Here is a 72,089-nt window from a genome sequence, read left to right as displayed (position 1 = left end):
TGATATTTTGAATGTAAAATTTATTTTTAGTATAATATAAAAAATAAAAAATAAATATTTGATTTTATGTTTTTAGAAAAAATATTTGATAAATAGTTAAAATCCTTCGATATCTTCTAAAGACACACACCCGAGTTGACATGCTTTAATGCCATACAATTTATAATTATGATTGGTATATGTAGTGGGAAATATTGTCAAACTTTTGCCACGATCCTCGTTTGTTATTTCTACTCACTCAATTAGTGCGATTTTGCAATTTCGTCCTTCAAATATTTTTTCCTACTTGCGAGTCGCTACCATAATTTTCTTTATTCATTTAAGAAAATTATCTCGAAATCAATTCTGAGACTATAGAAATATATATAATAAATATAAAATCAATTAACTTTTTTGGTATCGGAAATTTCGAGACTATTTAAAATAGTTTCGAATTTTTCGAAGCTATATTAAATATATATTTTATTATATTGAATAGTTTTGAAATTTTTGAACTTACTTTAAATAGTCTCAGAAATTTTGAACTTTTATTAGTTTTTAAAAATTCCGAACTTATTTTAATTTGTATCGAAAATTTCAAACTTTTACAATCTAAAAAATTCCAAACCTAGTCTCGAAAAATTTCGAACCTTTAATAGTCTTGAAACTTCTGGATTTATTTTAATTCATTTTGGAAATTCCGAACCTATTTTAAATATTCTCGAAAATTCCAAACGTTTACAGTCTCGGAAATTTTCAACCTATTTTAATTAGTCTCAAAACTTCCAATCCTATTTTAATTAGTCGCGAAAATTATGAACCTTTCTTAGTATCGGAAATTATGAACCCTTACTAATCTCGGAACAGTCTCAGGAAGTCCGAAGCTATTGTAATTTTTTATGCCACTTCCGAACTAATTAAAATTAGTTTCGGAAATTTCAAACACTAACTAATATTAGAATTACGAATCTTTATTAGTCTCGAAACTTTCAAATATATTTTAATAAGTTTTGAAATTTTATGAACCTATCAAATAATTCAAATTCCCGCAAGATATAGTTTATAATTTATTTATTGTGTAAAAAATGTATATATAATAATTGATTTGGGCAATATAAAAATAATTAAAATAATAAATTTAATAATTAATTAAATTAAATTTTAAATTAAAATAAATTAAATAGATTATAAAAATATTAATGTATTAAATAATAAAAAAATAAGTAAAATAATATTTTGGTTCATTTTTATCCATCTATTTTTAAAACGATAATTTTAGTCCCTTATTCGTTAAATTATTTTAATATAGAGATGGTGTAAAAAATGTATATATAATATTTGATTTGGGCAATATAAAAATAATTAAATAATAAATTTAATATGTATTTAAATTAAATTTTAAATTAAAATATATTAAATAGATTATAAAAAGATTGATGTATTGAATAATAAAAATATGAGTAAAATATATTTTTGGTCCATTTGTATTAATTAATGTGTCTATTTTAGTCCATCTATTTTTAAAATGATATTTTAGTCTCTTATTCTTTAAATTAGTTTAATTTTAGTTCTTAATAATTATTTTAATAATATAGAGATTAAAATTGACACCGATATAAATAAATTTGGACCAAAAATATAGTTTACCCTAAAATAATTTAAATTATTTACTATAATTATATAAAAAAATTATAAAATTTGAAATACAAATATACAAAATAATACTCCCATGTCCATTTTTATTATTCTAAAGTATATTTGCACGGTTTTTTTTAGATAATTATCTTTATGAATTGACAAATTTATCTTTTACGATAAGGTAGAGATTAAAAGTGATAAATGAATAAAGGGTAAAAAGTAAAATTTATTTTTTTTAAAAAAAGAAATAAGACAATAATTATTAGACATCCCAAATAGAAAAATAGAACATTAATTTGTAGACGGAGTGAGTATTATATTATTATTTTATATTATTAATCATTATTTTTTTTAATTAATTTGAATGTTAGTTTTAGATTTAAAACAATTTAAATAAATATAATAATTTTAATTTTAATTATAAATATATTATTATTATAACAAAACTCTAACATCCAATCTACTGGCCGGGTTCTTCCCCATCTTCTTCCCCAATTTCTTTTGTTTCTTCTTTTTTCCCTTAAAATTCAAACTAACTTCTTCCCGCAAACCCCGTATCTCTTCCTTCATTTCTTCTTCTACTCTTAAATTCTTCTTTTCCTCCTCCCCTCCTCCTCCATCATCTTCTCCGGTGACGAAGGCGGTGGCGGCTGAGCTAGCGGCGCCTTACGACGTCTTCCCTTTCTTTCTTTTTCTCTAGCGGTGATAGCGGAGCCGGCGGCGGCAATAGCAGCGATGGCGGCGGGGTCGACGGCGGCAACGGCGTCTTCTCCACCTCCTCCCTCTTCGGCGGCGACGGCAATGGTGGAGCCGGTAGCAGCAACCGCGTCGTCTCCTCCTTCCTCTTCGGTAGCGGCGATGGTGGCGACAACGACGGCGGAGGGGCTTCTTCTTCTTCTACTTCTCCGGCTGAGGCCGCGGTGGCTTCTCTAACGGCAGTGGCGGCAGAAAAAAAAAAAAGTAAAGATTATTATTAGTCCCATTTAAATCCAATTTTTTCATTTTTGATCCCATACAAAAATAATTATCAAAACTAGTCCCACCCAAAAAATTACTTATCATTTCTAGTCCCACCGTTCAAATTTTAACGGTTTCGGCTGACGTGACTGTTACGGATGCTGACTTGGAATCTGACTCAGACACAACACGCCCGTGTTTATAATTCACCTCAGCGGACCAATTTGAGACTACAACACGGGCGTGTTATATGGAACACGGCCTTGTTTCTACATGATACACGGGCGTGTTCGTTAAAACACGGCCGTGTTATACCATTAAAAGTATTGGCGAGTAGAATTAGCCGTACACGGCCGTGTTTGTAAGTAAACACGGCCGTGTTCGACCTCGTTGTTGACAAAAACCCTAGCCCCACATGTTTCCCATTTCCAATCTATTTCACTCAAATTCTCTCTCGTTTCTTCCCCATTCCAGCCTCACTTCTCCAATCTATTAACCTTCCTTTTCATACATTATATTTTATCTATTTGAAGTGAAGAATATTCTCATGGAATCTATTGTGGAGGTAATTTTTAATTTGTTTTTTTTCATATCTTTATTGTCTCTTATGGTATAAAAAATAATAATATGTATAAGTTGTATATTCTAGTGATTAATGGATTATATTGTATGAAAAGTTGAATATTATAGAAATAAGTTTTATATAATGTATTGTTTTATAATTTATGCATAATTTTTTGTATTTTATAATTAGTGTATTCAATATGTGTTATATCCTCACTTGTATTGTAGGAGAAAATTATTTATCATAAAAATGAGTTATGATAAATGAAAATGTGTCGAAGAAATATACGATGAAGATGTAAATTTGGATTGCATTGAAATTCGAGAAGAAGATAAGTGGAATGAAATGCTTAATGAATCAGATTTTGAGGATTCCGATTATATGATGGAAGAACAAGATTCGGAGGATGATAGGATTGATTGGTCATTGTTCGAGAGTAATGTTGATATAAATGAGTTTAATGAAAATCAAAGTGTCGTGGTGCACCAAAATTCCGAAGATGACATGTCATTTGGTGATTCTCAAGAAAAAGATTTAACCATGTTTGTTGAATCCGATGTTGATGAAATGGAATTGTATGCCATTTATGATCCAGCGTCAAAGTATGATCCAACTTTTAGTCTTGGAATGATTTTTAGCTCTAAAAAAGAATTTAAGGAGGCGGTCCAGAATCACGGTATCAAGACAATGAGAAGTTTGAAATTTGTCAAGAATGATAAAAGAAGAGTTTATGTCCGATATGCTGTTGAGAACTGCAATTGGAAAATGAATGTGTTAAAGGTGAATGATCAAGCATCTTTTCAACTAAGGACATATAATTGCAATCATGATTGTATGTGCGACTTAAATGTGAAGAATGTGAAGTCGACATGGCTTGCAAGGAAGTATGAGTCGTTGTTTCGATCAGATCCTAAACAACGTATAAAAGGGTTTAGGACAAACGTCACAGAAGACATTAGATGTAATATATCCCAACAGCAAGCATACAGAGCACGAAAATGGGCACTGAAGGCAATTGAAGGTGATGCTGAAGAGCAATATGGAAAGTTGTGGGACTATGCTGAAGCTTTACAACAGTCTAATCCTGTGTCAACTGTTTTAATGCAATTGGAAGGCGAATTTTTGAATGGACGATGCAGATTTAGCAAGTATTACATATGTTTGAAATCGCTTGTACGTGGGTTTCAGTCTGGATGTCGACCTATCATTGGGGTGGATGATTGTCACCTAAAAGGTCCTTGCCAAGGCATTCTTTTGACTGCTATTGGAATTGATCTCAATAATGAGTTATTTCCTTTGGCATATGCTGTTGTCGGGAGTGAGACGCGCGAAGCGTGAGAAAGGTTTTTCACTCTTCTAAGGGAGGATTTGAACATAGAGTATGAGGGTTATACATTTATATCTGACAAACAAAAAGGTCTTGTTCCGGCCATGGAAAAGATTTTCCCTCAATGCGAAAAAAGATTTTGTGTTCGACATTTGTATGGAAATATGAAAACAGTTGGATTTAAGGGTCTTTCATATAAAAGATTGATTTGGATGGCCGCCGACGCAAGTACTGTCCCCGACTTTGAGGAGGTGATGAAGGAGATTCAAGAGTTGGATCCGAAATGCATTGATTGGCTTGCCGACAAGCCACCGTCTCAGTGGTCAAGATCACATTTTGCGACATTTTTTAAATGTGATATGATCTTGAACAATTTATGTGAATCATTCAATAGTATAATATTAGATGCAAGAGAAATGTCGATACTGCCGATGTTGGAGTGGATTAGAAGATATTTATTAACACGTCTTCAAAAACGAAGGGAGATAGCGCATAGAAAATGGGGGGATATGCGCTTTTGCCCTAAGATAGTAAAAATTATGGAAAAAACATTCAAGCGGCTTCTTCTTGTTCACCCGTTAAAGTCAATGATTGGTGTACGAGATTTATTGTTCGGATGGGAATCAATTTGCTGTTGACATTTTTAAAAAATCCTGCAGTTGTAGAAAATGGGAGTTATGTTGTATCCCATGTCGCCATGCGATGAGTGCTATATGTGGACACCAGTTAAATCCAGATGATTTTGTTGACGAAGTATACAGTGTTGAGACATTCAGTAAAGTGTATTCGTATTCTATTGGCGCAATGGATGGTCAAAAAATGTGGCCAAAAACTGAATTGCCTCCACCACTTCCCTCAAATGTTAAACGAGCTGCTGGAAGGCCTAAAAAGGCAAGGAGATGTGACCCCAATGAAGTAATGGAGAAACGTCAATCATGGGGAAAAAAGGTTAGTGAGAGTATTTTACCAAGACAAAAAGTCAAAAGAACTTGCAAATTTTGTGGGCTTGTTGGACATACTTTGAAGGGTTGCCAAAAGAGAAGAGCAAGTTTGATCGAATCAAATTCCACGGTGGACGGAATGCAACTTGCTGAGGAGTTGTTGCAGAGATGCGATATTCCGGCGCAAAGTGAAAGTATCTCAACTCCACAAATTCAACAAGCCGAGACTCCTACAATACAACCTTCAATTGCAAAGTTAACGGTACGCAACTTACGTGGTGTGTTGATATATTGATTTTTTTATTACAATAAACTCTTACCGTTTGTATGAAATAAGTGAGAAAAAAAACTTTTGGAAGGAGAGCAACAACTGAAGGCGGAGCATCGAGTGGGACACATTGAGAGAAAATATGAAACTTATGTTGTTTGTCATTTATTATTGTGTATGAATATGACTTATGTTTGTTGTGTGTTTGACATATGGATGAATTTGAGTTATTTAGTTGGTATTGTTTTTGTGTGTAGGTGTTGTGTTTAGATGCATTAATTTTAACAATGGTTTTAGCCAAAATTTAGGGTTAAACACAGGCGTGTAACACAAAACACGGCCGTGTACGCATGCATTTCGATTCCAAAAATTGCAAACACGGTTGTGTCTTACCAATACACGGGCGTGTTGAATCATAGAGCTTGACTCAGTGTACATAGAACACGGCCGTGTTAGACAACCACACGGCCGCTTTCCGAAAATAGAGTAGAACAGAGGGCTCAGACATGGCCATGTCTGTGGCCGTTTACTTCAACACGGCCGTGTCGATTTACACACGGCCGTGTTCCAAAAACAGAATAAAACCCATGGGTTAGACACGGCCGTGTAGCATAAAACACGGCCGTGTTCGAAATAGACCTTAGGGGTCAGACACGGCTATGTCTAGTACAACACGACCGTGTTACATAAAACACGGCCGTGTGAAAAAAAGAACCCAGGGGTTGACACGTCCATGTATTTGAACGTGCAACTCAACACGGCCGTGGTTGATAAATACACGCCCGTGTTAGCCCTGTTTTACATATTTACCTTGTGTACAAAAAACACGCCCGTGTACATACGCACACGGGCGTGTTGTGGAAACAAAATAGTCCGGGGGGTTGTACACGACCATGTTCCTAGCCGTGTTTGATTACACGGCCGTGTGCGTCTGATACACGGCCGTGTTTGAGTTCGTATAGGAGAATTCATTGTAAATCACACACGGGCGTGTGATATTGGAACACGGCCGTGTTCGAGTCGGGTCAGGTTTTTTAAAAACCCGGATCGGTCGAACACGGGAGACAATATATACAAATCTCCCGTGTTCGACCTAGGCATCCTCCTGGACGACGGCGACTGCGGCGGCGAAAGACGACGAGGGTGGCAGCGGCGGCGGCGGCGGCGGCGACAGACGACGAGTTCGGGGGCGGCTGATTTGGGTTGTTTCCTTGTTTTGATTTTAAAGATTCGGGAAAAAAGGTTTTTTCTTTAATTTTTTCAAGTAGTTTGTTGTTGATACAATGTTTTTACTTGTTATATCTCTCACATTATGGTATACATTTGGATTTGAAAATTATATTCATTTTTTTCAAATTTGAACTACTTATTGTTGGATTTTTTTTAACAATGTAGTATAATGGTTTGTTCTTTGTATGGTTTTTTGGATTTTTCGAACAATGTTATATAATGTATTTTTGGTGTTGTGTTTATTGAGATTTTGTTGGATTTTTTGAACAATGTTATGTTATAATGCTTTGTGCTTGTTAACTTTAAGGAATGGCACCTAAACGAGGAAAACAACGGAGCGGCAAGGGAGTATCGACCGATGCTGGTTCATCGAGGGAGAATACAGATTTAAGTGGTCGATTTTTGAATTTTCAAGAACAAGAGCTTGTAGAACGATATGAGCGGTTGAAAGATAAAGTTTTTTTGACGAGTAAACATATTGACAGCAAAGTATTGGAGACATTAGCCATAGAAGGGGAAGTAGAGGAGCTTGTTTCGGTTGGGGCATGGCGTAATTTCTTCCAAATTATTGAGCCAACATATAAGAGTTTGACATTGGAGTTTATGACGACGTTGACACACGACTCTATTAACTACCATTACGAAAAACCGAAGAGTTTGACTTTTCGACTAAGAGGCAAGATGTTTTCGGTTTTCCTATCTGATTTTGGCGTAATTATGGGTTTGTATGATAGGGCGTTCGTGGATACGCCGGAGTTTAAGAACTTGCCCATTTTGATTCCGGAAAATGCTCATCACTTTTGGGCGCGTATTAGCACGGAACAATTTCACAATCCTACATGGTCGAAGGCATCGACCCTCCGGTATGCATCTCTGTGATATATTCATTATATTTTAGCCCATACGTTGTCTGGTCGTAGAGAGAGTACGGGGGTTGTATCGTCGCACGATTTATGTTATCTTTGGAGTATGCATGCATGTATACCGGTAAATATAGGATTTATGCTTGCACGGTTTCTCATTCATCAAGTTGAGGATAAACGTCTTGGAGGCATTGCTATTGGGCCTTATGTGACTCGATTGGCGAAAGGTCTTCAAGTATTTAATGAAGGGATGGAGAAGCCTTGTTGTCTTATGATGCCGTGTGGTTTCCGTACCCTGCAGTTTATGGGTATGATTACAAAAATTAGGACACAGAGTGGGCGGGAGCGGTTTGTGTTGGTTGATAGGGTTGGTCAGGAGATGGATCGGGATGATGATGCTCAGGGCGATGAGGTTCAGCGAGAGATTGATCGGGAGGCCGTGCATCCTCAGGCTCGTTGCCGGGTGCAACATAGGTTCAATGAGGAGTCTTCCGTCGATCAGTTGCGTGGTGAGATGTATCGAAAATTCCAAAATATGCATGAGGAGATGAGAGCATCTTTTGCGGATCTTTACGAGCATTTTTCGCTTCCGTACCCGCCACCCCGGCCTTCACATGCACCTGCCCCAGCAGAGGACAATACGGCGGGAAGGGAGTGTGATGATTTGATGGATGAGGAACACTAAGATTGAATATGTATTATGTAGTTTCCGATTATGTTCTTAGGTTTGTATTATGTAAATAGACTTTTTAACTAAATATAATATATTATTAGTTTATTATTTTTGTTTAATATGTTGTGGTAATTAAAAATATATATTGATAAAGATAATAAATATGTCACTTAAAACATAACAATACGATCAACGAAACACGGTCAATATACATAAGCACGGCCACTGCCACTGTCTGTAGCTACAAACACGGGCGTGTGTTATTTCAACACGCCCGTGTTTTGAACACTGTCTGACCCACTGCAACCTTAAACACGGCCGTGTTTTAACGAACACGCCCGTGTATCATGTAGAAACACGGCCGTGTTCCATATAACACGCCCGTGTTGTAGTCTCAAATTGGTCCGTTGAGGTGTATTATAAACACGGGTGTGTTTTGTGAAACACGGGCGTGTTGTTTCCGAATCAGATCCAAGTCAGCATCCGTAACAGCCACGTTAGCCGAAACCGTTAAAATTTGAACGGTGGGACTAGAAATGATAAGTAATTTTTTGGGTGGGACTAGTTTTGATAATTGTTTTTGTATAGGACCAAAAATAAAAAAATTGGATTTGAATGGGACTAATAATGATTTTTACTCAAAAAAAAAAAATGATCAAAATTTTGAGGCAATTATCAAAATTAATTTTTTTTTTTTAAATAAATATTTAATAATAATCTTATAAATTTTGAGACAATTATCAAAATTAAGCCATACGCTTATGGGTATTTTCGCTTCGAACTTGATTTAAAAAATTCCGAGACTACTTAAAATAGCTTCAAAAATTCCGAAAATATTCAATGTAGCCTCAAAATTTTTGAGACTTTCAAAACAGTGACGAGTTTTTATCCTCGGGTATCAATCTAAAACAAACTCTGAAGCTAATTAAAAATAGCCTAGCACTTAGTTTAAAATTCTGAAACTATTTTCATTAAAAAAACACAAAAATTCTAGTAGTGAGTATAATTAATTTTGTTGATATATATTGTATATATTTAGATATATATATCCCTACCTAATATATCTTTTGTATATATATAAAACATTGTACCCTAATTATAATATGAGAAATTCAGTTTATTCATTAATCCTAACATGGTATCAGAGCCATGACTTTTTCCGAACAAATCGACACAATCCGCGCATCTCAGATCGCACCTTTCCAACTGTCACCGATTGTCACCGCCATTACCACCGTGTTCGCCGCCATTAGACCAGCCGGAATCCAGAACAGTTCGGCCAACGGTGGCGCGTGAGCCTTACACGCGCCCAACGAAGATTTTGGCCGAACGCCTCGCCGGCGCGTGGAGGCACGTGCGGTGGCCGTTGCCGGTGATTTTTGCACCGGCATATTCGGAATTTAATTTCCTCCGCGATGGTATACTCACTTTTTCTGTTTGAGCAGTTTTCTGTATCCGTCTGATTTTTCGTTTCCCGGGTTCGATTTGATTTTGTATGTGTTTTTGTCGTTTCGGCTTTCGGCTTGAGATATTGTCTACACTTGAAAATTTCTTTATGGAAAATATGGATGTTCATATTCCGATAAGTATTATCCTGTCCGGAGATAATTACAGTTTGTGGGCACAATCAATGAAAAGCTTCCTGATAGGAAGGAAACTAGGGCGGATTGTTACAGGGGATATAGTTGCTCCCATTGCTCCGGTTTCTATAGGAGAAGCTGCGCCTACCTCCAAAGTTGTTGAATCTTATATTGAAAAATTGGAAGATTGGGACAGTAAGAACCATCAGATTTCTTACTTGGTTGCACAATACTTCCACTCTGCTGATACATGTGCAGCTTGCCCAATTTAAAACTGCTAAGCCAGCGTGGGATTTCTTGGCAGTCCGTTTCCGTGCTATTGGTTTAGCGCCCTATTATCAGCTATGGAGTACTCTCCATGATCTAAAACAAGAACCATGACAATTTGTCAACGACTTCCTTGCGCAAGTGCAACCCCTTTGGCATCGGTTGGATCAGGCTAAGATCAGTCCGGATCATCTTCGCCTCATTCAGGTCTTGATTGCTTTGCGTCCAGAGTATGAGGCAGTTCGTGCCTCTTTGTTACATCGACACGCACTTTCTACCTTGGATGCAACTATTCAGGAGATTCTTTTTGAGGAAACTCGTCTCCACCTAGCCAAGGCTCCTTTGCTTGATTCTGCTCTTGCGGTCACCGCCCGAACTCCTACTCAGAGTCGTCCCTTCCGTTGCAAACGATGTCAATCTTCTGATCATGATTTCGGTCACTGCCCCAAGGTGGAGTGCCACTACTGTCATGTTTTAGGCATACTATGCAGTATTGCCCTAGTAGGCCGTCTCGTTGATATATATGTTGATATATATTATATATATTTAGATATATATATATTCATGCCTAATATATCTTTTGTATATATATAACATTGTATCCTAATTATAATATGAGAAATTCAGTTTATTCCATTAATCCTAACAAATTTGATCTACAATTTGTTAAAATGGGATTCTAACCTTCATTTCAAAATTAATAGAAAATAAGACGAGTTGTTATTCACCTTCATAAACAAAGAATATTCCAATATTTTTTTTCTATGTGGGACACTCAATACTTGATATCATGTAACAAATCAAAAAACAACGGACCGAACACAATTTCATAGAGATTGAGAAAAGCCTATACTCAAATCAAACTTTATTCAAACAATCTAGAGTACAAAGAGAGTGTTTTAAATAACATCACATGGGATTGGATCGATTAAATTTACACTTCTCAATATATCTAATAAAAAGATGGTTGATGTGAAAGTATATATTTGTTCATTTTGTATTTTGAAATGGACGTGCTTTTTTATTTTAGGCATAAGAAATTGTATTAATAGTATATAAAATAATATTTTGTATTAAATTATTAATTTTTTATAAATAAATAAAATATATATTATATATATGTTTTTTTTAAAAAAATTTATGAAAAATAATTCCATTTAAAAACACTTGAGCGAACAAATCCACATTCATTTGTGATCTTTCTATTGAAAATTTTTTAATTTGGTTTCTCTTCGTAAAAATTACTCCAGTTATATATATATAGATATATATAAAAGCAAAATAAAAAATAAAATCTCATCATATTACTATACACAACATGAGTTGGTGAGAATAATAATACTACCTCCGTTCCACAACGGGTGTCTTGGTCACTGTAGACACAAGAATTTAGGATAAGTATGTAGATAATTAAGAATGCATTAGTGAAAATGATTAATTTATAATATAAATTATTATAAATTAAGATTAAGATAACTAATTAGTTTAATTTAAATTAAAAAAATTTTAAATTAGAAAATTTAAAAGAAGATTAAAATGGATAATCATTTTCCAAAAAAAAAAAAGTGACAGTGGGACGGATAGAAACGGCAATATGAATATGGTAAGTGAAACGGAGAGAGTAATAATTTTCTTGGAAGTTAATGGTACATAATAATAAAGACAAGAAAATCTTAGTCTTGTACAAAATAATCTGATAGTATCAGAGTAAGCTCGTGATCGTAAAATTATTATATTTGAAAAATAATGACTACTACCTATTCTTATATCATAAAGAAAACAAAAAAGATAGAAGAATGGCAGAATTTTTATTATATTTGAAAAATTACCACTACCACCTATTCTTATATCATAAAGAAAAAAAAAATTGTTGGGTTGGGAATAAGTGCTGCACTGATAAATCCTCGTACACTTATCCAAATGGCCCAACTCTCAAAGCGTAGTTATATCACAATTACAACACCGACTTGTCAATGAAATAAATGAAATGATTTCAAAGCAATAAATGACAAGTTAGTTGTTTACCCGGTTCGGGTATAAACCATCTTACATCCGGGGGATACTAGAAGATGTCCATTAATCAGTGCTGATTAAGAACAAAAACACCCAAACCTCATTCAACCCAAACTACAAGCTAAACACCTAGAAAATTACCTCCACATGCATAAGTTGTTACAATTGCATACTAACAACTAGCACATAGTTGGGCTGCTTAGAGTTCGAATGCTCCCCTGATTAGAACTCCGATTTTCCTTCAATCACCAAACTTCTCCGGCGGGATAAAGTGTAAAATCACTCTCTTAATGCATGGAGGTGGGAAGGGAAGTTGTTGAGAGGATTAACACAATAATTCTCTTACTACACACTCTTTCAAAACCACACTCACACAAGCACCTTCCCGCTAATCTCAAGCCATGTAAAACACAACCACAGCAGCCATGATATGACATGCAATAAATTTTTTTTTATCCAACTGAGGTATGGTGTGGTATCAAATCAATTCAGAACACAAATGGACAAATTTAAGTTGTCCAATTTGTCTTGAGCAAGCCACTAATCTTGAAGAGACAAAAAAGCTGTATGATTGGACTTCACCAGCAAGTTCCAGAGTTGCTGTTTTTGAAAGCCAACGACCACAGAGCAGAAAGTAATTTTGTCACTGTGCCAAAAATAGACGTTGGGGTATGATCAGCTTAACAAAAAATAAAAAATAGAAGAATGGCATAATTTTTATTGGACAGTACCAATTTCTTAATAATGAAAAAAAAAAAAAATCGCAGAATTTAATGGCAGAATTTTTATTGGACAGTACGTAATGAATGCACTTCCGACTTTTATCTGACACACCAAAATTAGAATCACAATCCACAGTTACACCCAAAATTAGACATCATCATTCTTGCATTAATTATTTATGGCCACACACATATATATTCAAGTCTCTTGTGCTGTGTATGTCTTATAACATCAATAATTGACCTCACGAAGGTAGTAAACAATTATATTAATCATTTAATATAAAATCATTAATAACCACATGAATTTCATATATATATTTATATTTTATTTGATAAAACAGAATTCAACTAAAAAAAAATATAATAAAAAATTAATTATTATTTATTTATGTGTATATATTGTTAGAAATAAATTTTAAATTTATTTATAATCAAACTAGAGATTTATATATAGGTACTATATATATGCAAATCATAACAACCTAGTCTATACATAAAATTAAATCTAAAAGAAAAATTAAATCTAATTTAAAATTTAATAACTAAAATATCTCAACATTTTCTTCAAAACTTAAGTTGTATTGCAGAAATAACTTAAATTTGCAAAGAGAGATCTAAAATAACGTAGCTACAATCGTCCATTATATCAGAATAAAAAGCAATGCTATAAGCTAAATTAGAGTCGAAAACAACGGGACTCTTAACATAGTCGAAAATAACAGTACTCTTATCGGAATCAGAAACAATAGGACTCTCAATGTAGTCGAAAATATGGCTCTGGACAAACATGGACTTTGTAAAAAGAGATAAAAAATGATGCAACCACAACCGCCCACCTTGTTAGAATAAAATGTTCTCAACTGAATTAGAGTCGAAAACAATGAGACTCTGTTGAGGGTAAACGACAGAACTTTCAGAAGAGTTGAAAACAACGGGACTCTCACTGGAGTCAGAAATAATAAGACTCTCAACAGAGTCGGAAACGTGGCTCTAAAAAAACGTGACAAACATACACGTAGACATGACTTCAAAAGTAGACATAAATCAAAATTAGAAGCAAAAAAATTAGTTACTATCGAAAAATCTTAAAATTTGAAGACTTCCAAGTATATTCCAAAATGAATGCACCCAAAGAAAAGTGGATTTTTAGATTTTGTTTAATCCATATAAAAATTTGAAAAAAAAAAATTAATTAATTACATTAATAATAAAATCAATGCCTATTTACAAAGTCCAAAACAAATAAAGACAAGAGTTAAAATAAAAAAAATAAATAATAAATATTCCAACTTATATATACCAAATATGCGTAAATAAATAATATAAAAAATACCCTAATAAATAATAATAATAAATTGTTATAAAACTAATATATATACAGAGAGAGAGAGAGAAACTCTTTATTGCTGTGAATGATGTGATGACGACGACAAAAATCAGCGAAGGAAAAATTTAAAAGAAATAATAAAAAGAATCGGAATGTGAAATGAACGTAGTTTAAGATAAATTATTTGTTCGCCTGTCAAATTGATTTACATTTTCTTTGTAATTACAAAAGAAATGTAACTAGGTTTGACAGTATAATTTCTTCTCTTATGACAAGAATCAAGTGAGGAAACACAGTTATACATATACAATAAATATTCAACATTTATCTGTGGATGGTAAATCAAATCATAAACGAGTTAGCTAAAATATTCTTCATTATTGCCTACATGAGTGATACTACAAAATTAATAAATAGGTGATGCAACATGATCGCTTTTACGAAGTAACACAACGCCAATATAGTACTTACTTGAGGACTTCGAGTGTTTTCCACGTAATAGGACAAATAATTTCTCTTCTAAAATATTTTGATCTATAGCATAGTTACCCAAACTGTCGCACACTCACAAACTCAAGTAACAATTTGTTAGGAGTATTTTAAAAAATAGTAACTCGATTAAGCATGCAAGAACTCCAACATGGCTCTGATGTACCCTTATTTATTTTAATGTACAAATTCTTACTGAATTATGTATTCGGACTTCCCTTTTATGTAAATAGAATATAACCTTATGGCATAGGTGAGTAATTGTGTACCTACATACTTCAAATGAATGCTCGCATTGATTTATTCAAAGACCTAGAGTGAGCTCGATAGATTATGACAAGAACAAAAATTTATAATCCCTTTCATATGGGTCTAACAGATGCAACACAATGTAATACTTGCTTTTTGCCATTTACCATATTATTTAACACAACTTTACTGCAATTTTTAGGTAGGTAATACGCTACAAGTCCATGTGCTTCGTGACATCAACTAATAAACAAAATATCTTGACCCACAATTTGTGTACCTCTATTACTTTTCCAGATAGTCTGTCGTTAAAAAATCATATATAAGAGAGCATCATCACATACCTGTAATTTCCATTCATCTAATACAGTATATCAAATTTACAAAAGAGCTTCAATGCAACAACACTCTTATTGTTGTATATTTACTTACAATATTACATTATATCAAACATCGCAAAAATAGTGTGTTTGTTTGGGGGTTTGGATTTTGAGTTGGAATTTGAATAGTAAAACTTTTGAATTTGAATAGTTGTATGATGTGATATAAATAAGTGTTGATGTGATGTTTTGAATGTAAAATTAATTTTTAGTATAATATAAAAAATGAAAAATAGGTATTTGATTTGATATTTTTTTAGGAGGGGGGGGGGGGGAAATGGAAATAATAGTGCATTTAAAATCCAATCTCTCAAACGAACACAACCTAAAAGGATTGACGGACATCCTAACATAACCAAAAATTACACCTTTAAAAAGTCTATGATACTTGCTCTTTGTAACTTCTTATTTTGTGTCCTAGACGGCCACAATGACCGTGTTTTTGCAATTGTTTTACTTGTTGGGACTCATAAAATCGTTTATTTAGTCCAATTGCCTGTAGACCTGACAATGAGATGATTCGTTCGAGTTTGTGTTGGGTTGAATACTTTAAATGGGTTAAATCACTCAATCTTAACCCGCCCCGTTCATTATTATGTTGGGTTTGGGATGACTCGTTTATTATCATATCGAAATTGTGTGGATCTGTATGTTAAATATATCCCACATTGAAAAAATATGGAATCTCCCATTAATTTACAAGGGTAAAGGGCCACTCCACATATTATGTTAGTTTTTGTTGATCCTAGTGTAATCTGTATAGTGAATTGAATTATTTAAGATTGAATTTATTTTCAATTAATATGTGAACTAATTATCACATTAGAATTATTTTACATTTATAATAAATATATTAATTAGTATTAACATATTATAATTGGATTGTCGTGTCGGATTTATGTAGAATGTCTTTACCCGTTTATTATCGTGTCGGGTTCATGTCAACACATATACATAATCGGATTAAAATCTTTAACCCAAACCCAACTATTTTGTATCGGATTCGTATCGAATTATTATATCGTGTCAGTTTTTGCGACCAAAAAAATTAAAAGATAGAAGGACTTTAGTGTGTATGTATATATTATGATGGAGATGGTCATGTATGATGTACGAATGGTATGGAATGGAATGACACAAATAAATTGAAGAAGAAGACAGAAGAGAGTGAGAGTGGTTGATGGAGTTGAATTAATTAATTAATTGGGTGTGTTTGTTTGGGGGTTTGGATTTTGAGTTGGGATTTGAATAGTAAAAATTTTGAATTTGAATAGTTGTATGATGTGATATAAATAGGATTTGATGTGATGTTTTGAATGTAAAATTGATTTTTAGTATAATATAAAAAATAAAAAATAAGTGTTTGATTTGATGTTTTTGGGGGAAAAAAATTGGATGAATAGTGGAAATCCACCAAAATCCTTCAAACAAAATGAAATTAATGTTGCATGGAAGATAGGGCACTGGGCCATACATACATATATATATATATAAATTATATACACACACCAAATTAATTTCAAATTCAAATTTAAATTGAGCATTCTCTCCATCCATCCATTTCCCGCACCAACAAAATTAATTAAATGAAAATGAATGATCCAAATCAAATCTAATATATATATATATATATGTATTTCATCTATTGGTGCAAATTACAATGGACAACAATTTTTGGTTATTACCCTGTTGGAGAAACATGCCCCTCCACTCCAACATCTTCTTCTTTTTTTTTTTTTTTTTTTTTTTTTTTTTTTTTTTTTCTATGCAATAAATAGGTGGTCTCTCTCTCACACACATATTCTCTTGTATTGTTGATAGAAAATTTTATTGTAAACACAATAAACAAATAAATATGAATTTAGGAATAGCAACGGTAAATATTACCAGAAATTTTCCTTTTTCCTTTGGAATTGGCTTCGAAATCAATTCCGGAACTATAAGAATAGATATATACTAATAAATATTAAATCAATTTTATTTTTTTATTGCCTCGGAATTTCTGAGACTATCCAAAATAGTTTCGGATTTTTTGAAGCTATATTAAATATATAATTTATTATATTGAATGATTTTGAAAATTCTAAACTTATTTTGATTAGTTTGAAAATTTAGAGATTTTTAGGGGGCGTTTGGTACAGAGAATGGAATTGCAGAGAAATGATAGCAGAGAGAATAGAATTGGAGAGAAATGAAATTTAGTAGAGAATGAAAATTAATTCTCTTGTTTGATAAAACAGAGAATTGATTTGAGAAATCTAAAAAAAAAATGCAGATATATGAATGATGTTACGAAAATTTTCAGGAAATCAAGATGAGATAATAAAGACAAAAGATCACAAGAATTTAGTAACCCAGTTCGATCACAATGATCTACGTCTGGGGGCGCTGCCAAGCCAGAAATTTTAATATAAAGTACGCAGACACATATTAAAGTGAGAATACATGGATATTTATAGCCTAAGTTTTTTATAATAATATCCAAATCATATCTTTAAAATCTAAAATATAATATCCGAATCATATCCCTAGATTTTAGGATATAATCAGGCTTCATATCCCAACAACTTGTTACAAAAATTTTCAGGAAATCAAGATGAGATAATAAAGACAAAAGAACACAAGAATTTGGTAACCCAGTTCGATCACAATGATCTACGTCTGGGGAAGCTGCCAAGCCAGGAATTTTACTATAAAATACATAGACACATGTTAAAGTGAGAATACATGGATATTTATAGTCTAAGTTTTTTATAATAATATCCAAATCATATCTCTAAAATCTAAAATATAATATCCGAATCATATCCCTAGATTTTAGGATATAATCAGGCTTCATATCCCAACAATCTCCCACTTGAAGACTGATTTCATCTTCCACTTCAACATGCCTCATCCAATCTCCATTCCCCACCATTGGGTGTTCTGATTCGAATAATTCCTTTACCTACAATTTTCAGTGTCTCATCATCTACAAGATAGACAACACCAAAATTACCTATGGTATAGGATTCCATGATTCCCGAATCACTGCATGAGTGGAATGACGCTCCTGAGACCAAAATCCATGACTTTATTGGACTGCTGACGCTCAGAATCAGCCATCGGATATCTCCTCCGTTGCGTTTGCTGAACCCTGATCCTTCTCCGGCGCCCTGCACTGTTGTTTCAAGTGCTCTTTGCAGTTCCAACATACCACCTGACTTGCATCTTCTTTGTCTTTATTTTTCGCCTTCAACTTTGACTTGATCTTCACCCTTTCCTTTTGCCTCAAATCTAAATTCAGTCGAGAGATTCTCCAAAACGGTTAGTCGAACCGCACTCATCGTCTTCCTGTCGATCTTCTTGTATTCGGCTTCATCCATGTCTTCGGATTCCTCCTTCAATACCGCATCTAGATCTTTAACATTCATGTAATCTTCTATCTGCATATTTCAGAAACCGAAGTTCATACCATCAAATACCTTGACAACATGACGATCACCCATCTTGACTCCCACAAACAAACATAAGGCTCACTTGATATGAGAGCACGTCGGATATTCCGCTGCGTTTGCCGAAACCCTTATCCTTCCCTGCCAACCTTGCACCGCCTATCACAAAGGGACCCGCTGCCTGACTTACCAGTCGGGACCAATCCAACACCGCCAGGAGACTTTCGACACAAGGCACCTCCGCAGGTCACAAGGGATTCCCACGGCCACAATCAATATCCGATGCCTCCCAGTCCACCTTACCAACGAACAAGGCTCTGATACCACTTGTTACGAAAATTTTTAGGAAATCAAGATGAGATAATAAAGACAAAAGAACACAAGAATTTGGTAACCCAATTTGATCACAATGATCTACGTCTGGGGGCGCTGCCAAGCCAGTAATTTACTATAAAGTACACAGGCACATGTTAAAGTGAGAATACATGGATATTTATAGCCTAAGGTTTTTATAATAATATCCAAATCATATCTCTAAAATCTAAAATATAATATCCGAATCATATCTCTAGATTTTAGGATATAATCAGGCTTCATATCCCAACAAATGAGCAAACAAAAATAAATTATTAACACGATAAAAAGAGAGTTTCAACGAATGAGAATTCATGAAAAATATTTTTGGTAATTTTTTTTAAAAAAAATTATAAATTATATACAATGTTTTTTAAAATTATATTTTAGTACAATTTCTTAAAATGTCGTAAAAATTAAATACTTTAAAAATAAATTAAGTTTATTTTTTGTAAAATTAAAATAATATAATTTTTTAAAAATTATAAAAATTAAATAGTATAAAAAATTTTAAAAATTAAAAAATATATATACTGCAACATCATTTCTCTTTATTTCTCTGCATATGGGAGAGAAATGAAAACAGATAAATGGAAATGATTTATTTCTCAAGTTTCATTTCTCTTGACTCAAACAAACAAGAGAAATAATACCATTTCCATTTCTCTGGCCTCATTTCTCTGTACCAAACACAACCTTAGTCTCGTTACTTCAGAACCTATTTTAATTAGTTTTGGAAATTCCGAGACTTTATTAGTCTTGAAAACTCCGAACCTATTTTAGTTAGTCTCGAAAATTTTGAAACTTTTAGTCTCAGAACTTCCGAACCTATTTTAATTAGTTTAGGAAATTCGGATATTTTTATTAGTTTCAGAAATTCCAAACCTATTGTAATTAGTTTCGGAATTTTTGAGAATTTTATAGTCTCATAAATTCCGAACTTTTATTAGTTTCAGAAATTTTGAACCTATTGTAATTAGTTTCGGAATTTTTGAGACTTTTGTAGTCTCGAAAATTCCGAACCTTTATTAGTTTCAGAAAATTCGAAAGTATTGTAATTAGTTTCGGAATTTTCGACTTTTATAGTCTCGTAAATTCTGAACCTGTATTAGTCTTGGAACTTCCGAACTTATTGTAATTAGTCTCGGAACTTCCAAACCTTTATTAGTCTTGGAAATTTCAAACTTTTTTATTAGTCTCGGAACTTCCGAACCTTTATTAGTCTTGGAAATTTCGAACATTTTTATTAGTCTCGGAACTTCCAAACCTATTGTAATTAGTCTCGCACTACAAAAAATTAATATATTTGTAACGGAATTCTGTCCCTAAAGTTCACGTAGCTAATGTAATTTCATTCCTAATTCTGTCTCTAATGTCATTAGTAACGGAAAAAATAGATTAAGAGACAAAAAAATTTTGTTACAAAAATGATTTTTTCTTGTAGTGTCGGAACTTCCGAACCTATTTTATTTAGTTTCGAAATTTTCCGAATTTATTAAACAATTTAAATTCATCCGCCACTACAAATTAATTAATTTTGATTTTGATTTTAATTATAATTTTTATTTTGCTTTTATGTAGAGATATTTATAATTTATTTATTGTGTAAAAAATATGAATAATAATAATTGATTAAATTGTTACAATATAAAAATCATTTAAATAATAAATTTAATAAGTAACTAAATTATAGGTAAAATACATTTTTGATCTCTTTATTTCATAACGTGTCAATTTTATTTTAAATAGTTTCAGAATATTAAAAAAATTTCTTTAGAAATAATTCAAAAATTAAAAAACTCAAAAAATTTCAAATATAAAAATTTCCGTCTGAACTACCTTACCCTAATTTTAAAAAATTTCAATATAAAATTTTCTTTATAAAAAAATTCAAAATATAAATTTTCCGCCTAAACTACTCTTTTCTTATTTTTTAAAAATTCAAATAGTATTAATTTTTTTAAAATAAACAAATCCAAAACATAATAAAATCCTACATAAAAACCATTCAAACACCGACCACCTACCGCCCCACGTTAATTTTCCTCATTTATTTGTTCTTTTATTAATTTCTCCTCCTACTATATTAACTCATTCTCTTTCTTCTCTATCTACTGCTCCGTGGTGGCGGCAGCAACGGCCGAGTCCGTCCTCCTCTTTCTCTTTCTTCTTCTCCGGCAGGCGGCGGCGGGGGCAGGCAGCTTCTTCTCCAACGCGGCAGCGTCAGCGGCGCCAGGCGGGGCAGGCAGGACCCTCTTTTTTCTTTTTCTTCTTCTTCGACAAGGCGACAGCACCAGAGATAGGCGGCGACAAAGGTGGAGGCCCGACCTTCTCTTCCATTTCATTTTCTTCGGCACGGCAGCGGTAGGCGGCGCCACCGGCGGAGGCCCGTGCTCCTTTTTCTTTGATCTTCTTCTCCGGTGCAGTGGCAGCTGCAGGCAGCGGCGGAAGATGCAACGGCTGGGATGGTTTCAGAATCTTCTCCGATAGCAGGGCAGGCGGCGGCAGTGGAATAATATATATATATTTTTAAAAAAATTAATTTTACTTTCGAATTTTCGAGGCTATCCAAATTAGCCTAGAAAACTCCAAGACTCCACAAAATAGCCGCAAAAAAGCAGTCATGGGACCGTTTCCGAGATTATATCCGAGACTAATTGACATGGATCGGATCAATTCTATGACTTTTAATCTCAATTCAAGCGTAGAATCAATGATACAAAATCGAATGAACGAACCATTGGATAAATTGGAATCAATCGATGAATACTTCTCTCGAGCACAAACCTTCATGCATCCACATGAATTGTTTGAGGCTTGCGAATGCTTCTTCTATTTCCCACGTAAGTTGCATTACCAGGCTCAAATATTAACCTTCTCGGTTGATTGAAATCACTCTAATGATGTTGGAATCACTCTAATAATTGTTGGAATCTCTCTGAAAAAAAAAAAGGAAAATTTCTTTAAAGTGGTAGTTAATTTTCTAAAATGTACGAGGAATGCATGTTTAAAAAATAGAATATAAGGAATATAGTATAAGAAGGTTTAATCTAATTTAGGCCGTACTTCTAATTTAAACATCAACGGCTCACAATCTCTAAACAAACTAATGTCTTTGATCGGGTAGGAATCGCGATTGGTCCGTCGATATTTGAGTTCGGATCACCGATACCATGCCATCTTCTTCCCATTGGCTGCCTTGTCCTCAAGGCTAGACTCCGTGTCGGTAGTAATATCATCAATATGATCAAATAGACTCAAATCGGCAACATTGAAGGTCGCGTTCATACGACACTCTTACGGAAGTGCAATGCTGTAGGCATTGTCATTAATGCACTCCAACACACGATATGGACCAGCTCCATGAGAGGAAAGTTTCCCACGCCGCATCCCCGGGAAACGTTCTCTACACAAGTGCACGTACACCCAATCGCCGGGTTGAAATACCACACGATATTGTGCATACGTCGCGGCTGCCTTATCAATACTTTCCCGTACCTTGGCATGCAACTCCTGAATGAAAGTAGCACGAATACATGCCACTAAAATTCAAATGATCACTACTAGGTAGTGACAACAAATTTGTAGGAGCTAAGGGGTTAAAACCATAAACAAATGAGTAGTAGAGCTAACATGTCTATTATAAGAAAATTCAAATTGGGGAATGCATTCATCCAATGTCCGCCCAATATCATTTACTATAGTACGCAACATATTGCCTAACGTGCGATTCACATTTTCCATTTAACCATCCGTTAAGCGGTGACATGTGGTAGAGAAAAGCGGCGTGTCTTAATTTCATGCTAAAGACTCTTCCAAAAATATGACAAAAACTTTACATCCATATCCGAAACAATGATTTTTGGTGCCATACAATACAGAGCCTTAGACACTAGTTCCGCTCCTGGGGAAGGTCAATTTTCTAAGGAGGTTCATCACCAATGCTGCCGGGAAATGAAGGTCTTCTCGGTGCTCCTATGTGGGAATAAAGACATGTTCGAGTGAGAAACAACACAACAAGAAGACCTGGACCAGATTAAACAAGCATTACCATCACCTCCGATGTTCATTACGCCAATCAGTGGAAGGGAGCTCAAACTGTATATAGCAGCGACCGATGACACAACGGGCTGCCTTCTTTCCCAAGACGACAATGAAGGTCAAAAGCGAGCTATTTACTATCTTACAGACTTTAAATGATGCTGAAACTCAATTTTTGTGTATCGGAAAACTTTGTTTATCATTATATAATGCATGCACAAAATTAAAATATTATTTGATGCCGGTTGAAAAAAAATTCATATGCAAAGTTGATCTTCTATGCTCCTTATTAAACATGCCGATCCTCTGAGGTTGTTTAGTTAATTGGGCGTTAAAGTTGGCGTCATTCGCATTGACACACCAGCCCCTTAAGGCCGTGAAAGGACAAGCCATCGCATATTTCTTGGCCGACCATCCTGGGATGGTTCAGGCCGTTCCTTTGGACTATGTGGGATTGAAACCTTGGTTGATGACTTTCGATAGATTTAGCACCTCAGGAGCAGCCAAAGAAGGCGTGGTGATCTCCAGTCCAGAAGGAGAAGTATGGCTCTTTGCCTACCATTTTCCACAAGGTGTCACCAATAACTAAGCCGAATACGAGGCATTGTTATTGGCATTGCGATTCTTGGTCGCAAAAAAGGTCAAGAAAGTCTTCATTCGAGGGGATTCTCAGCTGATTATTTGGCAGACCCTCAAAGAATTCAAGTGCAAAGAACTATGGCTTCAGGACCTTCTTCGAGAAGCCCACGACCTTCTTCAGCAGCTCACGGAGGTGACGTTGGAGGACATGCAAACGACTTGGTACACTGGGCTTCCGAATTTAAAAGAAAAATAATACGGCCAGGATACGAAAGTCTACAGGCTGCCTAGGATCCAAACTGGCAAACCCCGCTGATGGAAGGTCTAGTAGACCCTGGGAAGGTCGCTTCAAAGGCGATGCACCATCAGCTTTTAAAATATACCTCAATCGACGGGGAGCTGTACCAGCGGAGATCCGATGGGACTTTAACACATTGTTTGGGTCACGAGGATGCTATGAAGGTCATAGTAGAGGTCCACGAAAGTGTTGGAGGTGCCCATAGGGCTGGACCTGCTATGAGTGGACAATATTCTATTATGGCTATTTTTGGCCACGAATCTCATAGGCTTGCATAGATTATGCTCGGAGATGTCCAGCATGCTAGCTCCACGGACCACTTCGATGAGTCTCTGTGGAAAAACTCCATATGATTATCAAACATTGGCCTTTTTGTGCATGGGCGATGGACATCATCGACAAGATTCACCCTCAATCTTCCAATGGACATCCATTTATTCTCGTAGCTACCGACTACTTCACGAAGTGGGCGGAAGCTATTCCATTGGCAAAGATATAACATAATGATTTCTTACGCTTTATTAAGAATAATATTATTCATAGGTTTTACATTCCTAAGACTATAACCACCGACCAAGGAACCGCATATATAAACGCGAAGGTCAAGACGTTTATAGCCCAATACTGGATCCAGCTGCTCAACTCCTCTTCGTACTCCCCTCAAGCCAATAGGAAAGCCGAGGCGATGAACAAAATTTTAATTTCCATTATCAAGAAGGCATTGGAAGACAATCCGAGGGGTTGGCATGACACTTTGTAGAAGGCCTTATGGGCGTATCGAAACGCCAAATCCTTCGTAATCAGAAGCACCCCTTACAGGCTGACTTATGGCCATGATGTTGTACTTATGTTGGAAATTACAGTGCCTTCTCTCTGAATTTTGAAGATGAAACAACTTTTGATGGAAGGGCAAGATAAGACCTTGCTCCAGGAGCTCGAAGCTCTGCCTGAAAAGAGGCTGCAGACTCTTAAATGCATTTGACATCAAAAAAGAAGGCCGAATCGATCTTTCGAAAGCACGTAAGGCCCCAAATATGCAAAGATCGTCTTCCCGGAAGGCCCCAAATATGCAAAGCTCGGAAAATGGTCCCCCACGTGAGAAGGGCCGTTTATCGTATCGGCTAAATCATCTAGTGGCGTATATAGGTTGATGGAGCCCGATGGGGAGAAACTGAAGACGTTTATCAATGTAAGGCATGATTCGGCTGTGGTTGACTACGACCTTACGGAAGACGAAAACACTGTAAGACAGGCCAAATAAGCAGAAACCGACTTTCCTGAACGCAAATCTTAGATGTTGGCTACTAGTGGGTAACCAAAAGGTGGGCATAGCATCAAAAAGGAAATTCTTGAGGTGAAATTGACTTTGGTGCGGGGCATGATCCGACACGGATGAGTTGGCTATGGTAGGAAATTTAAAACTCGCGCGCACAAGTTGATATAAACACGGGGGATTTTACAAAATTATCCGAACTATGAATTAAGTTGTGTCCAAATAAATTTTGTGGGGGCATTTGTACACACCCAAAACTAATTGAGCCAGCCTAGTACAAGTACAGCCCAAGCCCTGGGAGATTCGTAGCCTAGCAGAAGGTCTAGATCAATGAACGGGCTTGCGGATCTGTCCAGCCCAATGACTCAATCGGCCTGGTGCACTTGCATTGCTCAAGCGGATGAAATATGGTGGGAAAGGAAGTTGAAATGGTTGGAGAAAAAAATAAGATAATATTTTATCCAAACAAAATGATAGGACACTATGATAGGATAATTAAATATTGGGTAATTAAATACTTACCATTCCCTTTTTACCTAACATATGATAGGATAATTATTCTATACGATTTTTTAATATTAAAATAATAGAAAAAATATGTGAATTTGCTTTGATTTAAAGTTTGTATCAATTCTCTATGTATATATTTTTTATTGGTTTTAATTTAAGGGTAAATAAGTTTGAATTGTAAATAAGTAACAAGTCTAAATTTTGATATTATATGATGTTCATTATCTTATATGATAAAATCGATTTAGGTTATGATTTCTCAGAATAACCGATTAAACATGATAATTATATTTTAGAGAATGTTTACCAATGAAAAACGTAATGATGTATAGATCTATGATTTATGACGTCGTTGTAGCATTATTATGATATTTTATGGTAAATTACACACAGTGTATATTGTTTTCAATGATGTTTACATAAACGCAATATGATGCAATATATTCTACATGCGAAACATTAATTCTAATGAATAAGTTTGATTTATTTATTTTTTACTTTCTTATTAAATACAAGATGTATTTATGGATCAAATCTAACACAAATTAACGGAGTTAAGTTTTAAAAAATATCAATCACTCTTTTTGTTGAAATATGATAATTATTTTTTAGGTAATATTTGTGTAATATTTATTTCAAACACAATAAAATCTAAAATTGTCGATATCTTTGTTTTTTCATATCAAACCATCCATATACTATTGAATGTCCGAAGTTTTCAAATGTTTTCGGTAATAATTCAATAATTCTTAATTGCGACTATCGACATATTGAATAACCAATATCATTATCTTGTATGTATATATAATATGTTGTTCAAGGAGAAAAAAAATATAATGTAAAAAAAAATCAACAATATAATACTTTTGCGATACAAGGAAAAAAAAATTACGATGTTCACGACTTTTTTTAATATTATATTCGATCACAGGGTCCGGTACTTTCCGTAATGCATATAATTTGGTTCCATCTCATTCTACTCTACGGTCCACTACTATATTTTTTTGTTTGATCGATATTGGCGGAGAGTGTAATATTTTTTATTTTTTATTTTTTTAGTGTGAAAATAATTAATTCAAAATTTATGATCACCTCCCCAATCTATATATGCATTTCATTAATTTATAATTATTTTATTTATTATATAATACAAATTATATATTCATATTTACCTGCCATATCGACCTTTAAATATCATTCAATCTAGCGGTGGAGATCTAATTAGAACGCTTTTGATTTTATCAATAAGGAGGATACCGACATTCCCGAGGAAGTAGTCAGCACTAAAGATGACATATTGTACCGTACCGAAAATACCGATCGATACCGATATCGTATCGAACTTTTCGGTATTGACGAAAATATATATCAGTATTGTACCGAAAGTTTTGGCATACCAAATTTCGGTATCTTAAAACTTTCAATACGGTACCGGTATATACCGTTTATACCAAAAATTTCAATTTCGGTACGATACCGGTATATACTGCTTATACCGAAAATTTTGATTTTGATACGATACCGGTATATACTGCTTATACCGAAAATATAATTTTAAATTTCAGAATAATGAAAAAAATAATAATAAATATTACCGCTCTCCACCACAAAAATATTATGAAAAAATCAATAAATTTTCAATAGTCTCCATATTTTTTGTGATGATCTAAAAAAAATTAATAATTACTATTTATAGGGTAAACTGTTTTTCTAGTCCCGTAACTGGACCCCCTTATCATTTTAGTCCCGTAAGTGGAGCCTGTCGCAAACTAGTCCCATAAGTGAAAAATTTTCGTTGTTTTAATCCTCCAGCGCCGGAGACGCCCGCATGGCTCGCCGGAGGTGACGTGTCCGCCAGGTGTCGCTGACCTAGCGGACACGTGGATTTTTTTTATTTTTTAAAATTTTTTTTAAAATTATTTTTAATTTTATTTGTATTTTTTTATTTTTTTATTTGGTCAAATTAAAAAAAATAAAAATAAAAAATGAAAAAAAAAAGTAAATCCACGTGTCGGTCAGGTGTCGCTGACCCGGCGGGACACCTCCGGCGAGCCACGCAGGCGTCTCCGGCGAGCCACGCAGGCGTCTCCGGCGTCAGAGGATTAAAACAGCGAAAATTTTTTCACTTATGGGACTAGTTTGCGACAGGCTCCACTTACGGGACTAAAATGATAAAAGGGTCCAGTTACGGAACTAAAAAAACAGTTTACCCTTATTTATATTAATAATTAAATTATATAATAAAAATAATATCGGTACAATATTATACCGCAATACTGAACTTTCCAAAAATTCATACCTATACTGTACCAAAATTTTTGATATATTCAACACGATACAATACGATAAGTCGGTATTTAGATATATTCGGTAAATTTCTCCGACCCTAGTCAGCACCCCCGCGGAAATAGTTTTCTAAATATTACTAATTAAAAGAAATTCTATATCGTTGTTTATTAAATCAAACGTGCGTACCACATATTTGCTGTACAAAGGTTGGAAAGTCTTCGTCTCCTTCCTAACTATTGTTGTCTCAACAATTTTCTATTTCCTCCTCATTAATTATTCTTCAAATCCACTCAAAAGACACGGAGCCACCTACACAATCCCCATACGAAATGACTACTCTACCCTTCTCTTTCCTACCATCATATGATCCTCCGTAGGTAATTTCGTCATTTCGGGAGACGGTATACCCAGCTAAAGCAATCGCACAACATTGCAATTATGCAATGATTACCTTTTCTTGAATCCAATATTCCTTCTGCCTTTCCAACTCCCCCAACACTACAAACCACTCATTTAACTAATTAATTTATTAATTAAATCAGGCCAGCCCTTAATATTGTCGAAACATAACCACCAGCACAATATTATTATATCATAAACTTCATCAATATATATATATAGACGGGGAAAGTTACCGTGTTGAATTTGTAAAATCAGTGCAACATATAAAATATAGAAACAAGACACGCTTTTATTATATATAGTATATGCTGTTTATAATTACAGCGTGTTTTGTATGAGACAATGTCATTAAAATCAAGTATTATATGTGTTGTGTGAGGCTTGCTATTAGATTATGTGACGTATTTGTATTATATTAACGTATATTATTCGTTGTCTATGTAACACTGTACGTTATTCAGCACAGTGCTGAATCTAAAATTTAGCACTGTAGCCGCCGTTGTATATATATATATATATATCAAGAATATAGCATCGGGAATATAAAATATTATATATGGAACGTATAGTTAGGTATTTGATCCTAATATATATCTATATATATATATATATATATATAGAAGATATTGGCTTGGCCTTAGGTTTATAATTTTGTAGTAACATAACATATGGACTGTTCGATTTGCAGCGCATTGCCGTACATTCTGAGACCGCCGAGGAACACGATTTGCGCAGCATGCTACGAAGGTGCCCGGAGCATCATCACGCTCACCACAAACAAGCAAGATACCAACACGGATAAACCCACCACCACTACCCCCCTTGCTTCCACAAATAAGGTAAACATACATACATACCATACATATATAATCAAATTAACGAAAGGGAAAGAGGGGGGCTGGTTTTTTAAATTTCTGAAATAACACAATTTATTTATTATCAGATAATTTTATTTTTTTTTTTGATATGTCATATTTTAGAAACTTTGCAAAATAAAAAACTATAAAAACATTAACTGCATATTGCAGTATTGATTTTGGTATTGTTTGAAATCGATAAATATTTTTTATTAGAAGAAAATTGCACTTAAAAAGATTATTTTTTTTCTCGTACATACTTGTTACTCCGTTAGGAATTTTTTTTCCTTTTATTAAAAATTAATTTTATATTTAAATATCACACAATATTTATTTATATCACATAAAAAATATTCACATATTCAATTTTTTATTATTTAAAATCCAACCAAACACACCCTATATAAAATTTTGGTTTATTCTATTTTCTTTTTACTTACTTATATATATAAATATTATTATTAAATTAAAAAATAAAAGGGGTAGAGTAGAGGAGGGGAGCCTTGCCCCTGCCTAATAAACACATTAAAAACTGACAAACAACACATATTTTTAAATAACACAACATACTATTATTGTTTGTAAATATGTCGATTGTTTATATTTAAGGTCGTATTGTATGAATATATATTATGTATTGAAATTAATAGTAATATGTTATCTTGCTATATTTGTATTATATTAATATAAAAAATTGTATAATGTATGTTAAAATATGATGTGCTATTAAGCACTGTGTTGAATTATATAATTTTGGACCTTAATTGTGACCTTATATTTATTTATACATTTATGCTACTTATGATATAATAGATGCTAAATGTTCCACCTGATGAAATTGAGTTTTCTATAACAAGAGTTGTGATTAATGTTAGGGAAAAAATCATTTTTTTTGTTTCAATATAATTAAAATTCATCAATTTTGATCTCAATATAAAAATCTTATCAATTTTGGTCCTAATATAACCAAAACTCATCATTTTTGTCCCAATATAATCAAAATTCATCATTTTTAATCCAAATATAAATTTTTTTATCAATTTTAGTTTCAATATAACCAAAACTCATCATTTTTTGTCCCAATATAATCAAATATTATCTTTTTTGTTCTCACCGTCAACAAACCGACGAAAAATGCTGACGTAAAAAGAAATCAAACCTTATATTTATCTTTGAAGAAATTGCACAATCTTGCAAGTCCACGTCATCATTTTTCGTCGATTTGTTGACGGTGGGACCACAAAAAATAAGGTTTGATTATATTGTGACAAAAAATGATGAATTTTGGTTATATTGAGACTAAAATTGATAGAAATTTTATATTGTGACAAAAAATGATGAGTTTTGGTTATATTGAAACAAAAAATGATAAGTTTTAATTATACTGAGATCAAAATTGATAAGATTTTTATATTGAGACTAAAATTAATAAATTTTAATTATATTGGGATAAAAAATGATTTTTTCCGTTTATGTTATACTCTATATATCATGTTTTGATATATATTAATCTGTAAGTATGTACGTAATAAATGATATATAAGGGATTCGCCAACGCACTAAAATGGGTGAAGGAGATGAAAGAACTGGAAGAAGAGCTGCAAGAGAAGATTGGGTATCTAAGCAGCTTTGGGGAGGCATTTCGGCACCAAATGCATGCCGATATTCATGTCAAGCCTGGACTAGATAGCGGACCGCCTCTTCCCGCACATAGGGCATTGCTGGTTGGTGCCTGCATTACTTACTTATTATTCCATCGCTTCTACAAATTTATATTTACATTTTTTTTATATATATAATTAGTCACAAATAAAATATTCTTTTTTTAAAGTAATAAAATACATTACTTTTTTATATATTATAAAAAAAAAGTAACAATTATAATCTTTTTTTTAAATATATGTCCAATCATTTTATTACAAATTTCAATGACCGAAAAAAATATTAATTTTACAACTTAATTGAAAATATATATATCTCGTCGTTAAATCTATTAATAAAGAGATCATATACGATTTATTATAACCAAATTTTGGTTTATTATATTATATGAAATCATATTGTTGGAATCGAAAATGAATTATCGAGAGGTTCTGACTTAAATTTTTTGAAAGGGGCTCGGAGCCTCTTTTGATGTAATGCGTCCGAAGATCAAACGGTGTAAGTACCGAAAGTACTTCACAAAGTCTGTTCGTCATCGGATTAGGAAGCAGCTCCGGCAATAGAGCCGTTGCATAGCTTCAAGCCTTAACGGTTGAATTTGGAAAAATTTGGCTAAAATTTACTCAAATTTGGATAAAAACATGTTGGAAACTTAATTTAACATAAAGTATGCTGAAATTGATAAAAGAAAATGTAAAATAAGACATAATTGGATAAACTTTCTAAAATCTACAGATAAACTATTGAAAAATAAAAAGATAAACTTGATTTTGGATAAGATGCGTGAATTGAATTTTGTGTACATTATGTGAAATTTTACTAAATATAACCTAAAGAATTGAAAGTGCAACAACTTCTTAGATTTTAGGGAATGAGTTAGTTATTATTTCAAACCACTCTCTCCATTACTCGACGTTGTGTCTATTTTCTTCCTCGGGGTTGAGATTGGGCCTCATGCCCATGATGTGTACATTTCCAAACTGATCACAACCCACTCTAGGTTTTATAGTTGGTTGGCTTTACGGCTTGAGGGCTCCGGCTCCTCATTCGCCTTCGTCTTTGAACCTTCTCTCTTAGATCCGTTTCCCTTGAAGTCTGATCCCCTGTAACACTATTGTACAAGGGCGCAAGATAGACTAGATAGTAAAGTGATTGGAGATCCCTGTGTACATAAATAGAATTTTTTTTAAACATATAATTTGCAGCTTGCTTGGTACTATTTTTTTTTTTTCAAATGTTATCGAGCCAACCCTATAAAATATATGCAAGTAAATTCTGTCGGTCTTATGTCTTGATAGCTATACACAGGGACGGAGCTAGCTTCCGAAGTTAGGGGGCGGAATTGTCTACTAGATTTTAAATTTTTATGGTTCGATAATTTAATATATTTCAAATCGTGAATCGTCATTTTTTTGTTCAAACAGATATAATGCAAGGAGACACTTTAATAATATTTAGTTAAAAACATTATATTTTTATTTAAATAAAATATAATTAAAATTATTATATTAATATAAATTAAAATATATAATAAACTTAAATTTTGAAAAGGGCAATTGCCCCCCAAGTCCCCATGTACTTTTCCATCTATGGCTATACAATATATAATAAAAGGCTAGCCAACCGACCGTTTTGATTATAGATTATTAATATTAGAATGTTTTTTTTTTCATTTTAGGCAACGCGATCAGAGGTATTCAAGAACATTCTGGAGAGCGACGAATGCAAGGGTCCGCCGGCAACAGGGAGAGAGACAATAACATTGGCGGAGATGCGACATGAGGAGGTGGAAGCGCTGCTGGAATTCCTGTACAGTGGGAGCCTAAGTAAGGAACGGGCGGAGAAGCACGTGTACGCTTTGTCTGTGGCAGCCGACAAGTATCAGATACCATTCTTGCACAAGTTCTGCGAGCATCATATGTTGGCGAGCCTGAGCTCCCGAAATGCGCTGGACATTGTGGAGATTGCAGACAGATGCTCCAATGAGTCGCTCAAGGACACTACGCTTAGCTTCATTGTGAGGAACATGGAAGACGTGGTGTTCTCCCCCAGGTTCGACGACTTTGCGCTCAAGAATCCGCACCTCACCGTTCAGATTACAAGGGCCTCATTCATGGACATACGATCCAAGTAGCGCACCATGAATTAATTTCTCAAATGAATCAATACATTTGAGAATGAAATATTGTATATTTGTCCAAAGGTGTTTTAATTTATTTATTGGAGCTTCATTTAGGGTTCAACTTCTATAAATAAAATACTTACATGAGCTAGCTAAGCTGCTCGACTAGTTGAAAACTTCTCGTAACTCTAAACAATTCTACTTATCAAACGGACACTAATTATTAGCAAGATCATAGAACTTCTAAATTTATATGGACAAAATATATGTTAAACCAAGATTTTGTCCAATACATTTTTTTTCTTAAATTATCGCATTCCATAAAAAAATAAGAATAATAATAATAATAAAGCTTTTTTTTTAGATCGAAATTGGTCATAACAATAGTGTTTGGGAAAAGACGGGCGAATAAGAAAATTATAAATTAAAAATCATCCCTTGTGCATAGGCATACTAAGAAACAAAAGATGTAGTACTCGGCGCATGGTCATTCATGAATGACAAATTTTGGTTGTAGCCACTAATTGTGGGCACGACTAACGAATGTGTATTTATGTTGTACCTCCGAACTTTCTTCACTAGAAAAAATAAAAATTCTTTCACCAACAAACAAGAGACGCATAAATAATAACAAACTATATATATAATGAAATTAAACACCGAACATATTTATATGAAAACATTCTTGTTGAATGACAAAAACCACGAGGTTTATCGTCCGACTCTGATACGAAAATCCACTATGTCAATCGAGTTTGTAAATCAATGCTAACCCTAATCAAAATGTATCATAAAACTCTCCGTTTAAAAATAAAATACAATAAAATAAAATAAAAAATGGGTATCATAAAACTCCACACCTAATTATAGAATATTTTCAATTACAAAAGATCTCCCTACAACAAAATCCACCTATGCCAAAACACCAATTGATAAGATTCAAAAAAAAAAAACACTATTGAGAGGCGACGAACTGTCTCGAATCACTCGAAAACCAATTAAGGAATGGAGTTGACGCAACAAGCAGCCCAGCACCGATTGAGAAGCGACAAACTATCTCGAATCACTCGAAAACAACCCGATTTTTAAAGACTATCGAGGATTGCATCGCACAATCTCGAATAATCAAGCAAGCAAGAATCACTATTGAAAGCAAAGAAATTTTATAAGAAATATCATGATTGTGTTTTTACACAATGATAAACAAGCCTCTATATAGAAGTCCTTGAGGATAGAAGAAATGAAACATTGAAAAAAGCAAACATATTAAAAGGCAACATCTAAACTAGGAAATAGAAAATTAAGGAAACAACTTATTAGGAAATATAATAAAAGGAAACTTATACTATAAGGAAAAAAATAATTTGGAAACTTTGGACTCCTTCCATATTATTGATATTCTTTGTTAGTTGTCTCGGTAGGAAGTCTCGGATCTTCTAATGATGATCTTGGGATGATTAAGTGATCGGATAATCAAACTTAAAATACTCCATAGTTGGTCTATTTTTGGCAGTCTCTTCAATAATGGAATCCATGGTGCAATTGTCCAAGAAAAACATAGCCATTTGAATCTTTCGAACTCGGCTCCGGGTATTCATTTCAGCTAGAAAAATTGATGATTTAGAAGCTATCCTGATGGTCACATCATTGTTAATAGGAATTAAGTTGATGAAATTTTCATACTTTCGATTTTCTCGTATGTGTAAATGAAGATTGTGTCTTCCTTGATGATGAAGATCATACTGTATATGACTTTTCGGCAATATTGTGGATTTTTTATGGATTAAAATGGAATTGTATCTTGGCTTATAGCAAAGAATCAGATATAGAATTTATAAAAATGATGTTGTTATAGACCCTAAAATGATATTTTATAAATAATTTTATACTTTTTAACTGGTGAGTTTTTTTGGTCAAACACAAAAATTTTAAGTTATGAAATTAAATAAAAGAAAACTTACTAAGACCAGATGATTCAGAAAAGTAGTAAAGTGGCTCGGTCGTCGTAAAAAACATAAAGTAACTAAAGCAGTAAAGATGAGTGAGTAGTGGTCGTGAGCAAAGTGACGACTTGCAAGTTGTGGATGTTGTGAATGCACAGATGAACGGAGCGGTATGGATGGTATGTGAGCAATATATGTATATAGATATGATGATTAACAAGCACGGGTGATAGTGATAGCGGATAAGTGAGCGATAGTAAATCAAGAATGAGAGTATACAGAGGCGTTTGTGTGATTTCTGCATTACTTAATGAATAGATTCTCATACATGGAATGAGGAGATGGTGAAGGTGAATCAACAAAACATATATGTACATATAATCCGAAATGTCAGAAGAAATGCATGTGATCATACTTGTTCATTTAGATCAGATTCTTGACTCACTGGTATTTGACCTTAAAGAATTTACAACAAGATTTCAATGACACCCAGATTTAAAACATTTTAAGCAAGAAAAACTATTATCACTAGACATTTTTTAGACTCGATACACAAGCACATATGTCCAATTGATCATTTCAAAATCTATTTCATTAATGATTTTATCCTTCTGATACCTCTCTATAATCAAAATTGAATTCAGACCAGTACTTAAGTAGGTCAACAAGGCTCCTACGTACTTAACTACATTGACCTACCTAAGATCGGTTAAGTAACAATAATCAATGCCACATCGATAGCCCAATTCTGACTAAACGATGATCAATGCCACATCGATATCTCAATCCCGGCTAAACGATAATCAATGTCATATAGCCCACTCCCGACTAAACAATAATCAATGTCATATAGATAGTCCACTCTCGGTTAAACGATAATCAATACCACATCAATAACCCAATCTAGCTAAATGATAATCAATGTCATATCGCTAGCCACTCCCGACTAAATAATAATCAATGTAATATCGATAGTCTATTCTCGGCTAAACAATAATTACTGCCACATCAATAGCTCACTCCCGGTTAAATGATAATCAATACCATATCGATAGTCCACTCCCGGCTAAATGATAATCAATGTCATATTGATAGTCCACTCTCAGCTAAACGATACTTAATACCGCAATAATCAGACAAAGCATATAAATACATAAGCACATCAAATCATGTATTTTACTTAATCACAAGTCACATCTAAGCACACAACCGAATATATAATCAATTGCCTATTCATTTTAGGCACAATCTGATGGCTATTTGGCTTACAATATTTACGTTCATACCTTATATGCAGATAGAAAATACGAAGCATCCACCCGGACTCCCCTCTAACGATCGAAACGATCTAAAGCAACCCTCAATTTCAAATTAAAACAGGAACACCATAATAGCATGAGCTAACTGCTTATTCAAAAGCTAATTTCTATAACTATCTCGTTGGGTTTCAAACTTTTTTTTTTATTTGGTGGAATACTATATTATTGTTATAAAGCTCTTATGCCTCATAATATTTATATCATCCGATTATTAAATAAAAATCTTAAGGATATGATCAAACGGGTAGGTAAAATACACTGTCATTTTCAATTATGTTTGGATCAATACGAATTTCTCAAAATATGACGTTAGGGTTACGAATAACCTATTAGCTAAATAAATTCATTGATTAAATAGCTAAATAGTCAATTATGATTTTTTTTTAAAAAATTTCTAATTTAATACACCAATATCCAAATTTATTTTAAAAATTATAATTAAAATCTATTCACAGGGAACATCATACCAAAATCAGAATTAAAATCGAACCGCTAAATCATTTTTTTCTTTTTCTTTTTCTTTTTCTTTTTCCCTGCGTTCGCCCTCTGCTTCTACTTCAAAGGTAAAGTTTTGTTTTTGACTTTTCCTTACATTATATCTATATATAAACTAAAATTATATTATTATTATTATTACTATTATTGCTATTATCATTATTATATTATATTATATTATATATATGATTATCATTATCATCAGCATTATTATATATATATATATTTTTTAATATATTATATTTTATATTTATGTTATTGATATTTATCATTTAAAAAATTCCTCAATTACAATTGATATATTATCTCCGCTTTTAAGGGTCACATCTACTTTTTGCGTTATTGTAATTAATATTAAAAATATCTTTATATTTGTATAATGTTTTGTACAAATATTCTTCTATTAGTATTATAAAATACTAATTGAAGTATTATAAGAATGTGCACCTCACCGTTCATATTACAAGGGTCTCTTCATAGACATACGATCCAAGTAGCACCATGATTTAATTTCTCAAATGAATTAATATATTTGAGAATGAAATATTGTATATTTGTCTAAAGGTGTTTTAATTTATTTATTGGAGTTTGATTTAGGGTTCAACTTATAAATAAAATACTTCGATGAGCTAGCTAAGCTATGCGACTAGTTGAATACTTCTTGTAACTCTAAACAATTCTACTTATGAAACGCACACTAATAATTAACAAGATCATAGAACTTCGAAAGACAAAATATATGTTAAACTAAAATTTTGTCCAATACAATTTTTTTTCTTAAATTATTGCATTCCATAACAAAAATATAAAATAAAAAAATAATAATAATGTAAAAAGTAAATAAATAACCACTAAGCAATGATCGATACGAAGAAGAATCATTTTTCTTCATCCAGAGATCATTCCTTGTTTTAAAAGCCGAAGATGGTTGAAGATTTAATAACCAAATGCCAGAAAGTTAACAGTCATATAAAGTCTCAGACGTAAACATCCCAAAAAGTGGCCTATTTGTCATCTTGCTAGTGGTTGGAAATTTCATATTGCATTTTAATAAAGCAACACTCAATGAGATTCCTAAGCAAGAGACTTACAGACAATTTATTTGTCATAATGGGTCTTTATTTGTCACAATGGGTCTTCGAGTTCGAGAGAAGGCAAATTTTGTAAGATCGAAAAAAAAAGATATATATCATGGGTTCAAACCACCGATGCATCAGGTCACCTGCCACACATAGTACGTCTAGTATGACTTGGTTGTCGGGCCTAGTTTGTAAGGTATTAAGTTTGATCGGAGCTTTACCCATTGTGCATTTTTGGATAGCGACTGGGGGTTGCACGTCATAAAATAAAAAATAAAAAATAAAAGAATAATAATATCATGCAATTCAAGGTCGATATATGTTTGGAGGAAAATTGTTGACTTAGCTCAATAGACCACATGATATAGATTGAAGGCATGACCGAAAGGATTTGTAAAAGTTAATGGTGTTGGACTTGGTCCAAAAGTAAAATTGGGCTTGTGTTATTTGAGCCAATGAAAAAGATTTTAGTCCTAGATTTTATTTTTTTTTTCAATGATGTGGGAATCCGCAGCTGCTATTTGAAAGTGCGCATACCCTGCAAACTAGGACCGACAGACAAGTCACACTAGGTTAACCATGTGTAGCAAATCGTAGATATCTTTTGATTTGTTTTGTTGTGGACCAAACAAAAGAATGTGACAATTGGGATGTAAAGAAACGGGGAGGACTTAAAATAGGGAAGTGGCTTTTTCTTCTTCTTTTTTTTCTTTTTTTCTTTTTTCTTTCCATAATATAAGAACTCGTAGTCGCTATCATTCAGATACATTCTCGATAAATTTTCGGTCAAATTTAATAGCCAGTAAATTAAATTCGACAAGACAAGTCACACAATTACAAATCAATTCTCATATTAGCAGGTCATCCCTTGCCGGACAAGGAAAATGACTTTTGAGATGGAAAGAAAGAGTTGAGGGCATTTATTTTTGAATAAACTCCGGCCAAATTTAATAGACTACAAACTAGGCTTTGATAAGAACTTTTGAGTCTCGTTTAATTTCTATTTTCTTTTTTATCTTTTTTTGCATTTATTTTCTTCTTGCAATAGACTTTACATTTTATTTCATTGTTATTTTACTGAGACCATTTATATGCTGTGATTTATTTTTTATGTCCATTTGTCATCTCTTTTATCTCTTTTTTACTATTATTATTTTATTTTTACTACAGCACAAACATACCCTGAAGATCCAAATCTTTCATTCAACAAATTGATTCAACAATTTCTCACTGTTCAATATATAAATAACAAAAAATTCTACATGATAATCAAAGTATTCAACATGTAGCTGAAAATTTATACAAAAAGCCAATTTTGTAATTCTACAAATTTTAAAAGACATTGTACTACACAAATTCTAAATAAATAAATAAATCTACACATGGTTGGTGCCAAACATAAAATAATAAATAACTTACATAAGAGTGTTACACGTGTTGAATTACAACAAGGTTGAGAAGGTGAATCAGGTAGTTGGAAGCACTACTAGCATCTTATATATGCTGGTGGAAATAGCTATGGTGCTTGTAATTACTGCAAGTGTTACCATCACTGCTGCTGTAATCTTGTCCTTTGAGCTTGAGATTCCATGAATGTCCCTGCACTCAACGCAACACATTATTATTACATACATAAGTGTGTCTCAACAAATATGATGAAAGAAGTCTCCTTTAATTTAAAGGTACTCTCTCTATGAAAATGCCGATAAATGATAGTAGATAATAAAAATGCGGAGAATGAGAATTGATTCTTTTGCTTGGTACAACAGAGAATTCAAGTTGATAAATATAAAAAAAAATACAACGCTATATTGCTAATTGAAAAAAAAAAAAAAAATCGATCACAGAAAATTAATAAATTAGATAAAATATATCATTGTATTTTAAATTATATTTTTAGTTTGATAATTTATTTTAATAATAATTTGAATATGATATGTCATGAGATTTGTATAATATAAAAATTATAAAATAATAAATAATAGTAAAAAAAAAAACACAAATTAAATTGTAAAAAATAAATGTAAAAAAATAAAAATAAAATAAAGCTCTTTATTTTATTTCTATTCTTTGAGAGAGATGAAATTAAGAGAGAAAATAATTTACTACTAATTGGAGATTTTTATAAAAAATTATACCAATAAACCATATCCCATATTTTTAATGTTAAGTATAATAACGCAAAAGATAAATCTAACTTATTTCTCAACTTGAAAAACGTTGGTATTTTTATTTTTCTGTCCTCGTTTCTATTTATCATAATCCGGGCTAGGTGACAGACAACTAGATAACTAACTGCTAGACAAAAAAAAAAAAAAAAAAGAAACTGCTAGACAAATGGATTAAATGTATGTGCGTATGTGAAAGAGAGAGAGAGCCTACCTTAATGCAATGGCGCCAGGGAAAATAAAGGCAAGGCAAACAGCAGAAGTAGAGCCCATGAACTGGAATAGATACCAGATGCTGGGTATGGCAATGGCTAGAATGTAAGCCAGTAGAAGCAGGACAACTGTGAGAATAACGAACCGTCTCGTGTCTACGGCGGCGAGAACAGCCTTCCCGTTCCTCCTAGCGAACAGGAATTCGTCGATGTTGGCCCTCAAGGAGAAGTTCAACAGAGGAAACACCAGCATCAGGTGCAGCGCATAGCTCAACCGAACTATGTCATTCAGAATAGGGCTTATGCTCGATCCAGAACTCCTGTCGAAATTCACCAGTATGTCGTCCATTGTTCCCTCCCCAAACAGAAGGTACCCGAAAATCCCGATGGTGAAGTATATGGCGCCCGACAGTACTAATGCAATTCTCACGGCACTCATCATGTCCGCAGGTTTCCCCATCTCAACTCCAATTGCATGAACTGCAGTGTACATATACCACTGTTAGGAGGATTCAAACAATACAGAGCATTTGAATAATGATAATAATCAATAATCGATCTAGTTTGCATTGCATGATGTTCTTACCATTGAAGTGGAAAGTGAATGCAGTGACGATAACTGGGACAGCAGTGAAAAGATCGAAGAAAGACACCCCGCCATTATCAAAGTCGGGTAGGATTCTTGGGTTCTTGGTCTCTCCGCGAACGAGTGCAGTGATTGCCATGAATGAGCATATACCGACAAATATTATTGCTAAGAGGACTGATATTGCCGAACTCAGCCACATTGATTCTGCCAAACCCGAAACCAAACCCAAAAGTAAAGTAATATTACTAGATGATCTCAAACAGATTTGATTTGGAATGTATGCGAATTAAAGAAGCAATGTGTCGATTAATCAAACTAGTTGACTAAAATGGATTTCCCTTCTCTGCGAAGAACAATTCTTTTCCAACTTCTATGATGTAAAACTAGTACTTCAAAGATGGATAGATTTATGCAACCTACCTATGCTATGCAAATATGTTTCATACAATCCGTAAGAAGATGATATCAGATAAATGAAGAAAACATACCAACTCTTCGAAACATAACAAGAGGAAACAAGACGAAAAGTACAACGAACAGAATGGCCACAGCTCGTATGTTCCACCATTGAACCCCAAACCATTCTTGCAAAACGCCCAAGTGCTCTGGCCCTGTCCCCGAAAGTACATCCCCTAACACAACAAACAATCAGTTTTTATTACGAGCAAATTTGCTGCTGCAACTAGAATTCAGAACTCTTGAACGCCATCTTGTGAACAGGGGATGATTCAAATTAGAGTTTATCGACTCTCTAAATTTGTATAATAGATTTTTCGAGCAATCTCTGTTTTCTAAATCAATTGGAATGCTAATTTAACAATTTCTGTAAAGAAAACATTGGCAACGAAGCTAAAATCCTAGCTGGAATTGCTAAACCACAAAATAAATTAAGATCGTGCTCACCGATAATGATCAAATACATGATTAAGCAACCGAGATTGGTAATCATCACGCAAAGTTGAACGGCGATCGATCCTGTTCGTCCAAACGATTCTTTCATCAGACCGGCGTAAGTCCTCGACTCGCCGGAATACGTGAATCTCAACATGAACTCAACGGATACATCCACCAATATTCCAATTAACACAATCATTACGAAAGCAGGAATAACTCCTAGAACCTTAAGAGTCGCCGGTATAGACATTATCCCAGCGCCGATGATGCTCGTCGAAATATTGAACACTGCCCCAGGCACCGACGCCGGTTTCCTCTCTCTGGACTCATGACTTGGAAGAAGAGGAGCCTCAGTTCCGTTCGAATCGATCGCCGGAGCCATGCCGGAGAAAGCTTCCGGAATATGCGGTCACGTTTGGTGTGCTTGCTTTTCATTTCCTTTATAATAATAAAATATACGCGATGGCTCTACAGTCTACACCATTATTGACTAAAGCTTGCAATGACTAAATTGCCGTTCCGTATATTCAGTTCAGAAAATCGGACGGAAGGGTAGATTGGGGCTTTTTCACAGAAGGCGTGGGGAAGTTGACAAACTGTCTTGGCGATGATGAGGCACCTGGATATCGTGAATGTGGACGCAATCTTGGCAGTCTGAATCAGCCAGCGATACATTGCACGTGGACATATAAACTTCCCAATTTTTTATTGTTTCGATTCTGAAATTTTTGAAAAAAATCAGTGGTAGTATTATCATATTTATTTCTATGGCAAATTATTCAATCTCTATTTACATTAACACATCATGCAAATGGAAAAAGATTGAAGCAATTTGTTTACTATGCAGTATAGTTTAGAATAAAAAATCTACATGTTACAAAATACTCCCGTCCCAGATACCATGTTCACATTGTCGTTTCTGTCCGTTCCACATATCATGTCATTTTCTTTTTTTGGAAAATGATTACACACTTTAATCTCATTTTAAATTTTTAATTTTTTTTTAATTTTAATTAAATTAATTAGTTATTTTAATCTTAATTTATAATTATTTATATTATAGGATAATTATTTTCACTAATACATTCTTAATTATCTACCGATTATATCCCTCATAAAATATTGTATCTACAGTGTAGCAGACACGGTATTTGAGAAGGAGGAGTACTAAACAAGCGGACCAGATTCATCGTAATCAGACTAAAATATGAATATAATATGATCATCTGGATCCCTATTACACTCTTCTGCTACATGTCATAGCTAAAGTTTTATTTACAACCGTGTAAAACTTGTTGACAGTACATCTAAGAATCATTACCTATAAACTGAAAATTAGTCAGAACAAAGAAGATGTTGGACAGGACAGATAGATTTAAAAGACAAAACAGTGACGGCTAAGATTATCATCTTGGAACTAAAATTTAACAGGATTCATGATCAAACAAGCTATTGTGAGCTATGTGTATGTCAAACACAGTTAAATAAGGATGACCAAGGGGTTAGACACAGAGTTTGTAAAACCACGAGGAAGTTCGACGCAATTTTGAAAGTATAGGAAATCCCGCACAATTTTGTGAAATCACACGGGTTTTGTGCGATTTAGCCTAGAATATATATGAGAAGTTGTAGGCATGGTTACATAATTTTTACATCTACTTTTACTTTTGGGTAAATTATAAAACACTCACTTGTATTTCAGTAAAAATGCACAAAACACTTTGTGTTTTATTTATTGCGTGAAACCGCCTTTGTGTCAACGTAAAATTTGCACGAAATATCCTCCTTGTCCAAAGTTAATGTTTGGTTTTAAATAAAGACCTAAATTATGCAAGTTTTATACAAATAAAATATAAGATATCCTAGATAATTATTTTGAATGACATAAATAAATAAATAATTGATCAATCATTTATTTTTTTTTATAGTTTTGTAAAAATTAGATAACAACTTGTTTCAAAACACTAGGATTAATCAATTATTTATTTATTTATTTTATTCAAAAAAAAAATATTTAAGATATTTTATTTCTTTTATTTGTATAAAATCTATATTTTTTTATTCATATTTACAATCAAATACTAGTTTTAGACAAAAATAGTATTTCGTGCAAATTTTGCATTAACACGATGGAGTTTAACGCAATAAATAAAAAAATTATGTCTTATACATTTTTATTAAAATACATAGAGTGTTATATAATTTACCATTTACTTTTTCACTTGCAAGTGTGTACTTTTCTTTTGCCCGGTTGGACGAAAGAGTAATATCGGGAGAAAATAGGGGTAAAAATGTCAAATTGCTGCCCCTGTCCATTTGGCATGCAAAAAAATATGTATCTATACATTTCCTCACATCCACAGACTTGTTGAATGACAAATTTTGATATGGTGTGATTGCAATTCTTTTTATGAATGAAATTCAATATAATTTAATGCAAAAATATGTTTTAAAATTATGGGAAAAAATCGAAAGCATATCAATATATATATATTATTTTTGTAAAGAATAAAGTTTATTTTAATAAAAAAAGAATGGTTACAAAATAAAAAATATATAAGTTGAAAATAAATTTTGCAAAAAAGAAAAAATAATTGGTGAACTATTATGCACATCAATTGAAAAAAATTACAATGCATCCTTAAACAGTACCACAATGAGCGCTACGAGGAAACTTGGATGACACCGGTTGATTTGATTTTGCATGTATGTATATTATAATAGGCTGGCCGATTTCTAGCCATTTAGGGTAAAAGAATAATGGGTTTTAAATAGATAATGTGAAAGGAAATAAAATACTATCTCCGTCCCACGGTTCCGTGTCTGCTATACTATAGACATTGTATTTTAGGAAGGATGTAATTAGTAGATAATAAGAATGTATTAGAGAAAATAATTATCCGATAATATAAATAATTATAAATTAAGATTAAGATAACTAATTAGTCTAATTAAAATTAAAAAAATTATAATGAGATTAAAGTGTGTAATCATTTTTCAAAAAATGAAAGTGACATGGTATGTGGGATGGACTGAAACGGCAACATAGATATAGTATGTGGGACGGAGGGAGTAAAAAATTATACTCTCTCCATCCTCATCCCAGATATCACGTCCGTTTCATTGTACATACGAGAACTTACGAGGGGTATAATTAGTAAATAATTAAAAATATATTACTGAAAATAATTATCGTATAATAAAAATAATTATAGATTAAAATTTGGATAACTAATTAGTCTAATTAAAATTAAAAAAATTATAAATTTAAAAAATTAAAATAAGATTAAAGTGTATAATTCTTTTTCAAAAAAGAAAAGTGACAAAATAAGTGGGACAAATCGAAATAGAAATATGGATATAGTAAGCGGAACGAAGAGAGTAATAAATGAAAAACTTCTTTGGGGGATGATCGATAATAGTTATTGGGAGATGATCGATATTATTTAATGTTTAAGTTTTTTAAAGTTTTTGTGGTAAGTTAATGAATTTCTTATAAATGTTATAAAATTATTTTTCATTTTAAATATTTTATAAGATAAAAATAATATACTCCCTTCGTGCACTTACAATGTTTACATATTTCTATTTTGGAACGTCCAATTACAAAGTTAACATTTTATTAAATAGCCTACTTTTTTTCACAAATACTCTTACTTTATATGACATCATTACTTTTACACAAAAAAATAAGGGCAAAAATATCATTATATTATTTTTAACTACTCACTATAATTAAAATACTATTATTTATTAAACACCGTGCCAAAAATAAATATAAACATCGTAAGTAAACCGATCGAGTATTTTAAAATACCGCTGCATTTAGTGTTATTCATTCGCCCCAAATATCATAAAGTTGGGCAGCCTTTTCCTCCAACCAAAAAAAGGCAATTTTAACTAAGGTTGTTACTATGACATAATGGCTGAAAAAAAGAATGGCTTCTGGATCAGGGTATTTTGATGTCCCGGAAATATATTTTTATTCGGCTCTACACTCGGTGTATTATGCGCTTGAGATTAGAGCTGTTAAACGAATCGAGCCGTTCGTAAACTCGGCTTGGTTCGGCTCGATTCGGCTCGGTAAAAGCTCGTTCGCGAATGTTAACGAGCCGAGCCGAACAACATAAACAAGCTCGTTTGGTTAACGAACGAGCCCGAGCTTTGTTCGTGAACGTTCGTTTAAATAATATATTTATTATAAATATTATATATACATATAAAATTATAATTTATAAGTAAATAAAACATTAATTTAAAATATATACATAAAATAATTTTAAGTTTTCTTTATAATTTTTATATAAATTTTAAAAAATAAGACAAACAAGCTCGAACGAACTTAATCGAGCCTAAACGAACCGAACACGAACACGAGCTCAAACAACAAAAATTCTTAACGAGCGGAGCTCGAAAGCTTAATGAACAAACACGAGTCTTGTTCGCGAACGTTAATGAACACTTAAAATTTGATTCGGCTCGGCTCGGCTCGGATCGTTAAGAGCTCTACCTGAGATTGAGTCTATGAAAATGCTTCGGAATTGTTTCTAAGCGGAGAAGAGGTCAAAGCATACTATATCAAATGTGTTGCACTTTGTTCGGGAATGAGAACTTTTTGGGATGGTGCGTTTTGTGAACAAGTACAAGGAATTATCACATGCTCATACTGAAACTGAAAAGGTGACATCCTCTGCTTCTGGATTGGTACAATTGGTTGACAATATGTGTGGACGACAATTTGATACAGCTAAGAAAAGGGATTTCCAATATTTACAAACTAATAATCAAATATTTGTTGCGTATAAGTAGGTATCACCAATTTGGTTATCTTAATAAATCGGTTGTTATGCAGAGATAAGGAAGTGTATAGTTTTGGATAACTGTATAACACGCCGGCCTGCTCAAACTAGAGTGTCACCGCCACGCCATACCAGAAGACTTGTTCATCAACCAATGACTCCTACGTTGTGGCGCTAAGGCTAAAATAATTAATACAAACAACTAAATAATGATTTAAAATTAAAGTGCACCGATTTATCAATTAAATGAGTAAAGTTCGAGTAAAAAGCATAAGTTGGAAATTGTTAAAAAGGCATTAGTCCTTAAACATAATTGATGAATTTCAAAAGCATTCTAGAAGATAAAATAGTATAGTCCCTCCCGATGGATCATATGACGTGGATGCATCATTTAGGTATAACAGAAGCACCATCACCTACAAAGAGGTTGTAGAAAAAGAGTCAACATAACGGTTGAGTAAGTGCAATTATCGAAGATAAATTAATACCGTATAAGTCATAAATCAAGGTAAATGCCACAAAATCATTTGAAGAATATAATTTGAATAAGATGTCAGATATCACATAAGGACAACTCACACACATAAGTCTTTTAGCGTCTCTCTTATATCTCGCTTTTATTCTCAAGTAATTGTGATGAACACATCACGAAAAAAACTTCCCTAATCCTTAATTAGGGCCGGCTCAACCCGGTTTTCCAACCTTATTACTTCGTATGACATGTCACATAATTACACATTACAAACATAGGGTCACAACCCCCAAGAAAAGCTCCACAATAGGTACATAAGGGTTTTAAGTCCAAATGTACACGTAAGTCAATTTATTTATTAGTTTGCAAGAGGAGCCAAATGGTTCACAATCCTCTAGTCTCCAATATAACATACCAAGAAGGGATTGTACGTAATTCATCCCTCTATCACGGAAGACGGTTCAAAGACTTTTTCATTATGAATGACGGGTACCTCGGAATCACCCAAAAAGGGAACCATCATCTCGATCCCTCGGCCTAGCCCATTCGGGTTCTAGTTCGAAGTTAGCTAGTTATTCTAAAATACCAGTATACCCTCACGTGTTTGCAAGACACAGAGGTGGAAGTCTATGCCTTATTATCCAAATAATCGACGAGTTACTCGGACTCGACGGGTAGTTTTAATCACTAATTTGACCCAATACTCAACATGTTATTAGGCAAATTTCAAAAGGAGAGCTTTAAACTCAAAACATTTCAATTGCCAACATTTAACCAATTAAAAATTAGGATATTAAAATCCAACAAGTTCATTATAATCTCACTTTATTTCGTCAAATAAATATTCGAATAATATGTTCTAACTCCAAAAATTATAGTATTTAAACATAATTATAAATCTTTTCCCAAAAAAACTATAACTAGGTTAGGGTAAAACTAGGATTTCAAATCAATTCCATATATTCTATGATTGTAAGCTTAGAATACAAAAATAATCTTCACATAAGCTATAGTGGACGTTATAATCAACTTTCTAGAAGAAATTATCAAAACCTAACACTTTAGGGCAAATCCATTTGAAAATAATTTTGAAAAGTATCGATAGAAGGGGCTTATTAATCCCATTATCTGAGAAAAATTGAGTTTGAAGAAGAAAACCTCCAAGGGAGAAAAGACTTGGTTTTTATTATTTATTTTACTCTACTTGGGCCCAAAATGCTCCAAACTCAATTTTATTCGTAATTTTAATTCAATTCTTTAATTTATTACCCCAAAAGCCCAAAATAAATTAGGTTCAAAATAAAATCTGTTTTATTTCTTCAGTTTGATTGGCATATGTTGTCCGACATCCTCTTACCGATCCTCTTGTCGGTCATTCTAGGCTATTTGGTTTAATAACACACCCGTTCATTCATTTCAGTCTCTTCTAAGACAATCTAAAAGACGTGCCAAAATTCTTGTCACTCATTTCAAACCTCAATTTTTTTTGTTTTGCGTGCACAACATCCCTCGTCCTGCTATCTATTTTTTTGGGAATTTTCTTTCAGATTCATAGTATTTGATTATTGTAAAGAGTTTTGTATAAATAAAATTTACAATTTATAAAATAATATCCATATTGATATATTTTAATCTAGTAAGTAAATGAAAAAAGTGTCTATTTGCACCATAAAAACAGAGAGCAAAGAAAAAAACTTGTTGATTGGCCATAACAACTGCACTCAAGGAAACAAGTTTTCAGATAGTTATGTACAAAATAGCACAATTCGCACAGGGTAAAAATAATATAACATGTAGACATCTGTACACATGGTCATATACCAGTCCTCGACATATATATATATATATATACATCTTTGATGTGCCTGACAGCTACTACTGCCTGCTGCCTCTTTTCCATCTCTATTCAATCAAATGTTAATTTTTTCTTTCATCTTCCTGCTGCAATTAATTCATAAATATTTCATTCTGATTATTAGTTGTGATGCATTTCCTCATATCTGGCTAAATGGCCCACTTGTGAATTATATTACTGTATGTATTTCCTTCCATGTCTTGTGTATTGCTTACAAAATAACCAGCAAGGAAGATCAACAAACTGCTCCAGAGGTACTTCATTATCTGCTTTGGTTTACTTCTTCCAACACAGAAGAATAAATCTTTTCCCTGCAATGTAATTCTTGTGTAGCACCTTGAAGTAAAGGAGAAGCAGTATGACAAGAAGGTTTTATGTCTGACTTCTTCACTGTAAGCATTTTGTCTCTCTGTTGGTCCTTCTCTGACTGGATTTCCGCACATTTTTCATTCAAAATTTCTTACATACTTTCAGGACCCTGGTTCTACACACCTGCTGTCTCTAATGTCTTGGTGTAAGTACTTATTATAGGACAGTTGTTCATTCCTTGCGTCGCTCGCTATCTTTATCTCTCTGTCTTGATGTTTCAGATACATAGGATCCGCAGACAAGAAGCTTATTGTGAAGTATTTGGGACCTGCCCTCCTCCAAGAAATTGCCGCCTATGTGCTCTTTTTTCCACGCATCTGTTGTAAGAACCTTTGCCTGATTCATTGTCGAATGATTTCCATCATGCAGCCAAATAGATGAGGCAAATGGCCCTTCAGGACCAAACATGGAATACCTCTTCAAATTGGAAAATGCCCTCAAACAAATAGGTAATAACGACATTTATCATTACCACATACCTCAATCTCCAGGGTGCAATTTCTCCATTTACCTGAAAATCTTGTGGCATTTTTGGTCTCCAGGATGTGAAGACAAGCATGTCTTTGATTTGGCAATCGAAGTCAGGCAAATACTCTCACAAGGATAAGCCATCAATCGGATCAGGGAGATGGCTCACAGTCTGACGATTGCCCTGTTTTTAAAAGACATTCTTATACCAATTCTTCTCCCACTCAATTAGACACAATAATGTCGAACTATCAAGGAAACGGAGAGCTATAACCCTGGGATTTGAATACCTTGGAATCTTATTCATATGCTACTACTTTTTCCTTCGAATTTAATGCGGGTGAGGTTAACAGATGAAAAAATACGAGAAAGATTGTGCAATTTGATATTTCATTCAACAGTCAGCGTTGTAGAAGTACCCTTTGTACAATTGGCATGCATTTATGTACATTCGACATTTAGCCAAATAAACAATGTTATCATGTGTCTTTTCGAAATGAATGAAAATATATACATGAGAACAAACCACATCTTCAGAGAATCATCAAAGCAGCTTTGCTTGTATGATGGACACCGAGCATGGCGAGCTTCAATACAGCACGACCTTGGCACAAACTGCAAGGTTGAAACTCTTATTAAGCTCCCAGTGTTTACAAAAATCACAGCCAATAATCACTTCCAAGTATGAAATCTAAGTAACAACAACATGATACTCCGGATTGAGAGCTGCCCAGTGTCATACCAAACTTACTACAACAACATTCAGTCCTCAGATTCACATACCTGGCCAGAGCAAGTCCCCATATGGACAGAGTATAGAACATCTTCCCGGCATGCCAAATGCTCATCATTTTCCCTACTTTATTCATGCCTCCAAGAGCTTTAGTCAAGGCTGAAAGCAAATAAATTTCATTAATTGTGAATAAAAGCAGAAGTAGATCTCCCAAGAATGCAGGTATAAAAATAAGGTCTATAGTTAATTTTGCCTTCATGTATCTACCACGATTGCAATTTTAACAGCCCACATTAAAATTTCACTGAAAACAATATGAAAGTAAAATCGAGGGACAAGCAATCAACCAAATACAATTTCTACCTTTTTGTAGCTCAGGAGGACTTAAACTCTGCATTGCCAGGAAACAGAAACAAGAATATTGTCAGGAAACAAAATATGCTATGAATCATTTACAAGCAAAAAGTGATAACATCGCCATTCATTTACATACCAGAGCTTTCGGATTTGCCAAAATGCATCTCGCCATGAAGGTAGCAACTCCATCCACCACATGCTCCTCACTTACTATCACGTAGTTTTCATTGTCAATCTCACTCTTCTCTTCAATATTTTTAGAGACCATATCGTTGGATACCCACACCCACCAACTCGGGTCCTCATGATCAACCTTAATCAAGATTTCTGCATTCTCCATATCCCCACCTGAATTTGGTATAAAATTTACCATGAACAAATAGCAAACCAACAATATTACCATTTAATCTCAAAGCCTCAGAAAGACAACTAATTGTAAATTGTAATAAGTCCATAGCTTATGAACATTGGAAAGTTTTAGAGTTCACACACAAATCACCTTGAATGGAAAACACAGAGCCCAAATTATAGATGCAGAATACAATCAAAGCAGAAGTTAAAATAGGGCAGGTTCAGTTCACAAACAAAGAATATCATTAGACCTAGAAGCTAAATTAATATCACTAAGCATGAGATGAAACTCGATAATGGTGATTGAATAACCTGAGGGCGCATCGAACGGGAAGGTGCAAGTAGGTTTTTGATGGAGGGTTTCGAGTTTATTCAGGAAGCTTTCGGAAGTAACTGCATCCATGAGACGATCATGAAGCTGCAATTGAAACCAAATTCATCTACAAATTCCACCGAAATTGAGCTCTGAGAAGGGAAAAAATAAAGAGAATGACATCGATACATACATCGGATGGGCAATTTTCCAGCAAGTGAGGCGAGGCCGAGATCTCTTGGAGGAAGTTGAGGTTTTTCTCGAGCAATTGGCGAAGACGTTGGTTTTCCGATTTTAGGGTTTCGGAATCATCGTGTCCTCCGTTTTCCTTGATGGTGTTCTCGTGGCGATGGCATCGTTCTATGGCGGTCCAGGCGACGTCAGCCACCTCCAAGACCGTCTTCGCTACCTCCATCGACACGTGGGCGCCCACCATCTTCCCTTCCCCTAGTTTCAGAAGATTGCGGTGAACTGATCGTCCGTCCCTGTAGACGACCCCTTTTTCTTGGTACCAACAATTATTGACGAGTTGCTTCAAAGTTCAACAGATTCTTCATACAAAACAGACATATACATATATTATATATATATCAATAACAATATCAATATCAATATCAATATCAATACTACGTGTATGTATATATATTAACAAAAAGTGCCTACTTAAAATTACATGAATACCCTTCCCTTTAAATTTTTATTTTCATTCCTATCTCTTACCCTGAAAACATAATAAATATAACTATTTATTCTACTATATTAATTAAATTTATTAATTCTATTATACAACAATATTAAATTTATTAATTCTATTATATAACGATATTATATTTATTTTACATAACACAATTAAATTTATTTTTATTGAAATTTACTTTTATATTAGGACAGAATAATTATAGGATCTTTTGTTTTAAAAAAATAAATTTCATGAAAAAAATTTATATTTTTTGACCGGTTAGATAATACAAAATAAAAATAGTTAATGCATTTTTTATTGTTCATTTTTGTTTATTTTGCTTTCAATGAGTGCATGATATTTTTTTAAACTATAGATAATTAATAGAGTAAAATAAAAGATATTTAGATTAAATTTTATATAAAGAATATTAATATATTTTGAAATACAATTATACTAATAATTTTTTTATATATTTTTTAAAATTGATCCATAACATTTATTTATATTTCTTTGTATATTAGTATATATAAAATATAGAAAATATTTGTATTTACTTTTCTTGGAGTTTATGTTTAAATTAATTTTTCTATAAATATATTTATTAATATTTAAATTATTCGTGTTATAAGGAAAACTAATTATATATGATTTATATTGATATTAATTTTAAAATTTTTACTTTTTTTTAACTCTTATAATTTGTTTGTTTTGTGAAAGGCTTAGATTTTGTACTAATTCGGCAAGTCAGCGTGGTGCTAATATGATCGAATCAACATATGCTCTAGAAGTGTCAATATATGTTTATACATATCTCAATTCTCAACTCATATTGTGTTACAACATAATATATGTTGTATTATATATATACTGAAATATGTATAAATATATATTGGTGATCCTATAACATATGTTAAGCTATGTCCTTTGTGAAAACAAATCAACATATATTTTTACAATATTAATATATTACACACATTTATTATTTTTATATTATCTATGCAATTATTTCTGTATCATACATAAAAAAATAAAATATATATCTCTTCTAACAATTTCACAAAATAAACAAACTCTTGATTTTTAGTAGTAACTTTTTAAATTTAATTTTAAAATGGTATTTTCTTTAAAACCGACTGGGACAATTTGTAATACATATATCACATATTTATTTATATATATATATGCAAGAAATGTGAATTATGATTTTAATTAAAAGAAAACAATAAAAAAATATCGGGTCAAACATATCGTAAGTTAATCACCATTTTATTTAAAAAAAAAAATATTTTTTATGATGAAACAATTTCTTTCTTTTTAATAATTTGTTCAATTATTCTTTTATATATATAGTTTATGGTATATTTTATCCTAAAAATTCAAATATATATTTTTTTATGTAAAAAATATTTTGATTAATTGTTTATTGTCTCAAAAAATTATAATAAAAACATAAAATTCTCTTATATATAAATTCAAATTTGTGCGGCTTAGCACACTACGAACGCCTAGTATAGTATATGTATATATATTGACCAAGCCAATATAAGAAATAAAATCGAAGTTTTTGAAAACTTTTTTGAGGTTTTAGAGTTTTATCAAATTTAAAAATAATACTCCTTCAGTCACCGACAGATAACAAATATAAATTAATTAATTAAATTTCTAAATATTTTACATATAACTTACTTAAAAATTTTTTATTTTTATCTCTATTTTTAATAAATAAATATTTTTATCTATATTTAAAACTCTTTATTTTTAATAAAATTAGTTTTAAATTAATTATAAATAAATATATAATTTTTTTTATTTTTTGTATTATATAAAATTTTATTCTCTAAAAAAATGAGATCCATATTGTATATATTTTAATGATATATAATGCTAAAAATATTTAAAATACTAAAAACATTACTTATATAAAAAATAATATCATAACTTATTATTAATAATTTATTAATCTACACTACCTAAAATATTGTGTCCTTAAGTAAATGGGTCATCTTGACCAAGACAGAGGAATATAAAATTAAAATTTTAATTTAATATTTTATAAAAATAAATAAATATTTGATATCATATTTTTTTTAAAAAAAAAAAAGAAAATTGAATTTATTGGTACAGTGATTTATAAAAAGTGTTTAGGCAAACACTGATTAAATGGTACAAGATAATACGAAGTGAATATTGATCTTAAAAAGTTGCAAAAGCCTGTCCATTGCTCATAAAAGTCTTATGAATTTGTTATTGTGATTTTTTTTTGGATGACGTGGAAACCCGCAACCGCTACCCGAAAGTGCGCACTCGGTAAACCCCCGACCGAACCTAATATTCTGCAAACCAGGCCCGACGAGAAAGTTGAGGTGGCTAACTATCTTGAAAAAACCTCTCTTAAAACATATAAGTTATATTTGATATTTATTCGATTCGGTTCGGTTGCAATTTTTGATATTTTTCTTTATTAATTGAATAGAAGTAAATATATTTATATTATTGTTTTTTTAATTTTATTTTAGTAATTATTATATTCTATTTTGATTTTGGTTCGATTTGATTTGAATTATTTACAGTTACTGTAAATATTTTCCATTCGAATAAAATTCAAAGTTGTGGGTATTTTGTTCTATTTGAAAATTAAATACCTATATATTTACAAATATTCATGTCATGTCCACCTCAATGCAAATACCTTATGAACGTATTGATTATCATAGATTCATGTAAGCAAATGCAAGGTAAAAAGATGGTTGAAATTGGAGTGCGGACAAATAATGTTAAGGGTGAGTTTGTTTGGGATTTGGATTTTTAGTTGAGATTTGAATAGTAAAAAATTTGAATTTGAATAGTTATATGATGTGATATAAATAAGTGTTGATGTGTTGTTTGAAAGTAAAATTAATTTTTAGTATAATATAAAAATAAAAAATAAGTGTTTGATTTCATATTTTTGAATAAAAAAAATAGGATGAATAGTGAATTTAAAATTCTATCCCCACACAACACACCTTTAATGCACCAAGAGGGCAATTGAATCACCTATCAAATTTGTTTAACTAATGTACTCATTTAATGTTATGGAAGATTGTGTGGGGATATCTGTCACTATTTATTTTTTATCCTTTTATCCAAATAAAAAGATGTGTGATATGTAGTCATCTTCTATTCTTTCTTTTTTATTGTACCATTTTTTTTCCCAACTTTGCTACGTAAAAATAGATTGTGGCATAAAACAACAAAATTTTCATAAAAATCAAAGTATAAAGATGAATTATTTTCTTGTAATACTTAAAAGGAAGAAGATAAAAAAATATTTATATAAAAAATTCACCAACTATAACAAAATTTAAGTGTAAGACTGATGAAAATTAATTTGAAGGATAATGTGAAATATCAAGTATCCATGTTTATATATGAACATACTTATCATTTGACCAGTATTCGAATGAAAGATTTATTTAGGTTTCATAGGAGGATAGACAATGTTTATACTGCCCAAATTGATATGAACGAATGAGAGAAACTTGCTCTAAAAATCTCACATAATCTTATGGTTAAGGAAGCATATAACTAAGATAACTTAGAATTCATCGACTAAGATATAAAATTACTTACGATCCAAAAGAATAAAAAATATGGAGGTTAGGGATACCGAAAGAGCGCTAGAATATTTGCGAGAGATGCAAAGTAAAGACCCATAATTTTCTTATTCAATTCAAGAAAACAAAGATGGATTGATTACAAATATATTTTTGAGTTGATAGCATGATGAAAACTGATTATGTTGATTTTGGTGATGTAGTTAATTTCAATACTACATGTAGAAATAATAGGAAAAATCGTCATTTGGTCTTATTTGTTGGTGTTTATCATTATAATCAGATAATTCTTTTTTGGCTCAGCACTTTTATATGATGAGACTATTTCATCTTTTGAGTGGTTAGTTGAGACTTTTTCTGACACATTGTATGAAAGAAAACCTACTACGATTGTGACCAATCAAGATCATACTATAGCGAATGCATTCGCTTCGACATGGTGTGAGACTAATCACATGTATGTATTTTACACATATAAAAAAAAATGGTGCATTACTTTTGTGTTTTATTTTGGAAAGGATAAGTATATTGGAATGAATTAATTTATTTCATTTTTGTTCAATTTTTCAGGTTGTGTATTTGACAACATTTATCAAAATATTGTAATATATTTTAGTTCTATTTTTTCTAAACATAAAAGTTTTACACTTGACTTTGGGAGATGTATATACAATTTTTAGAAAGAAGATAATTTTTTGGAAGAATGGAATAAAATTTTGCTCAAATATGATTTGTGAGAAAATGATTGATTGAAGCAATTGTTCAAAATTAAAGAAAAGCAATTGAATGATGATTTCAAAGAAAAAAACAGCACACTTGTTCCATCTATGTCAATTCCACTGTTAAGTATGTTGCAGGCTTATATACCTTATAAGCATTTAAGATTTTTCAAGATGAGTTATGCAAAACTTTTGATTGTGTTGAAATTGTAAGTAACATACATTACATTGGTACAAATATCAAGTTAGTTATCTTGGAAGATTAAGAGGTAATGTTATTACAAACAACTCGTCTGATGATATTGTTTGTTGTAGTTGTAAGAAATTTGAGTTTTCCGGAATATTATGCTCATATGGATTTAAAGTTCTTACAACCAATAATGTTTTAAGGATTTTCGATCGATATACAATGAAAAAATGGATAGAGGGTGCAAGAGTTGGAAGTTCGCATAATGGAATGGTTTTCACTGAATAAGGTAATGATGACTCTAAAAAGGAGTTAAGCATCCAATACAAGAATTTGAGTATCTTTTTCAGCAAACTAGTTATAAGAGCTTCAAAGTAAAAGAAAAATATACGAGAGGTGAATGAATAGTTACAAAATAATAAAATTAATTGTGAGGAATTGCTTTGCGAGGATAATAAATTAAATTGAAACAAAGAAGGCGATATCCATGTGAAAGAGATAAAAAAAACAAAGCAAAAATTCATAAGGGTGAAAGAACCAAAAGTGGATTAAAAAATAATTCAAAAAGAAAAAACCAACCTACGGTACGTACAAATAAGGTGTTAAAAGCTTGATCAAATTCCTCGGCAACAAGTTTATTTTTCAAATCTAATATATTTTGGTACATATCAGACACAATTTCTATATAAATTTAACCTATTCAAAAAATATTTTGAGAAACTATTATTTATTTTGCAGTTATTGACGAATGATACGTATCTTCGACCACATGAGATTGTGTTGCAGTTTGGTCAAATTCTTTGGCAACAATAATTTTTTCAATTATTAAATTTATTTTATATAGAATTGACGGGTGTGCTACCTCATTGTTATTTTTACATAAATTGTACTTCTTGAAATTTTTTATCTAGGAATATTATTTATCATACAGTCATGTGAGACATATCTTCTGCCACATGACATTATGTCGCAACTTGACGAAATTCTTCGACAACAATACGTTCTTTTTTTTTAATTACTTAATTTATTTTATAAAGAATTGATGAATGTGCTACTTCATTGTGGTGTTTTATATAAATTTTACATATTGAAATTTTATCTGAAAATATTACTTATCATACAATCGATGCATATCTTTGGCCGCATGACATTGTGTTGGAGATTGATCAATTCTTCGACAACAACTGGCTTTTTTTTTTTTTTTTTTTTTTCAGTTACAAAATTTATTTTATATAGAATTGACAGAGGCGTTATCTCATTTTTACTTTTTTTATATTAATTATACTTTTTGGAAGTTTATCTGAGAAGATGATTTATTATACAATCATCTGAGGCAGATCTTGAGACGGCATGACATTGTGTTGCATCTTGATCAAATTTTGCAGTAATATATATTTTTTTCAATCTTAAAATAATGGTGATCAGGTTATTTTGGGCAATAATAGGGATTTTTTTTATGAATTAAAATTGCATTGGATCTTGGCTTATGGCAAATGATCAGATATAGAATTTATGAAAATAACGTTGTTATAGACCCTAAAAATGCTATATCATAATTGATTATATACTCTTTGACTAGTAAGTTTTCAGGTCGAACACGGGGGTTTCAAGTTATGAAATTAAACTAATAAATACTTAATGAGTTTGGCTGATTTGGAAAAGCATTAAGGTGGCTCGCTGGCGAGCAAGCCGAAAGATGTAAAAGATAGGAAAGTAAATAAAGTAATAAAGATGAACGGTAGTAATTGTGGGCGGAGTGACGGCTTGCGGGTGATGGGTGTTGTGAATGCGCAGATGAGCGGATCAGTAGAGATGGTAGGTGAGTGATATATATAAGATGATTTGCGAGCGGTGTTTGATAGTGATGGTGGATTATGTGAGGCGTCTTAAAGGCTGTTTTGTATGGCCACAATCCATCGTCCAATTTCTCAGACCCACTCTTACGACTTTTGTTAACTGTGGTCTAGAGGATATGTTTAATTTTTATATTTGAAATCTCTATTTGGACGCTCACTTGGGGATGATAGGGAGTAGTTAGATACTGGCGAACACCATACTGTTGAAGACAAACCTGTAGTGCCTTATTAACAAAATGAGTGTCTTCATCGCTGATGATCATTCTAGGGACTCTGAACTTAGGGAATAAAATGTATTTAAGGAAGCAGATAACTGAGTGGGCGTCATTAGTAAGGAGTGTTTGCGCTTCAACCTACTTGTTCATATAATCCACTGCCACCAGAATATAAGCTTCCCATCGAGTTCGGAAATGGTTCTATGAAATCTATTCCACATACTTCAATATGTCAACAAACAAAATTTCTCTGAGGCATCTCATCCATCTTCGAGATAGAGCCCAATCTTTGGCATTTATCGCGAGATTTGACAAAGACATCAACATTTTTTTTTATAGGGTAGACCAATAAAAGTATGACTACAAAACTTTGGCAGCTGTTCGCTGGCCAGCAAAATGCCTTCCTACTAAGGATTCGTGACACTCATCCAAGATCAACGGAATTTCTGATTCAAAGACACAATGTCTAATCATTCCATGTAAGCCAATGTTGAACAAGTATGAATCATCCAAAAATAATTCTTTGCCAAACTAAGAAGGTGTTTCTTTTTCCTTTGAACTGTACGGGCAAAAATTGTCCATTAGCTATAAAATTGGCCTGATCTGCAAATCATGACTCTTTAGCCTGAACAAGGAACAATTTATCGTCTAAAAAGATTCATTTATACATGTGGATGTGTCCTCCAACCGTCTTAATTTACTTTAATGGTCTTCCACAATGTTCTTTTTCCTTTCCTATCCTTTATTTCTATATCGAATTCTAGGAGCAGCGGAACTCAGCGAATCAAGTGGGCCTTTATCTCATTCTTTTCCATCAAATACTTAATAGCCGCTATGGATTATGGTCAATTACAATTATTCAAATTTATTTTTTTTAAAATAAAATTAGAAATATAACTTAAAAATAAAATATTATATATGATTTACAAAAAAAAAAAAAAAACCATCTTATTTATTAAGCGAATACAAATGGAATCTAAATAAGTAAAAAAATATGTCGCTTCACAATTTTACAGTACCGAATAAAATGCTCAATGAATCAAAGAAAAAAAAAAATTAAAATCCTTATAAATTCTTGTTTTACATCGCAATGAGTTAATATGTATATACATATATTTTATGTAATAACATCGGAGCAAGGGATTGATTGAAGTTTCACCATGGAAATGAAGAAAGTTGTTGGGTAGATAGTAGAGATACATAGGAGTGAATACGGTTTAGATATTTACAAATATTTAGGTATTTGATATCCGAATTGAATCGAACAAATATTCGAAATTGTAAATCGTAATCGAACCAAAAATATTTGCAATATTTGCAAATAATTTGAATCGAATCGAAATAAAATATATATATATATATTAAAACTAACTAAAATTCTAGTTAAATAAAAATATTTGCAAATATTTCAAATATCCGAACCGAAACCGAATATAATTATTAATATAAATTTTAAAATATAATAATATAAATATATTCGGTTAGGTTAATCAAACCTAAAAAAATATAAAAAATCGAAACCGAACTGAATCTAACAAATATCAAATATGCAATATTTGTAGTTGAATCGAATTTGCTCGATTAATCAAAAATTCGGTTCGGTTCAGGTCGGTTCAACGGTTCAGTTGGATTTATTTGCTCACCACCTCTATAGAGAGATACAGGAACATGCGGTGTGCGTGCAGGCATCGCTGTTGGGAGAAGCGATTACCCGGAAAGGAATTGGTATAGCGCAATTGAATCTCGAGACTGGAACTCCGATCTACGAAACGAAGCGGAGCCTCTTCTCCTGTTCTTCATCCTCTTCAACCTTCTAGAAGCAATCTTCGGAGGTGCGTTAGGGCTTGGAAAGTTCGTCACTGATGAGGAAGAATTGCTTGATGCGTAACTGTAGATTAGTGTCTGCCATTTGTCTACCTGCAATCATTGGTTGAACAAACCCTACCTTACATTCCATGAACAAACAAACAAACCAACACTTTTATCACAATTAATGCCCAAATTTCCAGGAACTTGTCGAGTGATCGATCAATCACAAACTACATTCCATTTCAGTACTCACCAGTCGCCAGAATTCATATCGTGATCTAGGTACAGCATTCATGAATCGACACGCGGCGGAAGATGGACCCAGGCAGCGCATCGCATGAATTCCCTGCACTTTCGAATATTGCACGAGGGGCCACTGAAAAACTTGTATATTTAAACAAGACCACACAAGAATGGCACATGCACATCCCTTGACGATGAGTGACTAGTTTGCATGGTATTAAGTTCGGCCGACAAGTTTATTGGTATACACTTTCGGGCAGCGATTGCTAATTTTTACGCCATTAAAAAAAGATCTTTATTTATATATTTTATATTTTATGCGGGATAAAATAGATATTTTATTTTGAAAAAAAAAAATCATGCTACATTAAAGAATACATATACCTAACTAAAAAGAAATTTTGATTTTAAATTAATGAAAGGACAGATAATAGAATGCAAATAATAAAAAGCAATTGCAATCAACATGCAATCTCTATATACATTGTTTTGTATCAGTTTTTTCCAAGAAATTCCTCAATCAAGAAAGGAAAAGAAAATTCAGAAATTAGTTCAACCACCTAAATAATATTTCAGGTTTTGAGTATAAAATCAATATTTGAGATTATTATATTTGATTGTTTAAAAAAAAGTTAAATTTTTGAAACAAAAATAATTTTACAAATCAACAAAATCCAAGGGACTTACGTAATTGACACTAAGCAATGTATTAGGTAGATAGTAATAATATTATAATCTGGCCACCAATAGACTAGACTAATTGAACTATTACGATCGACCTTTAATAATATTTTCAAGATTTAAAGTATAGAGTCGATTGCTAATATATATTAGGGTTGATTATTTTATAAATGTTAATTATGAAAAAGAAATTTCTTTAAAACGAATTCGATCCACTGGGCTAGCGTGACAAGATCTAAATAAATAGTTTAGAACAAAAGAATTATATTAGGTCGAATTGCTTTAAATTTATACATCATCGAGAAAACAAATAGTCCACAGACCCACTAGACCTATTGGGCTGATGAGACGATTCTAAATAATACTTGAGGCTTTACTCTGGGCTTATATTTATATACTTTAATTGGATTTGACGGATGAAAACGAATCATCTAATTAAATTTTAGCCCAAAAATAAATCGATAATATGGTCCATTTGATCCAATATAAAAAGTTCTAGGATCTTCGATAGTATCGAATGGATAAGTTTTTAAACCGCCTTAAATTTTTTATAACGTTGAATTATGTGATTTTACATTAAATATTATATAAATTTATTCTACCTAATATATAAAAAGTTACTCAATTATAATAGTTACTTTTCAATGAATTATGAATGTTTAGTCAGACAACACTGATAATTTTGAAAATGCATTCCTAAAATTTATTTTAAATGGAAATAGCAATAATTACGTATATTTAGGGACTAAGGTGCAAACACAGCGCAGTCCCAGCTGCCTGTAATAAATAAAATTGGAAAAAGAATAAATAGAGGAAAAGGGCAGAAATGCAAAGGACTCTTTCTCTCTCTACTCTCTTCTCTCTTCTCTCTCTTTGCATCTCTCTTTCACACACAACACACACTGCGAAATCTCAGCTCTCCACCTCACTAATCTCAGAGGCCACAAATCTCTCCCCGTTCCCTTAAACCTCAAGCCCCGCCATAAATCTTCTTGATTTTTACATTCAGCAATGCCGGCGTCCTCATCTGGTAAATTTGTCTAAACCCCTAATTTTACCTTGTACTTGTTTGCCATGGGGCGCCCTGATTTGTGTATGCACAGTCTGAGATTGATGAGTTGTTGTCCTTTATCTGCTGATTTCTGGATTTTGTGTAGTGGTGAAGGGTTTTTATTTTGTTCTTTTGGGGAAAATGGCCGTATTTGCCTGCCAGATTGTTGAATTGAATTATTGGGTATTGTTTTAGCTTTTGGGCGTGTTCTGTTGTTGCTGCCTTTTTGTGAATTAATTACTAAGGGAACTTGATTTCAGGTTTTGTTTTGCGATGGAATCTGGCGTTTCGGATTTCGTGTTTTCCGCAATGTGTAATATATTTGGCGTTTTGTTAGATTTTGTTTGTCACTTGTGTTTACGTGGTGAAACATGTGGCTTATGGGACTATTGCTAATATAGAAAATGACGATTTATATTTATGAATATGGAGTTTGAAGTGTACTGTAGTTGAAACGATTAATTATGTTATTGATGTTGGAAATGTATTGCCCTTTAGCTCTCGTGCTGTTCGTTCTGATCAACAAAAGTTGCTTAGTTTCATTAATTGTGGTATTTGGGCTAACTGAAAAAACTGAAGTCGTGCACTTTTGTTTCTGTTTGTTCTTTTTCATATACTTTTCAAGAAACAAGAGCCCGATGGAGAAAAAGGAAGAGGGATCAAGCTGCTGCAAGGAGATCCAAATTGAAAGAGCATGAAGAAGATGCAATGGAGGACATAGAGGAGGAGGAGGACGCTGATCTTGACCCTCCCAACCACCTCCAGGAAGGGGAAGATGATCCCCAGCACCACACAGAGATGACTCATATCTCTGGTGAAAGAGAGAGTGAGAAACTGGTTGATGGGGGTGTCCGGATCTGTGATTTCCCAATTGCAATCCGAAGGGAAGTGAATAGGCCACACTCATCTGTTTTCAGGATTGTGGATGCTGAGAGATCTACTCTGAATGGTGGGAGCAGCAGGCATGGGCAAGGTGGAGTGCCCATGTTGGAGAATATTTCACATGGGCAGCGGCAAGTTCTATCAGCCGTGCCCCGCGATAGTCCAATCCTTTTGGGGTATCAGCAAGATGAGGCTGCTAGCTGCAGTGGGGCTGGGTCGTATGTCATTGCTCCTCCCAGGATTGCTGCTGGCAGCGGCATGTGCAAGAGGCTGGGGTCTGCAGGCCGCCCTCATTCTTTGCCAGTTCATTCTGGTATGTTCTATCTCTATAATTTAAATTGCCATACATATCTTATGTTCTCCTTTATATGTTTTGTATGCTTTATATCAAATTTCGACAATAGAAACTTGGTGGAGTGTAAAATTGTTTTGGTTAAATCTGAAGTCCTGTGATATAAGAAATAGTCATGTTCTATTTGAAATTATCTGTGAGTTTGGATGTTATAAGTAAGAAACACTGCTCACTTGGGTTTATGCTCGAACATAATAATTGGTGATGTGATGTGATAAGCTTTTGTGGAGAGTTAATGTAGTAATTCTCACATTGTTGCAAGCTGTCAGAATTCAATGCGTGCGCGCTAGGTGCGCATTACGTGTTATATGCTGAATTAATTCCTTGAAATTTTTGTGTTTGAATTCTATTCATTAGCTGATTTTCTATTATTTTCATTCTCCTTGTGTCATTTTGGAAGTTATCTTGCATTACTTTTGCCATTCTGAGCAGAAACCATCTAACTAATTTTGCCTTGTTTTGTTGCCTAAACAGAGTGGTTTTCACTGCAAGCCGTTCACCGACTGGAGAGACAGGTTGTGCCGAACTTTTTCACTGGGAAGTCAGCCGAGCACACCCCAGAAAAGTACATGGCAGCCCGAAACTCCATTGTTGCTGGATACATGGAGAACCCCGAAAGGAACCTGACAGTTGCTGACTGCCATGGGATGGTAGCTGATATCGAGGAGGAAGATTTGAGTCGGCTTGTAAGGTTCCTGAATCACTGGGGAATCATCAACTATTGTGCTACCTCACCTAGTCATGAGGCCCAAAGGGATGGGACTTACTTGTGTGAGGACACAAATAATGAACTTCTTGTGCCTTCTGCTGCCTTGAATTCTATTGATGGTTTGATCAAGTTTGACAGCCCAAAGTGTAGGTTCAAAGCCTCTGATGTTTATCCAGAGCTAGCAAGTCAAGCCGCGGATAAATCTGACTTTGACAGTACCATCAGAGAGCATTTGTCTGAACGTTGCTGCAGTTGTTGTTTTCGGTCCATTCCGACAGTCTATTACCAATCTCAAAAGGAGGTAAATGCTCTGTTATAAAAATAATACTTGCTTAACTTAACATCATTGCTTCTAATAACCTACTTCAAATTTGATTGCTTTGAAGTGATTATTTACTCGTTCAAGGGGAGAGCACTAAATCCCATATAACTAACCTTTACAATTACAGGTTGATGTCCGCTTGTGTTCTGATTGTTTTCATGAGGGAGGATTTGTTCCTGGTCATTCAAGCCTTGATTTTGTGAAGGAAAACTCCATGAAGGATTATGGAGAGTCTGATGGGGATAGTTGGAGCGACCAAGAGATTTTTGATCTGCTGGAAGGAGTCCAGCTTTACTCCGAAGATTGGAATAAAATTGCTGAGTTTGTTGGATCAAAGTCAAAATCTCAGTGTATTCTTCAATTTCTCCGTCTTCCTCTTGATGGCGCACCGTTGGATGATATTGAGGTTCCAAGCACATCTGGATCGTCAAGGAAGGATTCCGAACCAAATTCAAATGGTATGTGTTACTGTTACCCCTCATACTCAGTGGCTATGTATAGCGAGAATTTCTTTGAATTTCCTTTGTATTCATTGTGATGCAGGTTCCTCTTCGAAAGACGATGGTATGGAAAGCAAGTTACCATTTTCAAGTTCTGGAAATCCGGTGATGCACCTGGTGAAGTTTCTTCCTCATTTCCTCTCTTTTAAGATACATTTGTTTTTTTTTCGAATGTTCTTGTACATCTCATCTGCTGCTGTTTACAGGTTGCATTTCTCGCGTCTGCATTGGGGCCAAGGGTGGCTGCAGCTTGTGCACATGCATCCTTGGCTTCATTATCGAAGGACAGCCGAGACGAAAGTCCTAATCCAGAAGAGGGTGCAGTATCTGCTGCAAATGTGAGGGCTGCTGCAGAAGAAGGCCTTATAGCTGCAGCCTTGAAAGCCAAGCTTTTTGCAGACCATGAGGAGCGGGAAATTCAGCGGTTGTCTGCAAATATTGTTAATCACCAGGTGATATTCTTGTTCTCATTTTATGAACTTATTGATCATATTCATAACCCCTTTACCTGCGCTGTTCCTGTTTTCTGTTTTACTTAATTTTTGGGAATTCTGTCGGGATTATCTTGTTTAACTTGATTGCATAGTATGTCCCAATTTTTTTCCCCCCCCCCCAAGTTCTACATTTATTAATGCACTGCAATCTAACCACACTTCTTTTAGTTGAAGAGATTAGAGCTGAAGCTGAAGCAGTTTGCTGAGATCGAGACGCTGCTGATGAGGGAGTGCGAACAGATGGAAAGGGCGAGGCAGAGGATTGCTTCGGAGCGTGAGCTTTTGGCATCATCACAGTTTGGATACGGCGGGGTCCCTCGACCTTTGGGCACACCAGGCGTCGCTGCTACTGCTACAATGAACACTAGTGCAGGAAATAGCAGGCAGCCGCAGCAAGTTCCAGGCTCGCAGCAGCCTTTTATGGGTGGATATGGCAACAACCAGCCGATGCACCCTCACCTTGCCCTGATGCAGCAGCCCGGGGCAGTGAGTCTGGCTGCGAGGATGCCCATGTCAACCCGGCAGCCATCACCATCATCAGCTTCTAGCTCAGGAATGTTCAACCCGGCTTCCACCCTGCAGTCTATCCCCGGCCATCCGAGCTCAGGCCTGGTCCGTCCCGTGGAAAGCCGAGTTCAGGGTAAGCCCTGATGTGCTTTTATGTGCTTTGTTTTGGGAGTGAAAGAACAGATTATTTTGAGAGGATGGAGTGAAAGTACAGATGGTTTTTGAGAGGCTGGAGTGAAAGAAGAGAAATTTGTGGTAATTTGGGGGATGAAGGAGAATGAACAGGCGATGATTATTTGATTTTGGTGAGTAAGAGAGAACAAAATTGATAATTTAGGTGAGGAGGTTGAGAGAAAGAACAGGAGAAAGGTGGATAAGCATAGCACATTTTTTATTTCTAACGTAGCATATATAGTTTCGAGCTTGACTTAGATGACATGATATGCATCAACAATGAATGAATGAATGAAGCATTATTGATTCAGGCTGCAAGGCTTTTTTATGTTAGAAATTTGATTTGAATAGATGAATGCAAAATTTTGAATTGATTTTAGAAAAATTGTATGTGTGGTATTATTATTATTATTATTATTATAATTATTATTATTTTCTTCGAATTTTGATAGTAATTTGTCATTTAAGATTTGATAATACAAGGGTTTGTTTTCGTCTTACTTTCTTTGTAGTTTACGACGAGCAAGATAGTTTACTTATTTATTACTCGAAGTACAACACACTTATGTCAATGATCAACACGCAACACGTGCGTATCAAGATATCAATGCGTGCAAGACTCGTGCGCTACTATATGAGAGAAGCCACCATTTTTTTGTTTATGATGTAAGAATCCGCCAGTTGTGCTCTACGTAAATCTTCGGTCGAACTTAATAGCCTGTAAATTATGCTCCACAAAACAAACCACAATTTTTATTTTTTTTTATTTTTACTTCTATATGGTTTAAGTTCTCCAATAATTTGGTAAACAATTTTCTTAGACTTCTACCCATTGGGGTCGCTGAGCATGGGCCTTTTGGCTTCATAATAATACTACTATTTAATTGAATACTCAATTTTTATTATTTTAAATGTTTAAAATGAATTTATTAGTAAATTGGATTAAATTATCTCTTTCTCTATCTTAACAAATGAAATTTTATATGAAATTTATCAGGCATATATTTTTTATTTTACAAAATAACTTTGTAAATAACTTCACATATACAGTGTATTCAATATATCACTTTACTTTAGAAAGTGCAAAAATATTTTTCTTATCATTATATATATATATATATTTCAATAATAATAATTAAATAAATAAATGTTGTAACCAAAGCTTTATGAAATTTTATTTCTCTTTTTGCTACCAACTCTCACAACTCTTTTGTAATAACTATAAACGTTAAAGATAGAAAATTTTCATTTTAGGTTTGAATTAAGGTTATTGATTGCACATCGACTTTTTTCAACAAAGAATATCTATCAAAAATTTGTTTGAGTTCATGTATTTCTTCATATTTTTATTTTGCTGTTATTTCAGTTTTAGTTGCGGACCATTGATGACTGACAAATTGATATGTATGATAAACATAAAACTATTAAAAATTTATAATATATACCAATTGTTTGACGAGATGAGTAAAATGAGAATTCTTTTAAGTTTTTTTTTTTTTTTTTTTTTTTTTTTTTTTTTTTTTTGTCTATTCATTCATCTAGGGTGTGTTTGTTCGGGGGTTTGGATTGTGGATTGGGATTTAAATAGTAAAAAAATTGAATTTGAATAGTTTATGATGTGATATAAATATGTATTGATGTGATGTTTTGAATATAAAATTAATTTTTAGTATAATATAAAAAATTAAAAATAAGTGTTTGATAGTGATATTTTTGGAGAGAAAATCTTATGTGAATACTATAAATCCACTCCAATCCTTCAAACAAACACACCCTAATGTTTCCCTTTACCAATCATATATAAGCTTCCTTAGAAATATGAATTAAATCTCTTAACTATATTTACATCTATGCTAATTAAATTAGTCACATGATAAAAATTATCATTCATTTTAGGCAAAATAGCTAAAAACCCCCATTTGGTTTTACGAAATCGCTGAAAACCTCCTCTGCTTCTAAAATCCCAAAATACTTACATGTGGTTTCAAAATTGCTACATACTCGCCCATCCTTCAAAATAACACTAACGGCGTTAAAAATTGCACGTAATGGACCGTTATACCCTTATGTGTATTTTTACTCTTTACTTGGAAGATAGGGTTTTCGATCGTGATTTCACTGTACCCATTCACACCTCTCTGATCGACGCCCAGGTCCGCACTCTCGACGCTTGGGTCTGCCTCACTCTCAATGCCGCCGTTTGCGCTCGACGGCGACGCTCGCCCACACAGCCATCGATCGCATCCCTGTTCCATCTGCGTTTTGACCATCGGCGCCCAAATCTAGGGCTTGAAAATCGGGTTTAGGGCATCGACTTTCTACTTGGGTATAATTCCTATAATGTGAGTAGGAACATATATTCTTGCCAAAAAAATTAGATTTTAGTATCATTCGCCGTTCCTTGAGCGACGACTCAGGGGCAATATCTGCTTGGGCACACATATTTTTTTCTGAAAAATACGATTTTAGTAAGATTTTATATGTTTGGGTTGGATACATTATTCCCTCAATTGTTGTGCATTATTTGTCGTATCTTACTAATCTATGTGGCATTTGATTCATTTTGGAATTCGATCTTTTTTTGGTGCAGCGATCTTACAGTCAGTAGGTTGTGGTCCCCCAATAATGGACCATTTATACACGATATATATGTGGGTTGGTGGGTATAATGAGTGGGAGGGCCCATGTCGTCGCTATAGGGGTGGTAGGAGTGTTTGGTTTCCAAATATTGACAAGGATCAAATTTATTACCGTGCTCTCTTGGATATGTATGTCCGCCCTGGGGGAAGAGCAGGGGTTGTAGAACTGACACATTGGAACCTGATGTCATGGAGCTAATCTTCGAGGTCCGATTTACACAATTAGATGCGACGAAGATGTTTTGGAAATGTTCAAGATCCATTACGGGAAAACTATGATTTCCATGTACGCCGATGATAAAGGCTTTCCAATGAGAGTATGCAATCAGAACGGGCATCTAACAAGGAATCCTGAAACGGATGTACAATATCTAGAGTGGCGTAGCGAAGTAGGGGAAACCAGGGGTCCGGCCCACGCGCCTGTTAGGCAAGATGATGACAGTGAGGATGTTACTAATGACGTGGTTGTTGACGATGCAATGGTCATGGATGATATGTGCGGGCTTAGGAATGATGATTTTTAAATCGAAGGAGTTGAGGACTTAACATATGGATTTGATCCGCACGACGAACAAGTGGATCAAAAAGGAAAAAGTATTGCACAGTCGGGAACGGAGGAGGAGGAGAGCGATTGTGACGATGAGGACGATGAGAGCCAGGGGGTTTCGAGTTCATGGGTGATGAGGAGCAACTTTGGACGGATTATACCGAAGGAGTGCGAGGTCATAGTTGGCACCAAGCGGAGCATGCAAGCCCTGTCGGTAAGATCTGCTACCATTTACATGACTTCGTATCTTTTTTTCTTAATGATTTGCAATAACACGTTGCTGAAAATTTCACAACTTGTGTAGATGAGGGTGTCGATGGAGAGCCATGGATGGATTACAATGAAGGAATGGGAGTTCGTGGTTCGCACGAGCTGGAGCACGCAAGCCCTGTCGGTAAGATCTGCTACCATTTACATAACTTCGTATCTTTCTTTTTTTTTAATTGATTTGCAATAACACGTTGCTGAAAAATCTATAACTTGTATAGATGAGGGTGACGAGGATGACGGTCACAACACTGATGCCGACGAATACTGAAAGGATTTACGAATTTATCGAGAGCGGCAGAAGGAGACTGCATGTGAAATGGAGCATTACGAATAATTGTTTCTAAATCTGAAAACTGAATTCCAGTGTGGTTTTACAAATCTAAAAACTGCATTTCAGTGTCTGCATTACTACTAGTACAACACTTCTGCTACTAAACACCACACTTGCCAATATTTAAGAGAACACAAGACGAGAGGAGATGAACCGTCGAACGTATAACAATTATTTAAAACAAAACTTTCGGTATGCTAAGCAACATGGCACCAATCATAACAACCTTGATGTACCTCAGCGTAGCTCGCAAGGCTTTTATTTAATGGCCTAGTTCTTCCACAACTATTTTCAGTTGAGACGCTTCATCCACAACCACTTTTATTTGTTTGAGTTGCTCCTTATCAAGTGCTGCAGATTGAACCTCCGGCTCGCCCATTTTATCACCACCGTTGCTCCACTCCCCAATGTGAGTGCTCACCGGATCAAGCCAACGAAAAAAATCACAGGCTTCAAGGCGGCAATTGCAGAATATTTTTCCTTGTGTTTCCTTCGTTGGACCGACAATACGGATTGCTGCAGCAGTCCCACACTTACATCGTGGACATCAATACCTTAGATCAACATCTCCCCGCCCCCTAGGCTTCGATTTTGAGCTGCTAAATGACATCTCTAGTAAAATTCAATGGTAGATATTAAAATGATTGTAAAAAGACACAAATATATCAAGCACTTGCTTCCAGTTAAACAATTTGTCAGCCACGTAGACTTCACTCCATTTCATTGCAAAGTACCGCAAAAATTACAAATTTAAGATTGAAATTAGATCCTAAACAAAATCCAGTCCGATTAAAATAGTCTAGTGCAAAAAATTAAGGGGTTTATTTTTAAGCTGAAATACTGAAACCAATTACCCACAAAATTGATTCTAAAAAAAATTACAGTATTGCCGCTGCCAATTACATACAAATGGGATTTGGAGTTTCCAAATGAATTACCAAAACCAATTACCAAAAAAAAAAAAGTCCAATTCGCACATCAGATCGGCACACACAGAGATTGGAGAAAATTGCAACTTCGCTGAAGACACACGCCTATACGAGAATCCGATTCACGAAAAAACAATATTCATACTAGATCCACAACAATATTGCAATCTCACTGAAGAAAACCCAAACCCGATTTGAGAAAATCAAACACGATTTCATAAAGAAATTTCGGAAAAAATAAACACCAATTTACGAAAGCTCGACAAAATAAAATAAACTATTGTTAAAATTAGATATACCTGAAGTTTGTGGAATCCTAGCTTTGGCCCCAATAGGGTAGATGCGGCGTGGGACTTCAATCAGTGACTGCGATGGTTGGGTTTTGGGTGAGAAGAAGATAGGGTGAAATAAGCAAGGTGAACGACAAAATAATACATATATTAAAGTCTGAGAGTATTTTAGTAACTTCGCGGTGGAATCTATCAGTTTCTAAACAACAAATCGCATTTGAAGCGCGTGAGATACACCATCTGTTCAGTTATAACGGATGGGGGTTTTCCTGCAACAATTTTGAAACCACATGTAAGTATTTGAAATTTTAGAAACATGGAGAGTTTTCAGCGATTTCGTAAAATCACATGGAGGTTTTACGCTATTTTGCCTTCATTTTATAATATATATATATA

The 72,089-nt window shown here is 33.4% G+C and overlaps 6 protein-coding genes across 12 annotated transcripts; 4 read left to right on the top strand and 2 right to left on the bottom strand.

The window, feature by feature from the left end:
* The first annotated feature begins 3,484 nt into the window (after positions 1-3,484).
* LOC127256075 (uncharacterized) lies at positions 3,485-4,477 on the top strand. The gene has a single exon (XM_051281907.1). It carries the CDS (start codon positions 3,485-3,487, stop codon positions 4,475-4,477), a length of 993 nt encoding a protein of 330 aa, XP_051137864.1.
* Positions 4,478-29,293: 24,816 nt separating this feature from the next.
* Positions 29,294-33,449, top strand: LOC127256379 (BTB/POZ domain-containing protein At3g56230-like). Its single transcript, XM_051282356.1, has 3 exons — positions 29,294-29,490; positions 31,053-31,232; positions 32,849-33,449. Exons 1-3 carry the CDS (start codon positions 29,320-29,322, stop codon positions 33,302-33,304), a joined length of 807 nt encoding a protein of 268 aa, XP_051138313.1. The 5' UTR covers positions 29,294-29,319; the 3' UTR covers positions 33,305-33,449.
* A 5,894-nt stretch (positions 33,450-39,343) lies between these two features.
* Positions 39,344-42,456, bottom strand: LOC127256470 (amino acid transporter AVT6C-like). The gene is made up of 5 exons (XM_051282495.1): positions 42,001-42,456; positions 41,586-41,729; positions 41,095-41,301; positions 40,511-40,988; positions 39,344-39,727 (listed from the first exon to the last, which is right to left on the bottom strand). The coding sequence occupies exons 1-5, from the start codon at positions 42,371-42,373 to the stop codon at positions 39,595-39,597; spliced, it is 1,335 nt and encodes a 444-aa protein (XP_051138452.1). The 5' UTR covers positions 42,374-42,456; the 3' UTR covers positions 39,344-39,594.
* A 4,155-nt stretch (positions 42,457-46,611) lies between these two features.
* On the top strand, positions 46,612-50,093 carry LOC127256073 (gamma-glutamylcyclotransferase 2-3-like). The gene is made up of 5 exons (XM_051281904.1): positions 46,612-46,695; positions 49,451-49,509; positions 49,708-49,743; positions 49,856-49,935; positions 50,029-50,093. Exons 1-5 carry the CDS (start codon positions 46,612-46,614, stop codon positions 50,091-50,093), a joined length of 324 nt encoding a protein of 107 aa, XP_051137861.1.
* Positions 48,984-52,272, bottom strand: LOC127256505 (uncharacterized). Of its 4 annotated transcripts, XR_007839869.1 has the most exons (8): positions 51,902-52,272; positions 51,708-51,813; positions 51,181-51,392; positions 51,051-51,078; positions 50,738-50,846; positions 50,469-50,569; positions 49,966-50,138; positions 48,986-49,822 (listed from the first exon to the last, which is right to left on the bottom strand). XR_007839869.1 is itself a non-coding variant. In XM_051282549.1 (7 exons), the coding sequence occupies exons 1-6, from the start codon at positions 52,142-52,144 to the stop codon at positions 50,488-50,490; spliced, it is 780 nt and encodes a 259-aa protein (XP_051138506.1). In that variant the 5' UTR covers positions 52,145-52,272; the 3' UTR covers positions 48,984-50,138; positions 50,469-50,487. The 4 variants fall into 4 exon arrangements, 3 of the variants coding, with proteins under 3 accessions (XP_051138506.1, XP_051138507.1, XP_051138505.1); XM_051282549.1 differs by having other exon boundaries at positions 48,984-50,138; XM_051282550.1 differs by having other exon boundaries at positions 48,984-50,138; positions 50,481-50,569.
* A 10,256-nt stretch (positions 52,273-62,528) lies between these two features.
* Positions 62,529-70,477, top strand: LOC127256348 (SWI/SNF complex subunit SWI3C-like). Of its 4 annotated transcripts, XM_051282320.1 has the most exons (10): positions 62,529-62,726; positions 63,373-63,942; positions 64,456-64,991; positions 65,140-65,470; positions 65,556-65,629; positions 65,719-65,964; positions 66,175-66,646; positions 69,278-70,087; positions 70,178-70,267; positions 70,362-70,477. In XM_051282320.1, exons 1-8 carry the CDS (start codon positions 62,708-62,710, stop codon positions 69,523-69,525), a joined length of 2,496 nt encoding a protein of 831 aa, XP_051138277.1. In that variant the 5' UTR covers positions 62,529-62,707; the 3' UTR covers positions 69,526-70,087; positions 70,178-70,267; positions 70,362-70,477. The 4 variants fall into 4 exon arrangements, with proteins under 4 accessions (XP_051138277.1, XP_051138279.1, XP_051138278.1 ...); XM_051282322.1 differs by lacking the exons at positions 70,178-70,267; positions 70,362-70,477 and adding an exon at positions 68,841-69,029 and having other exon boundaries at positions 69,278-69,389; XM_051282321.1 differs by lacking the exons at positions 69,278-70,087; positions 70,178-70,267; positions 70,362-70,477 and adding an exon at positions 67,200-67,389.
* Positions 70,478-72,089: the final 1,612 nt, after the last annotated feature.

Source organism: Andrographis paniculata, unplaced genomic scaffold, assembly GCF_009805555.1.
Source record: "Andrographis paniculata isolate CXL003 unplaced genomic scaffold, ASM980555v1 Contig55END, whole genome shotgun sequence".
In the NCBI taxonomy this organism is placed as follows: domain Eukaryota; kingdom Viridiplantae; phylum Streptophyta; class Magnoliopsida; order Lamiales; family Acanthaceae; genus Andrographis; species Andrographis paniculata.
The sequence above is the reverse complement of the archived record's forward strand: the minus strand, read 5'-3'. Positions and strand labels throughout refer to the sequence as shown.

Bases quoted from the DNA above. Each gene is read 5' to 3' on its own strand.
- LOC127256075 (XM_051281907.1), top strand. From the start codon at position 3,485: ATGCTTAATGAATCAGATTTTGAGGATTCCGATTATATGATGGAAGAA.
- LOC127256379 (XM_051282356.1), top strand. From the start codon at position 29,320: ATGGACTGTTCGATTTGCAGCGCATTGCCGTACATTCTGAGACCGCCG. The intron at 29,491-31,052 runs GTAAACATACAT...ATGATATATAAG, and splicing joins CCCTTGCTTCCACAAATAAG to GGATTCGCCAACGCACTAAA. The intron at 31,233-32,848 runs GTTGGTGCCTGC...TTTTCATTTTAG, and splicing joins CCGCACATAGGGCATTGCTG to GCAACGCGATCAGAGGTATT.
- LOC127256470 (XM_051282495.1), bottom strand. From the start codon at position 42,373: ATGGCTCCGGCGATCGATTCGAACGGAACTGAGGCTCCTCTTCTTCCA. The intron at 41,730-42,000 runs GTGAGCACGATC...TTGTTGTGTTAG, and splicing joins CATGTATTTGATCATTATCG to GGGATGTACTTTCGGGGACA. The intron at 39,728-40,510 runs GTAGGCTCTCTC...CGTTGAGTGCAG, and splicing joins CCTGGCGCCATTGCATTAAG to GGACATTCATGGAATCTCAA.
- LOC127256073 (XM_051281904.1), top strand. From the start codon at position 46,612: ATGGTGCGTTTTGTGAACAAGTACAAGGAATTATCACATGCTCATACT. The intron at 46,696-49,450 runs GTACAATTGGTT...ATTCTTGTGTAG, and splicing joins CATCCTCTGCTTCTGGATTG to CACCTTGAAGTAAAGGAGAA. The intron at 49,510-49,707 runs GTAAGCATTTTG...TTGATGTTTCAG, and splicing joins TTATGTCTGACTTCTTCACT to ATACATAGGATCCGCAGACA.
- LOC127256505 (XM_051282549.1), bottom strand. From the start codon at position 52,144: ATGGTGGGCGCCCACGTGTCGATGGAGGTAGCGAAGACGGTCTTGGAG. The intron at 51,814-51,901 runs GTATGTATCGAT...TTTCAATTGCAG, and splicing joins TGGAAAATTGCCCATCCGAT to CTTCATGATCGTCTCATGGA. The intron at 51,079-51,180 runs GTATGTAAATGA...CTGGCAATGCAG, and splicing joins TGGCAAATCCGAAAGCTCTG to AGTTTAAGTCCTCCTGAGCT.
- LOC127256348 (XM_051282320.1), top strand. The intron at 65,471-65,555 runs GTATGTGTTACT...ATTGTGATGCAG, and splicing joins TTCCGAACCAAATTCAAATG to GTTCCTCTTCGAAAGACGAT. The intron at 65,965-66,174 runs GTGATATTCTTG...CACTTCTTTTAG, and splicing joins CAAATATTGTTAATCACCAG to TTGAAGAGATTAGAGCTGAA.